This window comes from Procambarus clarkii, chromosome 18 (assembly GCF_040958095.1).
Source record: "Procambarus clarkii isolate CNS0578487 chromosome 18, FALCON_Pclarkii_2.0, whole genome shotgun sequence".
NCBI classification, from domain to species: domain Eukaryota; kingdom Metazoa; phylum Arthropoda; class Malacostraca; order Decapoda; family Cambaridae; genus Procambarus; species Procambarus clarkii.
The window spans coordinates 34,454,816-34,526,904 of record NC_091167.1 but is presented as its reverse complement, the minus strand read 5'-3'; the positions used below and the strand labels follow the sequence as shown (position 1 = coordinate 34,526,904).

The 72,089-nt window shown below is 40.7% G+C and overlaps 1 protein-coding gene and 3 non-coding genes across 4 annotated transcripts; 1 reads left to right on the top strand and 3 right to left on the bottom strand.

Moving 5' to 3' along the window:
• Positions 1-19,830: 19,830 nt before the first annotated feature.
• TRNAL-AAG (transfer RNA leucine (anticodon AAG)) lies at positions 19,831-19,912 on the bottom strand. Its single transcript has one exon. It is a non-coding gene; the product is annotated as a tRNA-Leu (tRNA).
• Positions 19,913-21,411: 1,499 nt separating this feature from the next.
• On the bottom strand, positions 21,412-21,493 carry TRNAL-AAG (transfer RNA leucine (anticodon AAG)). Its single transcript has one exon. It is a non-coding gene; the product is annotated as a tRNA-Leu (tRNA).
• Positions 21,494-30,399: 8,906 nt separating this feature from the next.
• LOC138366074 (dentin sialophosphoprotein-like) lies at positions 30,400-56,334 on the top strand. Its single transcript, XM_069326803.1, has 5 exons — positions 30,400-30,443; positions 38,337-38,703; positions 38,901-40,484; positions 47,121-47,125; positions 55,812-56,334. Exons 1-5 carry the CDS (start codon positions 30,400-30,402, stop codon positions 56,332-56,334), a joined length of 2,523 nt encoding a protein of 840 aa, XP_069182904.1.
• On the bottom strand, positions 34,534-34,615 carry TRNAL-AAG (transfer RNA leucine (anticodon AAG)). The gene has a single exon. It is a non-coding gene; the product is annotated as a tRNA-Leu (tRNA).
• Positions 56,335-72,089: the final 15,755 nt, after the last annotated feature.

Here is a 72,089-nt window from a genome sequence, read left to right as displayed (position 1 = left end):
ACAGTCAGTGAAGCTTCTGTTTACACGTACTGTGGTATATATGGGTACACAGTATACAATGTTAGGCGGCTTGCAGTACGCGTTTTCGTTAGTCTTCAACGATATTTCTTGTTGTTTCAGTGTGACAGGGGGTACTGTTTCTCCGGTCTATATTAATGCGCCGGGATATATTCTGTGTAGTGTATAATGATATGTTTTGTATATATGATTGTGCAACATTAAGTCAATCTCATTGTACAATAATATCTTCTGTTTATCTTAGTGTAAAGGGATATCTCCTGGTTATCTCACTGTACATAGAGATGTCTTTAATACCTTACATGTTTGACTGATCTATGCTGGCCTGTATCTACCAAACTGTATCTTGTTGTATCTTATCTAGTGTATCATGCTGCATTTTACCTATTCTGCTGTACCATGCTGATACATCACCATCATATGCTACATCACTGAGTCGTACTGATACATGTCTATTTCACTGTATCGTGCTGATCTTAGACTCTCTAACAATTGCATTTTGTGCCACAGAAAACCTCGACCGCTTTCTGGTTTGCCAATAATTTTCTATCATAAATTAAATTCCTCATTTTTCTTGCCGTTGAGCCCAGGATTTAGTACAGTCTTTGCTATCATTTATGGCTCGACCCGAGAGGCCGTGAATCACACCTGGAATTTATTATTATGTATAGATTGGCAGCCAAACGTTCCGTCCCACACCCAAGGTTAACTTCTTTTCTGCCTCTCTGGTGTGAATTGGCGCGTGTGAGCGTGCGCCTGATGGTGTTTACCTTAGAGACGTGGATTTGCCTCTCATGTGGGACGTGGACGGAAGGTAGAATGTCATTGGATACCTTAGATCTAGAGGAGAGACTACACGAAGATGATATCACGATACTATACAGCATATTGAGGGAACTAATCAAGGTAATCGCCATTACTTAATCACCCACCCATCACCATCTGATCACCATCACCGCCTAACCACCATTCCCCTCTAACCACCATCACCCCCTAACCACCATCACCCCCTACCCACCACCACCTTCACCACAACAAGGTTGATGAAGTACCAAATAACACTGCCTCTGAGTGGTGCTTTTATGACCCTGGACGTTTATGGCGGAGTTCAATGGCATTTTATATTGTTATGAACTGTTGTCACGTGATGCTTTTAATGTAATTGTGGCTCAGATTCCTTTATAACACCTGGAGCAGCTTTTGTGTGACCTTGACTATAAATGGGGCTCACGCTGTTGTGGGTTCAGTACCCACACTACACTGAGCATTGCGAGTATGTGTACCGGAGTGTCAGATGGTTTACGGTCTAAAGTTCCAGCTGCCACAGAAATTGAAGCAATTACAAAAATGTAATTTTCTTTGTGTGTGTGTGTGTGTGTGTGTGTGTGTGTGTGTGTGTGTGTGTGTGTGTGTGTGTGTGTGTGTGTGTGTGTGTGTACTCACCTATTTGTACTCACCTATTTGTGCTTGCAGGATCGAGCATTGACTCTTGGATCCCGCCTTTCTAGCTATCGGTTGTTTACAGCAATGACTCCTGTCCCATTTCCCTATCATACCTAGTTTTAAAAGTATGAATAGTATTTGCTTCCACAACGTGTTCCCCAAGTGCATTCCATTTTTCTACTACTCTCACGCTAAAAGAAAACTTCCTAACATCTCTGTGACTCATCTGAGTTTCCAGTTTCCACCCATGTCCCCTCGTTCTGTTATTATTACGTGTGAACATTTCATCTATTTCCACCTTGTCAATTCCCCTGAGTATTTTATATGTCCCTATCATATCTCCTCTCTCCCTTCTTTTCTCTAGTGTCGTAAGGTTCAGTTCCTTCAGCCGCTCTTCATATCCCATCCCTCGTAACTCTGGGACAAGCCTCGTCGCAAACCTCTGAACCTTCTCCAGTTTCTTTATGTGTTTCTTCAGGTGGGGGCTCCATGATGGCGCGGCATACTCTAAGACGGGTCTCACGTAGGCAGTGTAAAGAGCCCTAAAAGCCTCCTCATTTAGGTTTCTGAATGAAGTTCTAATTTTCGCCAGTGTAGAGTACGCTGCTGTCGTTATCCTATTTATATGTGCCTCAGGAGTTAGATTAGGTGTCACATCCACTCCCAGGTCTCTTTCTCGAATCGTTACGGGTAGGCTGTTCCCCTACCCTGTTCCCCAGGGCTGTTCCCTGTAGGCTGTGTGTGTGTGTGTGTGTGTGTGTGTGTGTGTGTGTGTGTGTGTGTGTGTGTGTGTGTGTGTGTGTGTGTGTGTGTGTGTTTGTGTTTACCTTTGTATATTGATAGAGGTCGAGCAACAGCTTCTGTGCCCCACATCTTATCCCACGTTGGACGGACATAATTACTTGTTCCTTGGGTTCTTACTGTACAATCATCGCGTCAGTCGTGGTTGTCTCTCTTCCTCATTTGTTCCACTTCCGCAACGTCCTTACATGGAACACATTTATAATGCCTATCACATTTGTGTATACAACTTCCTTAAATGTCTTCATGTTTTACCCTTGGATTTTAAAAAGTTTGTCTCTGTCTAACTGTTTATTCCCAGGTATCTTATATGTCGTAATCAAGTCCTATCGAGTAGCTTCGCTCCTCGAGTAGCATCAAATTAACCTGGCTCAGTTATTTTCGTAATATGTGAAGCTCAACTTTGGGAACACTGGTGGCAAACGTTCGAATTTTCTTGATATTTTCTTATGTACTTTAAGACTAGTCAGTAAACATGTCATAAGTACTTTAGGATTAGGACAAGTCACAAGCATGCCACTCGAGGATTGGTCATGTGAAGGCTTTATGGAACATAAAACAGTTCTTGAAAGTGTTTACCAACAAGTAGATGTCATATTGATGCTATCTAGCTTATGCATCACATGAAGTCATTTGCTATCTTATGATATTGACCTCCAGGTCCTGGTCTTTGCTTTCTGTCAGGAGTTATTTTCTTGCTGGATGCTGAGTTTAGGTTGGCGTTGGACTCGAGGCCTATCAATTCCTGCAGGGTTATTAAGTCCAACACAATAGCTTACTGACCAAGCGGCGAATATACTTTCGTCCTGAACAAGGTTTAGAACTAGAGTAGACTCTTCGTGTATAAACACTGAGAAACGGGGTATATATACCTCTTGACTTATATCCCTGCGCTCGTATGCTTGGTTGTGCCCCGTCTCCTTCCTCCCACACCTCCGGCTCCCAGCTTCATTGCAGTCTTGGAACCATTGCTCTTCATTCGAGGTACACCATATTGGTTAGCACAGAGCTTCTGCAATACGGATGGTATATTGGTCGAGACTTCGCCAGTTGCATACCTGTAGACAGCTACTCATTGTCTGTATATATGAGTCACAATAACATGAATAATAGCCAAATATCCTCACCACCTATTTTTCCTATTTTCCCTATTTGAAAGCGTGCCAATGACGGTTTAAATTATTTTGAGGTCAACAGTACGATAAAGGCCATACAAGAAGAACATTGCAGTTACCTGAACGCACTTTGGCCTTTCAATCAGTAGGAGATGAAGCTAAGAGCTTGCAGCCTGCACTATACCCCCTAACATCATCATCCTCCTGCTATCACCATCAATTACTGCCTGCTTACCTCCATCACTCTCCCTCACCTCAAGACTCCCACACACTCCTGATGGACTACCTCAGCACCTCTCCCAGGCGTGAAAAATCTGAAAATATCTCTTCTAAAATTGAATGAGCACTGGGAAAATAGCCGAGGCCTTCCTAAGCCCGGATAATGAGGCTTCGGGAGGTGGCGGGAGGAGCCTGATGGGACCAGCAACACCTCCACCATCAGGGCTGAAGGCAGCCTCATACCGTTTGCTTTACGATAATGTTGCTCGGGGTCTCGTTCGTCTTAATAAATTGCTCGCGAGCAGCAAGGAGATGGCCCATGAACGGGCGCGGTTATGCTCAGCGAAAGAGTTTTTAATAAAATCCGCCCCTTGCACTCCCACTGGGGAGCTTATTAGAATATATATATATATAATATAATATATATATATATATATATATATATATATATATATATGTATATATATATATATGTATATATATATATATATATATATATATATATATATATATATATATATATATATATAATATATAATATATATAATATAGACTGTGCTATCGTTGCAGGCAAAGATCTTAAAGGAGTATTGACAAGAAGGGCCCTTCTTACCTGTTAAGGGAATACCTGATGAGGAGGAAATGCGAAGAGCTTTTCTTAAAATCCTGTTTAAAATGCCTTGACGAAATCCCGTTTGAATTACCTTTGAAGTACGACCAAGGAAAATTAGCTGTAAGGAACGGCATGATGAGGACTAAGGTAAAGATCATCTTATCACGGGTAAAATCTCTCTCTCTAGATGACGCTTTTACAGATGAAGTCGAAGAGTGAAATCTGCCGAGAGATGTGTTGAAAGTTATGACATTACTGGACTCGTCCACTGTGTCTTCCGTCATCCGCGTCAGTCAGAGTGTGACTACTCACTCCGGACTCCCAGCCACAGTGAGTGGTCCAACTGGACACCCAGCCACAGTGAGTGGTCCAACTGGACACCCAGCCACAGTGAGTGGTCCAACTGGACACCCAGCCACAGTGAGTGGCCCAACTGGACACCGAGCCACAGTGAGTGGCCCAACTGGACACCGAGCCACAGTGAGTGGCCCAACTGGACACCCAGCCACAGTGAGTGGCCCAACTGGACACCCAGCCACAGTGAGTGGCGCAACTGGACACCCAGCCACAGTGAGTGGCCCAACTGGACACCGAGCCACAGTGAGTGGCCCAACTGGACACCCAGCCACAGTGAGTGGCCCAACTGGACACCGAGCCACAGCGAGTGGTCCAACAACTTCGGACCACTTTATAGACAGCCTCGTAACACTTTGGAGCTCATGAGCTGTTTAAATACAAACTAAGCTGCCATTAAGGAGCCTGACAGCTGAGTGGACAGCGCCTCGGATTCGTAATCCTGAGGTTCAAGGTTCGATCTCCGGTGAAGGCGAAAACAAATGGGCAGAGTTTCTTTCACCCCTGATGCCCCTGTTCACCTAGCAGTAAATAGGTACCTGGGAGTTAGACAGCTGCTACGGGCTGCTTCCTGGGGGTATATAACAAAAAGGAGGCCTGGTCGAGGACCGGGCCGCGGGGACGCTAAGCCCTGAAAACATCTCAAGATAACCCTCTCAAGAAGACGATTAACTAAAGATATACATGTTTCGTAAGTGGACACTTAAGTGCTTTATGAATCCTGGTGTAAGTTTACTCTCTTAATAACAACGTCTTAAGAATCGAATTTAGAGAAAATTAAATTAAATAAAAGGAAAATGCGTTAATAGTGACGCAGTAGATGACTTGGAGAGGAACAACAGACACTTTGAACTCTGGAGGAATCGCGTTGTTACGGTGTTAATAGCAGTGAAACGACACAATGTCTCCGAGGAGAGACACTGCCAATGACTCTCATGACAGGCTCCCAGGCGGCGCTGATGACCATATCTGAACTAATGACCCTACAACTTTCCCGGATATCGAGAGTGAGACCAGGATGTATTCATCACTGGGTTTAAACACCTGCACGTGTTGGTGTTGGGCACCTCACGTGTTGGGAGTTCGCAGTTGTTTTATGCGTGAGATTGTATATACTCCCACATGAATGGAAAAAATAATTTACGCATGTTGACCTTCGCGTTTTCAAGGTTATTTACACTGTTTTATACCTTTTTAACGCTTTCGCATGTACATATATCCGATTTATCACAGCATAATAATCTTATAATCTTATGCTGATATAAATCTTATGCTGATACAGATCTTATACCCCTCATAATGTTATGCAGATACAAATCCTCACACCTGAATTTTTTTTCATACCCGTGTAAACCCTCTCATAATATTATTCACTCAAATCAATCAACGTATACATTCTTATATCACTATATACATACTTATTACCCCATGCTTTGCCTAGCACACTTCCTCCCTCAAACCTCCTCACACCCATATACACTCCCTCACACTCCACTACACTCATCGCTGGACACCAGGGGCCAGATTCACGAAAGCACTTACGCAAGCACTTACGAACCTGTACATCTTTTCTCAATCTTTGTCGGCTTTGTTTGCAATTATTAAACGGTTAATGAGCTCCGAAGCACCAGGAGGCTGTTTATAACAATAACAACAGTTGATTGGCAAGTTTTCATACTTGTAAACTGTTTAATAAATGTAACCAAAGCCGTCAAATATTGAGGAAAGATGTACACGTTCGTAAGTGCTTGCGTAAGTGCTTTCTTGAATCTGGCCCCAGGTCGTGCTGGCTCACTTGGTTACACATAAAAACATATTCCAGCACCATTACCCTTCCCTCATACCCTCATTACCCAGCACTCCCTCACTCATACCTTTACTCCTTCAAGTCAGCATAGTCCTTGATACATACTTAGCATACTTCCTCTTAAAATTAATTTCTGTATAATCTCTCACACACATACTCAGTATACTCATACTTAAGTTGATCTCAGAATGCCTCCTCTAAAATTCACTTTTCTGTGCCCTCTCTTATATTTGTTGTCTTCTGTTTCCTGTTCTTTTATTTTTGCACTTTTGAAGTGAATCGACACAGTTCTTCATTTTCTTGGCTCTCGGTGGCATGAAACGTTCGCCAAGTTTATAAGTAACTCGACACTTAAAATTTAAATTTTTCGTCTCGTACAGAAAGTTGTAATTACAGCCAAACATTTTGCCACAACCAACGAATTCCCCGCCCAATTATCCCTCCACACCCCTAAAAAAAAAATTGAACATCTAATTAGTTTACTTAATATCCTTGTTATTACTTTCTCAGATTTTGTGTTAGTGTCTAAGCAATATTTATGTGTGGGGCGAAAATGTCTTAAATAAACACGTGATTATTTCCGGAAAGAAAGAAAAGTTTTGTCCGACACTTTAGGGTGGCCTCTGCTTAAGATGTCGGGGGGGGGGGGGGGGTTCATTAGCGAGGCACCTCGAAGTTGGGTAATTACGTGGTGGCTAGCGAGGCACTGTGTTGCTTCTTGCGAGGCATTTTGTTGCGTTTGGTGAGGCATGGCCAGCTGCCTCGTTCACAGCCAACCCCACTAACTACACAATCACCCATTGATACTCCAACACCACTTAACTTAGCCTCTCCCCCTGAATGATGTGAACATTCATTGCAACTGGATTCCGGAACCAGTATAGATCTGATACGATGCAGGAGACTCAGCCTCAAGACTAAGTACAGGACAAGAGTGCCCGAAGGGCGAGTATAGAAGAGGGTACAGGAGAAGAAGTGTAGGCTGAAGAAGAAGAATCTGAACGAGGAGGAAAAGAACCAGAGCTTGACCCGGCTAGGTCGGGTCAAGTTCTGGTCCGACACTCGCGGCTGGTCCACCTTCGCTGGCGAGCGTGGGAGAAAAGCCTAGGTGCTGGCAAACGATGCTAAGTAGGGTAGTTTGGCTATTAGCATCTCAGCTAAGGAAGATTAGATAGGATCAGTAGGCACTGCTATAGAAAACTCAGCCATTGCTTTCTTATAATCTGTATATATTTCAGGATCATGCAATGTATAACACTCCTGATATGTATTGAGATTATTATTCACCCAATACGAATCCTGTGGACAAGTTACCTTCTTGATACGCATTAAACCATGTAACTAGCTTATGTCAACAAACTTTTTTATCAAATATATTGATTGCGGAACAGAAAATAATTATTTTGAAATTAAGTCATACAATAATGAGACAAGAAGTACATTAGTGAAATAAACCCGTGGACCTGCAAAAGAAGTGGTGAAAGGTCTGCTCTGGTGGTCTTTCTTTATAAGGATGAGAGGAGAGGCCAGGCCAGGATGGTGCTTGACTATGAGTCGCCGTCAGTCACTGGGTACAGAGCAGCACTTTATTGTCCTCTTGTCCTAAATTGAGGCTTTAGACGTGAGTTTTCATATTCATGGGAGTGGGTCAGGCTTTTTGTGTTGCCGTCTTGTGAGGGGGGGGGGAGGAGCATTTAATTAGGCCTTCGTGCAAGGGCTTACTCTTGGCCCTCTCCATTCGTTTGCGCCTTATTGGCCTTATTCTATTGACCTTATTCTGTTCGTTTAGGCTTATATCAGAGACATAAGCTATTCAATCTGCCATCTAGGTCCTCATATGTATTAGACTAGTGAGAGGGTGTTATAGTGCACTTATAAATATCTATTTTAGCATGTACTTTGTTAATCTAAGTATATGTAAAATGGCGTCACAAAACTTTCCATTATGTACCAGGGTGTCATCACATCACTGTCTCATCCAATCATAAGAGTTGCAGCGCAGCAGCATTTGATTCAGTAGGCTATTATATATTTCAGTCCTGATCCAGTCAGGGGGGGGGGCAGGCGACTCTTTTCCTGGTTGATTTAGGAATGGTCCTGGTTGACCGAGAGCTTCATTGTAGGTCTGGCCGCCGTACGAGGCTCACGTAAGAGGTATTATTCCGGAATGAGAAAGTCTTCGTCGATAATTGAACTCGCGATTTTCAGCTGAACAATTTGAGAAGATTCAGATATTGTGTGGTCGAATGATTTCTGCAGTAATTGCGTCTATTTCGCGCTATTTTGTCAATATATTGTCACATGCCAAAGAAACTACGAATCATCTCGGTGAAGAGGCTCTTATACTCTCCTTCCTAACTGAAAAAAGTGACATTACAGCAAAGATGCAAGAACAGCGTGTAGTATCACAAGATATTCGATCCTTTTACAAAGGTGATTACTTAAAAAAAAAAAATATTTATTTATTTATTTATTTATGCATATACAAGAAGGTACATTGGGAATGTGAGGATACATAATATGGTAATTACAGTCTTGTAAAGCCACTAGTACGCGCAGCGTTTCAGGCAGAAGTAATTCCTAAGTATTCTTACAAAAAAATACTTTATTATTTCGTCGCTTATAAGCCAACTACGCTTATTCCTTTATTACCAGGTAAAAAAATTATTTGCTGCATTTACACGAATAGGTTCATGTTATCCGAAGCGTTAACTCGATAAATAGTAATCCCCGTGTTCCCTGACCGCGTCACACGGCAGGAGAGGAAGCTGGCAGCGGCGACAGCCACAATAAATCTCTTGAGCTTAGCTGGGAGTCGATGAGCGAGTGGCAGAACCCGAGAAGGAGCTTCATGGGCTGCCACACTAACGGAGAAGAGTTGCCAGATAAATTTGTGTCAAGTCCCGCGCGCGCGAGGTGGAAATCTTTGCTGGTGTAGCTGCCATTGATGATATATGTGGCTCTTAACGGGTGAGAAAATGATGTGGATAATCGAAACGCAGTTCGTCTAATTGAAAGGTCAATGTAGAACAACGTTGAAGTTAATTGGTTCTTTAATATTACTACACGTAATGTTATAAAATTAACATATATATATATATATATATATATATATATATTTTAAATATAATATAATACTAATAATATGGTGTTCTGAGCCTGTAAACACTTTTCATAATCCAGCAAAGTCATGATCCAAACACGAACGCAGCAAAAGCCGGTTAAACCAAACCCACAGACACAATACTCAGAGATTACATAATACCTCATACTGGCCGAGACTCGGTTCGATACCATTATACATTAACCCTTTTACAGAGCTGTACACAGATGCATTTGTATTCCGGCAAGATCAGAGTAAGCTATGTTAGTGTAGGTTAGAATAACAATTACTGGCAGCAATTCTAGTATATATGATGCATTGTGGAGCGTCGTTTGGACTTTGTCCGATCACCATCAAAGTGCTTGTGTTTCTTGTCCAGGCAAGCCGAAAGTTGCATCCGTATCCTGTGTGTTGTGTCGTCTAAGAAGCCGGTAGAGTTGTAAACACGATATTTCTAACAATGAGGGATAGTTGGTATATAGTTATCGAGGCAAAACTATCGTTGCATAGTCTTTAAAGGATTTCTTGTTTTTAATGTAATACCAAAATTAATGTTTCAATATTAATACAAATTATAATAAAAATAGTTAACAATAAAAAAGTTTACTTGAATTAAAATGACACTTTTGTTTTCTGGCACATTTTGCAAATATAATTATATTTTTCGAATTTTCTTTCAAATTTCATTCATGCATATCCAACTACTGATACATACATACATTCATATACAACCACACTTAAAATCAAAATCAAACAAACACGCACTTTGCAAGAAAACGATCTTTGCACCATTGTAGGAGATAAAATTTATAAAATTTCTAAACCGTTTTAATGGCATCTTGATACCCTGAATAAGATGGAAAGAAATCATGATTACCTCCGCTGGCGAGAAATTAAATTCATCTTAAAAAGTTTGATATAGGATTTTTTCGTCTTTTGTCTCAGTTTTTTATTACCAGACTTAAAGCGAATATTTAAAAATGTTAATTAAAAATTTATTAAACAAATTCTTAAGAGTGATCATGCGAGCTGATGCTGGCGAAGAGAATTATAATTGCGACAGTCGAATATTTTACAACGATTCTGTTTGTAAAATTTCCATTAATAACATCACCATTATTAATTCTCATTATTGTTTCAGGAACTGAAAGCTAATGTTATAGGCCAATCCATTCACAACTGTGACGCTTCATGTTTAATTGCCTAAATTTGTAACAGATTTACAAGTGTTATGATCTAATGACCTTACTGTAGCTAACGTTGTGGAGACAAACAAGGCAAACACTCTGCAAGACAGACTACCATAAATAAATTACAAATGAAACCATCGATGGTTGGTAAGTTCGTTAATGTTAAGACGCGTCTCAAACTGGCGATTTTACCCTAGCAGTTTCCGTCCACATTAAGTTTATATAGAAGGAAGCATTTTCGGTCTAACTAAAACCCGCGAGTTGCGTCACGAGAGACAACAAAAGCAGCGAAGCAAAATTCTATAAATGTGAGCTGAAGTACAAAAAAAAAAATCCTCATCCTTTGTTCTGTGATAAACCGTCAGTTACCAGCATCGATTTTCCTCTTGAGAACCAAAACTTGTTGCATTTCCGTGTGTGTTGACCCTGTCCTCACACTTAATGCCTAGCAGATTTTACGATATTGACCATAAAATTAAAATTCCAGTGTTATACTGAAATTCCATGCACCGCAATGTTTACGCCTCATCAAAATTTTGAGCATTGGTCACGATAGGTTATGTAGGACTCAACACCCACCACAAAGAGAGAGAGAGAGAGAGAGAGAGAGAGAGAGAGAGACTGAAAACATTTTTTAAAATACATTTATTAGATTGTAAAATAATGGGCAAAATAAGAGTGAAACATTACATGATAGCTGAACTGAGTTAGTAGACGGAGACTTAAGAACAAGAGCAGCAGACAGCAGGGTGTAAAAGAAGGATAACGAAGGGTTAAAGAGAGAAGGCAACATCGTAAAGAGAACGCGATACACAGTCGAGTGAAGCTTAAACGTGTCAAGGATGTGGGAAACACTACTTTTGTTTTCTATTTTGTATACTTTTTTTTAGTGCAAAACGATGCAGACGTGTAGATAAAGGAAAATGTGTAGAAATATGGAGTAGAGTGGTTGTTATGATATTAGACAGGTTGAGAGTCAAGGATGGAGGAAGCGTAAAGAGGGAGTGCAAGGTAGAGAGGAAGGGGAGACAGGAAGGGAAGACAGGAAGGTGAGACAGGAAAAAAAAATGCAGGTCGAGTGTGAGGTAATATGTGGAGTGTGTGGGTGATGGGCGTCGACCGACAGCAGCCAAAGAGATGAGATACAATGTTCGGTGAAGAAACTAGTTATTTTGCAGACTGGTCTCATTGGCTCCGAATCTGTGCGTTTAAGCGTATTATTTGTATATTTAATGCAAGTAATTATAATTAGATTTAAAGTATCACTTTAAGTTCCGCCGCTGGTGTTCCAGATTCAACTAAAACAACTCCGGTTTTAGAACAGGAATAATCCAAACACCAAATGTCTTATACAATAATCCGATTCAGGAATCTTATTTCATTTTAGCTATAATTTCTTTATGTTTCACGTACTCTCACTCACAGTCCACTAGTCAGGGCCAGGTTCCAACAACCTCATGCGGGCCCTCTCTTCTCGCCGAGCCTTTATCTTAACTGCCTTATTTAAACCAATTACTAATTGGTTTTAATCACCAAGAAATCTTGTCTTAATCAATAAGAAATCAGTCTCATCCCTTATTTAAATTATATTTCTTAGCGCTTCTAGAAGGCAACCATTTATTTTTCTATTGCAATTGGACATGAATAAATCTTTTCTATATCATTTATTATTCATCAGTAATTACTTTCTAATGTTATTTAATTGCAAATTTTGCTCTAAACGTCCAGTAAATCCTCCATCCAGCTCTTCCCTTCCTCCGGAGTGTCAACTAAAAATGATAGAACTCGAATATTAGCGTTTTGCTCTGTTACAAGCTCAACACATCTGTAATGTGGTCCCAGGACGAGTGCATTTTTGGTTCGTTCCTCTTGTCCACTCATTTCTCGTGAGAACCCGAGACGCTCAAGAACCTCGTTAATTTACAGCAGGAGATTGCATTCCTTTAATTGCGAGTTTTGTAATGAGAAAGTCTGTCTCGCTGGAAGGTAAAAGCTTGCAAATTGTGCTAATTATTACCACTTTGCAATACCGAAGACGTTCATGGCTTTCTCGAGGGTGCAGCGCGCGTTCACATTCCTTCGGGAATGGTAACCGTGTTATAGCAGCTTGAAATTTCTCACGCAGCAGCCCACACTGGCAGTACCATTACCATTACCATTACCATGCAGGCAGTCGCAACTCGGGGCTTAACGAGGCCGTTGTGGGTATGATGATGTTTGTGTGTGGTCCTCTCAACCTCGCTGTCCGACTAGTCAGTGGGAGCAGGACTCTCAGAATGGAGAATACCGCCAGTGGATCCTTACAATGAAAACAGATTATGTCGAGTGCTTGGAAACTGGAAGGGAAAGGTGAGTTCACGTGTAATTTTTTTTGTGGGTGGGAGGAATGTGAAGATGTAAAAACTGTCATATGCTGCAAATTCTTTAAGCGTAGAAAGAAATCCAGTAAAAGACTTTATTCGACGTTACCAGAAGGACCACTACTTTTTTCCTCAGTTATATATACATATGAATATATTGATATATAACAGTGATATAAAAATAACATGATAACGTGTCACAGGCCTTCATACATGAATCTAAACTATGAAGATGTTCAAACATCAATGGATACAAAATTTTCTTCCCTCCAGGCTGTTGATATATTCTGGCTGTTGATATATTCTGGCTGTTGATATATTCTGGTTGTTGATATATTCTGGCTGTTGATATATTCTGGCTGTTGATATATTCTGGCTGTTGATATATTCTGGCTGTTGATATATTCTGGCTGTTGATATACTCTGGCTGTTGATATACTCTGACTGTTGAGATAATCTGCCTGTTTATTCACTCTAGCTGTTGATATACTCTAGCTCTTGACATACTCGGGTCTTGATATACTCTGGCCCGTGAGGAGAAGATGGGAAAGGAGAGAGAGAGAGAGAGACAAGGAGTGGACTGGATAGGACAGAGGACAGAGAGGGGGAGTGGATGGGACAGAACAGCAAGCAGGTGAGAGAGGGGGTCAGAGCAATCCTAATTCAATTACATGGTTATTGCTCTAAATGGTATAAAATCACCCTGTAATCTGATTGAGCATTTAGACTTAATGAAAGAGATAGTAATCAACCTTGGTAATGGCAGCTAGTGCTTAATGGGCGGGTTGATGTCATTTACTCACGGGTCGCTGGACGGCCCATCATGGGTGGTAATAACGGAAAGTGCCACTCTTTGTCCGGTTAAATATTTGCTACTTTCGTTTTTGGAAAAATAACCTTACCTCTTGCCCAAAGTAAGCTACTTCGCTGATTTGGAACTAGCTAAAAACACAGTCAAGCATTTTAGTCTGTTGGCTAATCTGCTGGCTATTCTATTAGCTGTTGGTTAGCCTGTTGGCTAGTCTATTGGTTAGCCTGTTGGCTAGTCTATTGGTTAGCCTGTTGGCTAGTCTATTGGTTAGCCTGTTGGCTAGTCTATTGGTTAGCCTGTTGGCTAATCTGTTGGTTATAGCCTGTTTATTAGGACATAAAGACGTATCTCCCACATGACACCAATACTCCTGGAAAAATTCCATGAAGTTCAAACATCCTTTTTTGCTGAACAAACAAAATTTCAGCATGCCAATTACTAATAAAAATCCTGATTATGCGAACTACTGATAAAACCCCTGATTGTGTGAACTACGAATAAAACACCTGATTATGCAAACTACTAATAAAAATCCTGATTATGCGAACTACTACTAACACCCCCGATTATGCGAACTACTAATAAAATTAGTCAATGTAGCCCCCTAGAGGAGCACAGGAACACAAGGGCTTCTAACACATCCTATTCAAAGTAAAACTTAACAGATCATCTTTACAGAGAAAATAGTCGTGCATAGTTCTGTGCAAGCGATCTTGAGGTAGATTTCGGATAATTGAATTATTTATTAACTAGCCAACGAATAAGTCCCAGATTAATGGCAAGAAGTCAACAAAATTACTTGAATAAACTAATCTATGTCAGTGCATTCAATGGATAAAGAAGGCGATAATTGCGACATATTCAAGACATATACAATTAGGAAAAGAAAAAATGCAGGCTAGAAAGAAAACGAATTCTTACTGAAAGAAATTAAAGTCATTACTGAAATTTAAAGAAATCGAAATTACTTCTTTTCCTATTCTCTCTCCCGATCAAAACCCATAACCAGTGTGGTGAGATTAAAGACTTAGCACAGACCTATCGACTTAGCACAGTCGGTGGGACTGTGCTAAGTCCTAACAGAACTTTTCACTCCTGTTAGCAGTCTGAGAGTTTTCCCTTCCCACAGCTCAGAGTAAGCCTTATACTTTCTAGTTTTTTTCCTTGGAATAAGACCCGCCAATCGGTTCACAACCAGGTACCCAATGACTGCGTGGTCAACAGAAGCAAACAGTTAGGGACTGGTGACCAGTCAATAACCAGTTCTACCTGGCCCTGACTCGAGCCTAGGAATATGAAGCGAGAGTAAATATGAGGGAACTCTGAAGTAACTATGTCAAAATATCTGACTCATAATTAGTATAATATTTAACTTATTACCTCCAATTACACCTTTACGACGATACTTGTGTAGACTTTACCCTGCACCAAGAGTTTAAACCCTAGTATTAAGTTCATCATAATAGCTTTCATATATAATTTCCGTTGTCGGCGATATGAAGCCTGTACTTAGGCTTATCGAGTCCACCCCCCCCCCCCCTACAACCCCCCCAGGCTAAGCACTGACCCAGAATGCATCCCACAACAGTTACCTAACTCCCGAGTTCCTGTTTACTGCTGAGTGAACAAGACGCATCATGTGAAAGGTAGTGTAATCAACCGTTTCTCTACAGCACGGGAATTGAACCCGGGTCCCTTGAATTGTAAGTCGAGGACGTAAACCACTGTGCTACAGAATTCTAAATGTATTTGCCCCCTAAACACATATCACTTGATATAAGTTCAGTTTGCTACTCTCTTAAGGTAGCCAAATGCCTCGTCATCTAATTAGTGACGCGCATGAATGGATTAACGAGATTCCCACTGTCCCTATCTACTATCTAGCGAACCCACAGAGCGAAAAAGTGAGCTCTTTTAGTCCATTATTCTTTTGAACACTGTCACACAATTCAGTTTGTATTTATTTTATTCATTATGGTCACATACATATAAAGGATGTACTGCTCCATTTTCCAGTATTATAAATCTCCACTCTGGACACAAGTTTTAATCGCTTCATTTTTGGGGGGATGTGTGTTATTTATCGTGCTTGAAAGTTCTGTGTATTGCGCTACTTTACTAACATCTGGTTTAGTTGCCCTTTGTAACTCTGAAACTCTTCTGGGAGGCACAAAATTGTTGCATCATTTAAATTGTTATTCGTTTTTTTTTATTTCACAATATCCTTTTCACATGTTTGTGTGTATCCCAAGAACTCCATTCTGAAGATGTATTGATATACGAAAGTACTTAAGGAAATTTCTGTTTCAATTCTTCCTCCGTCGTCTGACACTGTCATATATATATATATATATATATATATATATATATATATATATATATATATATATATATATATATATATATATATATATATATATATATATATATATGCGAACAAGCCTGAATGGTCCCCAGGACAATATGCAACTGGGGTGTGAGTTTTCAGTTATATATATATATATATATATATATATATATATATATATATATATATATATATATATATATATATATATATATATATATATATATTTATATATGAATATAAATTCATTTGGACCATCGGAGTTTTGGACCCATGACCACAGAAGCGGAGGATTAGAGTTCTCCCAAGCTATGAACGTCTACAATAAGAGATGCTTTCGAATAAATATGCTTCACATTCCTTACTATTTTATTTATTTATAAGTAAGGTATAATCGGTTATCTAAGCGAATATTTTGGTGATTAAATGGTTCGTTCTTGCGAAAACCATAACACGCAAAGCGTTTCGTCTTTACCTTAACATTTATAATATATATTTTACTATTTGTGACGATCATTTAAAACATAACGTTGATTGTATATATATATATATATATATATATATATATATATATATATATATATATATATATATATATTTCTCTAGTTCCCCCCTAACCATTAGGTCATTCGGTCTCGGTCTTTACTTTTTTTTTAAATAGATATTTTGCCCACAAATTCTTGGAGTCTTTAACTGAAGTTTACTTAAGGGTGAGAAAGTTCTTGAGTCTTCGTGAGAAAGTTCTTGAGTCTTCGTGAGAAAGTTCTTGAGTCTTCGTGAGAAAGTTCTTGAGTCTTCGTGAGAAAGTTCTTGAGTCTACTAAATGGAGAACACGTGATATTAAAAATAATTTGGGGCTGTTTTATAGTATATGAAAATGCGAGAATTTAGAGAAATTATTTGTATGAAAATTTCCATATTTACAATATACTTTCGGTGTAAAACGTTTACCTGTTATCTCACCTGCTAGGCTGAATTTTCCAATTTCCCTTTAGCAGGTATCAAGCCATATTGATTGTAAATAGAATATATAGATTATTGCTTTATACTCGCAACTGTGCATCTTGACAGCGTCCGCAGAAATCGATCGTTAAATATTGATTATATTTTTTTATAATTATAAAAATATTATTAATTATTTATAAACGAATCAAACTTTTATAGGATATTAATTCAGAGGGGGTTAAAAAGGCTTATTCTCTTCCCAAATTTTGCTTCAAAACTCTGTAATTAATATTCCTGTGTCCGAGAAAATCACCTTCTATTGGTTAAAAATTGTTTTATAACCCTAACTTCTCACTTCGAACCCCCCACCCCCTCCCCTCCTGTCACTCTCCTGTCTTATTATTCATATGCTCTGTTTTACCACCCTCACTGTTCCAATCTGTCTCTCTTCACACTGTCACTTGTTTTTTCCCCGTCTTGTTCCCCTTACAACTATCTGTCTCATTCTTCACACTGTGTCTGTTTTACTACTAAAATGACCTTCCATTTACGAAAGAATAGTTCTACTTAGTACCATGTTTTGCGCCAAAACTTTGACAAATAATGGTCCCCCCAGTTCTATTCAAATTAAATTGAGATCCATTCTAAGCAATTCTGAATGTTCCTCAATCCGCCGCAAAAAGCTCCTTACAGTGTGTGGCTCAGTTGTTGTGCCTATAATCTTCTGAAACTGAATGTGCCTCTTAATCCTGATAAAACTGTTCACAATATTTCACTATATTTTGTAATAATAGGTATTTGTATGGTCAGCACAGTAACCGAACCAGACAATGTGATGTAGTCATTGCTGTAATTCGCTTTGGCTATAGACACATCTGGCAGGTTAGTGAGGCTGAGCCACTACCAGAATATTCAGATTGTAAACTCTGTGATAAATCTTTAATGCATTCACTAGAACACTATATTGTTGAATGTGAAACCATAAAAGACTTTAGACCTCCTGGCCTATTGTACTACCAACTGTGTAACTATTTCATTCACTCAGGTGTTCTGGACGACATCCTAACAATTTATCCAAAATTTGCTTGTCCATTTTAAAGAAGAATAATTATATTTATATTACTTCTAAGCTGCATCACTTATGAACCCATCCCTGCCCTTGTGTGGCAGTGCACAATATAAAGTTGTTTTTACATATCCATACATTAAAACATTGATTGTAACCATGATATACATGTGCTTCAGCCTACAGTTTAGACTTATTGTCTTGTGTATGACCCTCTGTCCTGCGTGACAGTGAATACCACCATTATCATCACTTTAATAAGAATTACTTGAAATTCAAATTAGGCAAAATTGTAATTAATTTTTGTCAATAAAGATGTTAATAATAATAATAACACATCTCGCTACCACCCCCCCCCCCCCCCGCACCCATGTGTCTCATTCTTCACACTGTCTCTCAGTGTTTTATAGCTTCATTCCCTCGCAAAGTTCTCTTCACTCTTGACGTTCCCATTTGTCCCAGATTTTTTTTTTTTTTTGGTACGACGATCTCATCTGTTGCCAATGTGGCAGTGTCTTTTAATCCACCTTCTATATGCTTCCTCTCTCTCTCTCTCTCTCTCTCTCTCTCTCTCTCTCTCTCTCTCTCTCTCTCTCTCTCTCTCTCTGTCTCTCCTGTTTCCTTTTTCCTCTACTCCTCAGCTTTTTCTTTCACTGTTGTCTCCTTCACCCCTCTTATCTCTTCCTTCTCTCCTTTCTTTCAAACATCTTCACTTCTCACTCTTTGGCACTCCTTCTCTTTGTTTTCCACTGATTCCTTCACTCACCCCTTTCTCTTCCATTCCCTTTCCTCCCACCTACTCTTTATCTTCCACTCGCCCTTACTCTGCTATTCCCCATTCCTTCCTCTCACCATCTCACCATTTGTTTAAATATGACTGCATTTCTGGGGTTGTTAATCTCTGTTGTACTATTAGTTCAAAGTATTTTCTGATGTGGATGTTGAATTCTCTATTCGTGAATCCGTTGTTTAATAATACTTGAAGGCTTCAGTCCAATTCTGTATGTATGTTAAGGCTGTCAGAACATTGTGTAATGGCTACGTCTTTGGTAGGAAATAAACTAAAGAAAAAAGAACTCTCCCTCTCTTTCATTCCCTCTACCTGTCACTTTCCCCAATTCCCTCCACTTCCTTTTACCCTCCACTGGGTTTAGAGACAGCAGGGGAATGCCTTTGGGTGAAGGGACAATAGGGAAGAACTGGAAATGTGGGGGAGGAAGATAGACAGTAGGGAAGAGCAGTAGGTATAAGTGGAACAGGAAAGATATCCATCCTTTTGGGAATGTAGAGTTAAGACGATTGTGTGGTACAGGTGATATACAAATTTTATACGTGGAAAAACAGTGTGAATTATGATGGCAGGCGGGGCAGTCTGCCTTGAGAGCAAGGACGTGACCTACATTAGATCATCTCGGCATAAGATCGCTGAGACGGAACTTTTATACATCACAGTATATTTTAGTTAGTCTAACTTGACGTCAAGAGTTGTGTACTTGTGAGGATTTAGTTTAGTCACCGATATCTACAGCATCCAACTTGGCAATGCTTGCTCTACTTTTCTAAGAATTGTGCATTGGATTTCCTTGACATGGTATACCTACAGTTGGCGACTCTAGTTCGTATCCTCAAAATTTATAGTGGCAGCGGTGGGATTCGAACCCACGCCTCCGAAGAGACTGGTGCCTTAAACCAGCGCCTTAGACCGCTCGGCCACGCTACCATGGGCATTATACGAAAAATCATATAATTTCATTAAAATTATCTTATTATAATAATTTAAAATAATATATAAGTAGACTTGACATAATGCAACTCTGAAAATGCAGTTTGAAAAAGCAATATCCAATTATACAAAGCATAAACTCACTACTGCATGCCAAGAATATAAGTTCATTAAGGACCTCATATACCCATCCTGTGAGTAAGTGGCTGACAGCTTGCGTAATGGGTGTTACTGGACCTCAATTATCATTAAGCTAAACAGCTTAATTTAATTTCCCAGTCATGCACCCAACACATTCATTCAGCAGGCGTTGGGGGCCCCAAACAGAAATTTCATAATGTTGTTAGCTTTGTTTTTAATACTACAATAGAGCACAGATTATTAGCTACATATTGATCTATATATGAAAGAAATTGGACAATATTATTTTTTATTTTTAAGCAGTCAATGTTATTGGAAAAAAATGGCGGCAGAACTGAGTCGTTAAACCAAGTGGTGATATTGTTGCTCGTTTTGCTGAGAAAACACAAACAATTGATTAATTAAATACAATTCAATGGTAAGTAGGTTATATAATTACGCGGAATATTGATCAGGAATTATGACTGCATTTACAGGTTCTGCCTATCCAACCCGTCCTCTATCTCCTCTATCTCTGTCCCTACTTCCACTCCTTCGTTCCTGTCCTCGAGTGCCTCCCCTCCCCCCACCTCCCCCTTCCCCCCTTCCCCTCACCTCCCCCCCCCCTTCCCCACCTCCCCCCCTCGCCCCTCCCCAACCCAAGTAGCACTGAAACAACTGTATGGTTCTCACAGACTCATTTGCTTATCAATTTTTTGCATTTGTTTTTGTTCTTTTAATATTTCTTTTCCTTTTCACTGAGAGTTCCTCGAGAATCATGTTTCATATTTTACACTTGACTCCATGAAAATGGCGTGAGAGTCTATATAATTGCTAATATTTCTTGACGCCTTTAACTTAGGCCTACCCATATCAGCCTATGTTCGTCCAGGCCATTCTTTCTGGAAATTTGTGTGAGGCTAGCCCCAAGCATCTGTACAGTAAAATAACAACGTACTGGAGTGAACAATATGGAAGAAAATGCAGAATAGAGCCAGTGAAGAGCAGAGGTGCCATAGGCACAATCAGAGAACACTGTATAAACATTAGAGGTCCGCGGTTGTTCAACGTCCTCCCAGCGAGCATCAGAAATATTACAGGAACAACCGTGGACATCTTCAACAGAAAACTAGATTGTTTTCTTCAAGGAGTGCCGGACCAACCAGGCTGTGATGTGTATGTGGGCCTGCGGGGCGCTCCAAGCAACAGCCTGGTGGACCAAACTCTCACAAGTCAGAAGTAGAGTAGAAGAACTAGATTAGAAGAACTCCCAGAACCCCATCAAGCAGGTATCACCTCAAGGTAACCTCAAGGTATATGAGATTGCGTCCCCTTTCTGAGGTGGCTTCTGTAGTTAGCAGTACCAAAATCTGTAATGGCAGCGGTGGGATTCGAACCCACGCCTCCGAAGAGACTGGTGCCTTAAACCAGCGCCTTAGACCGCTCGGCCACGCTACCATGGATACTAGATGAACATGCATGCAAATTTGTATTTTTTTATTAAATTATTCATTTTACAAAGTTATTCATTATATAAAATTGTCAGTAATCTGAGATAATCTTACATGTTATATGGATTGAAGATGCAGTACCCGCAGTGCCCAAGGTCTATCATACTTATCTCTTCACACACTCCCATTCACACTCTACATACACTTCATAGCCACTCACAAGCCACTCAAGTTAGAGATGATTCAGCGGTAAGCGACCAGGCTCGTCCCGGAACTGAGAGGAATGAGCTACGAGGAAAGGCTAAAGGAGCTGAACCTCACGTCCCTGGAAAACAGAAGAGTATGGGGAGACATGATAACCACCTACAAAATTCTCAGGGGAATTGACAGAGTGGACAAAGACAAACTCTTCAGCACGGGTGGGACACGAACTAAGGGACACACGTGGAAACTTAGTACCCAGGTGAGCCACAGAGACGTTAGAAAGAATTTTTTCAGTGTCAGAGTAGTTAATAAATGGAATGCACTAGGAAGTGATGTGGTGGAGGGTGACTCCATACACAGTTTCAAATGTAGATATGATAGAGCCCAGTAGGCTCAGGAATCTGTACACCAGTTGATTGACAGTTGAGAGGCGGGACCAAAGAGCCAAAGCTCAACCGCCGCAAGCACAATTAGGTGAGTACAATTAGGTGAGTATAGTTTCAAATGTAGATATGATAGAGCCCAGTAGGCTCAGGAATCTTAACACCAGTTGATTGACAGTTGAGAGGCAGGACCAAAAAGACAAAGTTCAACCCTCGCAAGCACAATTAGGTGAGTACAGTTAGGTGAGTACAAAAATTTTCCCAGTTATTTTCCCCATACACCCTCGCCATCTCCACCTGCATACCACTCCCCACCTCACTGTCTCTCCATCACCCCTCTCTCACATCTTATTTGCCTCTTCATCTCCTCTATCAGTGTAGTTATTTTCACCAACCACTATCACCATAATTGTATACAAAGGTCTGCACTCATAATGTAAATCTGTCATCTGAACATGCGTTTTACATGTCAATATCTAAATACACTTTTTTTAATTAACACATTTAGGTACATCTGGATTTACACTATTTCTGTTTTTTATTAACAAATTTAGGTACATCTGCATTTGTGCAGCTACCCTAGACTATATGAATGGGAGTACAGTGTGTCAAAAAGCTAGCTACGTAATGCTAAATAATCCCATCACACAGGATGGTTAGTCATACAGAGGCATGTGATAAGTAGTCTGCACTGACAGACTCTGGGTTCGTTATGAGGATATCATGAACACAAGAGTGAATAAGGTAGCAGTGATACTAAGTCCCCATCTCGCAGGATGGTTAATCATACAGGGCCATATGTTTAGTAGCCGGCACTGGCAAATTTTGGGTGCACTGTGAGGATATCTTCAAAAATACGAGAGTGAATAAAGTAATTGCAAAGCTCCAGGTACCTCATGCCAACTGGTCTGAACGGTCTAATAACTGGGCATTCAGTGATGTAGTGCGGGAGATTGGGAGACCCGTCACCTGCAGCCACCTGCCACAGGTAACGGTAACCCAACCTGATCCTTGCAACCACTGTGTCGCACAGTCTAGTGGACGTTTTGTGCTGTCCATAGATGTAGGTTTCAGATCTGAACAAATCATAGCTTTTTATACTAGTACTTTCAGGTCGTTGGGAGTCAGTAAGTTCTTTCCTATCAGATCTGAATGTTTGGACCAATACAGTTTTGACAGCAGAGATGGGGATACCTAGATCTAATTCAACTTCAAACTTGTTATACGCTAATTTGGCTGCAATGTCTGTCTCATTATGATGGGTTATATTTATGTGTGAAGGTATCCATACAAAGGAGATTCGAGACCCTTTACTCTGTGCATCAATTAGGTCATTTATAATTGGGAGTATGAGGTTCTTGCTGTCGATCTTCCAAGAGAAGTTTTCGATTGCTTGAAGAGCAGACTTTGAATCGCAGAATATTATTCCTCCTCCAATATTTTTTAATGTGCTGGTTTTTTTTTTTTATTAAGTTATGAGGTACATCTGCATTAGTGCAGCTACCCTAGACTATATGAAGTGGAGTACAGTGTGTCAAAAAAAGCTAACTAGGTGATGCTATAAAATCCCCATCACACAGGATGGTTAGTCATACAGAGGACATGTGATAAGGCGGTCTGCACTGGCAGACTCCGGATGCATTTTGAGGATATCAACAACACAAGATTGAATAAGGTAGCAGTGGTAATACAAGTCCCCATCTCGCAGGATGGTTAGTCATACAGAGCCATGTGTTTAATAGCCTGCACTGGCAAATTTTGGGTATACTGTGAGGATATCTTCAAGAATACGAGAGTGAATAAAGTAATTGCAAAGCTCCAGGTACCTCATGCCAACTGGTCTGAAAGGTTTAATAACTGGGCATTCAGTGATGTAGTGCGGGAGATCATGCCGTAGTTCCTGCTCACAGAGTTTGCAACTGGAGTGCTCAGGATTGGGAGACCCGTCACCTGCAGCCACCTGCCTACAGGTAACGGTAACCCAACCTGATCCTTGCAACCACTGTGTCGCACAGTCTAGTGGACGTTTTGTGCTGTCCATAGATGTAGGTTTCAGATCTGAACAAATCATAGCTTTTTATACTAGTACTTTCAGGTCGTTGGGAGTCAGTAAGTTCTTTCCTATCAGATCTGAATGTTTGGACCAATACAGTTTTGACAGCAGAGATGGGGATACCTAGATCTAATTCAACTTCGAACTTGTTACACGCTAGTTTGGCTGCAATGTCTGTCTCATTATGATGGGTTATATTTATGTGTGAGGGTATCCATACAAAGGAGATTCGAGACCCTTTACTCTGTGCATCAATTAGGTCATTTATAATTGGGAGTATTAGGTTCTTGCTGTCGATCTTCCAAGAGAAGTTTTCGATTGCTTGAAGAGCAGACTTTGAATCGCAGAATATTATTCCTCCTCCAATACTTTTTAATGTGCTGGTTGCTAAATGTAATAGGATTACTTTTTTTTTTTTTTTTTTTTTTTTTTTTTATTAACATATTAGGTACATCTGCATTAGTGCAGCTACCCTAGACTATATGAAGTGGAGTACAGTGTGTCAAAAAAAAACTAACTAGGTGATGCTATAAAATCCCCATCACACAGGATGGTTAGTCATACAGAGGCATGTGATTAGCGGTCTGCACTGGCAGACTCCGGATGCATTTTGAGGATATCAACAACACAAGATTGAATAAGGTAGCAGTGGTAATACAAGTCCCCATCTCGCAGGATGGTTAGTCATACAGAGTCATGTGTTTAATAGCCTGCACTGGCAAATTTTGGGTATACTGTGAGGATATCTTCAAGAATACGAGAGTGAATAAAGTAATTGCAAAGCTCCAGGTACCTCATGCCAACTGGTCTGAAAGGTCTAATAATTGGGCATTCAGTGATGTAGTGCGGGAGATCATGCCGTAGTTCCTGCTCACAGAGTTTGCAACTGGAGTGCTCAGGATTGGGAGACCCGTCACCTGCAGCCACCTGCCACAGGTAACGGTAACCCAACCTGATCCTTGCAACCACTGTGTCGCACAGTCTAGTGGACGTTTTGTGCTGTCCATAGATGTAGGTTTCAGATCTGAACAAATCATAGCTTTTTATACTAGTACTTTCAGGTCGTTGGGAGTCAGTAAGTTCTTTCCTATCAGATCTGAATGTTTGGACCAATACAGTTTTGACAGCAGAGATAGGGATACCTAGATCTAATTCAACTTCAAACTTGTTACACGCTAATTTGGCTGCAATGTCTGTCTCATTATGATGGGTTATATTTATGTGTGAAGGTATCCATACAAAGGAGATTCGAGACCCTTTACTCTGTGCATCAATTAGGTCATTTATAATTGGGAGTATGAGGTTCTTGCTGTCGATCTTCCAAGAGAAGTTTTCGATTGCTTGAAGAGCAGACTTTGAATCGCAGAATATTATTCCTCCTCCAATATTTTTTAATGTGCTGGTTGCTAAATGTAATGCTGCTAGTTCTGCTTGTGTGGAGGTCAGCCAGTTGTTTAGCCTGACACTGACAGACTTTGTGCAAATATTATTTCTATAGAACCTACATGCCGCTGCAGTCCGTCCAGTAGAAGACTGGACTGAGCCGTCGGTGTAGACACAGTGCTCGTGAGATCTTAGACTCTCGATGGAGGAGGCAATTGTTTCAAGAGTGACAGCTTTGAGTAGAGCAAGATTCTCATTATCTTTCTTGGTGACAGGTGTGTATGATACTTGAATGGTGGGGTACAGATAAAGAGGAATATCAGAGACTGGTAGATTGCACTTAAAAGGAATGTTAAGTTTAATGAGATTGTAAGCATTGTTTCTCAGCCAATTATCATAAAAGGAGTGAGTTGGTATGTCGGCACCAGTCAAAAGGGTGTTAACAGCACTAAATAATTTGTCTCTGAGCAATGTAGGAGATGTAGGATCTCTCATGACTTTAAGACAGAAGGTAGTGTTAACTTGCATTATTCTCTCTAGTATGGTTGGAAACTTCAGTTCTTCCCTCATGTTGATGATTCTTGTGCATCTTGGGGCACCAAGAATTATCCTCATGGCCTCGTTCTGTATTACTTCAAGTTTGTCCAACACAGAGGAGGGGAAATTAATTAAGTGCAGAGCATTATAATCAACGAGAGATCTAACAAACATCATATAGAATAGTCTAGCATATTTAATATTGATACCAATATTCTTACCAGTAAGTGTTCTCAATGGTTTTAGTCTTTCTTTTAACCTACGGTGTAGATCATTTACAATGTCACTGTTAATACCAACTCCAAGGTATTTGTGCTGCCCACACGTTTCAATGTTCTGGTTGTTGACCTTGAAAGCTATAGGGACATGAGTTTTCTCTTTGGGATGGAGAACTCTGGATTTAGTTATAGAGATAACAAGACCACATTCAATGCTTTTAGCAGCGAATGAATCAAGTAGAGCTTGCAGTCTAGTTTGGGAATTTGCAACAATGCATATATCATCGGCATAACAAATGACGGCTTCGTCAGGTAGTGTGGGAATATCAATTGTTAATTTGTGCATCAGAACATTGAACAGTGTGGGACTTAGCACTCCACCCTGGGGTGTACCCAACTCAAAGGGTGCACAGAGTTTACTTTTGACCCCCTTGAAAAGGACTGAGGCGGTTCTGTTACTCAGGTACCCCCTGAGCCATGTCAACAGTCTTCCCTTAACTCCAAAAGAGGCTAGCTGTTCTAGGATTATTTCTTTGTTTGCTGTATCAAAAGCAGTTTGGAGATCAATAAATGCCGCCTGAGAGTTTGGTCCCCCTCTGATAAAATACTCAGCAAAGCAAGTTTGTGTGCTTCTTCCAGGAAGGAAACCATACAGGTTAGGGGCAAGGTGGGGCTTGATTTGAAACATTAGTCTGTCGAGAATAATTCTCTCAAGAACTTTGCACATGCACGACGTCAGAGAAATGGGTCTAAATTTTTGTGAATTAGGCTTGGGTATGGGTATTATGAGTCCCTGTGTCCAGCGGTCAGGTAAAACACCCTGCCTTAGACTTTGATTAAACAATTCTAGCAAAGGGCTATTTGGCAGCTCAGCAAGTACTCTCATGGTGTTGTATGTGATGCCATCCTCTCCAGGAGAGGTAGCCTTACCTTTCTTGAGTGCATTTTTAATTTCAAAGGGGGTTATGCCATAGTTATCATCAGGCCCTATTTCACTACAGGCAATTTCAATATTGAAGTTACGATTTATTTTAGTACTAGCCAGATAGTTTTGCACATCTAGGGGCAGGCTGCTTATACTAGCAGTGCTTGCATATTGCTGAAGCAGCATGTCGGCATAGTCTACAGGTGAATGGTGATCAAGCTGACGACTGCTAGGACGAGAAATCTTTTTAATTTTATTCCACATTTGGGATGAGGATGTTGCATGATTGATGCCTTGCAGAAACTGTTCCCAGTGCTGGTTATACACCTGTTCCTTTAGCTCTCTAAACTCTCGGCTGGCTTTAAGAAATATGTTGAGGGTGTCAGCTGTTTTATGTGTTTTATACTGCTCAGCTAGGAATAGAACTCTGTCATGCAGGGGCATAAGGCGTGAGTCAGTGAACCACCTCTGTCCCTTCCTCATTGGTTTGGGTCTTGCGGATTTTACAACATTGTCATAAAAAGCGGTTACTTCAGTGACCAGGTCCTCATATAATGCATTGACGGTAGTAAAGCAGTAAGTGTTATACCATTCAGAAATGCGGAATTTGAAGAGCATGTGTAAATTTTCAGGGATATTAATTATTTTTTTTCCAAAGCTTAGGGGTTTGACATTATTGATAGTGTATGAACTGAATATGGCAAAATGATCACTAACTAATTCATGAACAATTGATCCTCCGACAGCATTATCAATGAGGCCGTGACCAATGACATAATCAAGCCTGCCACCCCTGAGGTGTGTGACGTTAGAGGAGTCAAAGTTGAATACGGACATGTTATTATCTCTTAAGTATTTTACAAAGACTCTGCCATTCCCGTTTGTTTTGGTGTCACCCAGGCTAGTGTGTCTAGCATTAAAATCACCCATTACAATGGTTTGAGAGCTGCTGGTAATTTTTGGGAGAGAAGCTTCCACCATTTGATCACACCTTACATATACATTAACTAAGTTAAGAAACCCGGTCGCTGTAGCAATCTGAAACTGCTGATAATATGAGTCGTCACTTTTGTGGTTTTTAACATGTTTACACACTAGGTTACTTTTAACATACGTCAAGATACCGACATCATGGGAACCAACATTTGAGAAAGCTACATAACCTGAGAGTTTGGGTGGCGTTTTATTTTTTGTGTTTGCAGTGTATGGTTCCTGCAGGCACAATACATCAATGTTGTTGGCACCAGCGTACATCATTAGATCAAACAGCCTCCTTCGCACGCTTCTCACATTCCACGTGAGAAATTTAAGAGTGAGTTGGTCGTGGGTAATGGTGTTCATAAACCTGACGAAGAGAAGTGTTTATAAGATTCACAAGTTGTAGACTATTGCTTACAAATGCCAATTGTTCATCGTCATTAATGGCAAAGAGTTCTTTCACCTGTTTCAAGCTCAGCTGGCTGCCTGTATTTTTCCTATCATTTACAATCATTTCATGTTCGTCAGGAATCGTAGACACACAAGCGGTATTGTTTTTAATGAGTTCTTGAGTGAATTTGTTAAATACATCTAAGATACACGGGTTTTCATATGTTTCACTCGACACAACGGTACTTACAGCACTGGAGGAGGCGTCAAGACTTGCTCGAGACGTGTCAAAACTTACAGCACTGGAGAGGGGGTCAATACTTGCTGGAGACGGGTCAACACTTATAGCACTGGAAGGCATTTCACTAGAGACTCGGACGTTCGCTTCACTCCTCGGGCTGGCGAGATGATCGCTTGAACACTGACTCGGGTTGTCCATGGTGATCTTAGCATAAATGCTGTTGAGACCATTTTCAATCTTCGTGAGTGTTTCTTGGAGCTTATTGACGGTAATTTCTATTTTGTTCATGCGAGCTGGAAGTTCTAACACCTCTCTCTGCAGGCTGGCGTCAGGCTTCCCAGGTAGGCCAGGGAAGGTTGTCAGGCTGTTGGTGTCAGGAACGGTGGTGGGGTCATTCCGGGTGTGGGGGCGGGTAGGTGTAGTGGTGGGGCCACCCCGGGTGGGGGGGCTGACTGGGGTGGTGGAGGGTTGCCCCACTGCGCTGTACGGGGGAGGCCGCCTGTCACAGTCCTTGTGCCAGGCGGTCACGCCCTCCCGCAAGCACCTGGAACACTTGAGCTTGGTGGCTGAGGATGAGGTCTCATCGGTCCCAGGGGCGTGGTCTTTATTGGGGCAGTCTTTAGTGAGATGATTGTCTGCACAGAAGGCACAGGTGCCTGAAGATTGACAGTGTTTGGCTACGTGACCAAAGTGTTGACATTTAAAACACATGACAGCTGAGGACTCCCAGGGTGTTATGGGGCAGGCTGGCCGGTAGGGGCCTAGGAACGTGTGATGACTGGGGGGCGGTGTCTCATGTTTCCAGACGATGACAATCCTGTTGAGTGGCTTGCTTCCAGACATGATGCGTCTTGCACTGTGCACACCTGGTAGTTCTTTCGCATGGGAGGTGTCAAGGTCATGAGGGTAGGATGTGACAAGGTACTCTCTGTACCTCCTGGACCTCTCAGGAGAGTCTGCTTTACTGAATGTGATGCCACCCACTTGACCTTGGAGTAGGGCCGAGATGGTGACTTCATCGGACCTGGCTACATAGATGTAGGGCGAGGCGTGTCTAGGGATTATGAGGTCAATGGGGTCAGGAAAATAGCTAGGAAGGTCCCGTCTCATCCAGACGTACCTCTGGTCACTGGTAACTTGAGATGGAAATGCCAGCCTGGCATATTTATTACGGGGTGCTAGGGTGGGTCGTGGTGCCCCTCCCGTTGTGGGGGTGACATTGGTCGTCTTGACAGAATTATTACCTCCCCTTAAATTCTTCTCTTTACGTAAGGTCTTCCGGCTTTTGTATGCAGTAAAACCACCATCCGATGCTGCTTCATCACTTGAGCTGGTGTCCCCATACCCGGCTATACTGGGATGGAGTGATTGGTCATGCTGTAAGTCATGCGGGGAGGTGGCTGAAGTGGACGCAACTGCGTCTGAAGCATTTTGGGAAGGGTCGCTGTGGGTGTCCCCAGAAGGCGGGAGGGAAGTGGCCATAGTTGCCAGAGTCACAACATGAAGTGACAATACACATCAGCTTCTACCACAGAGTAGCACTTCAGGCTATGGCCTGGACCCAGAACAACAGCGGCTACTAATCATAGTGCAGAGACAAGATGAATAGTTCAGACACTTACAAGCGAACGCAGGTGTATACGCGGTCAGCTGGCAACACTGCTGAGGGTAGTGTGGCTCCGACCAGAGTGACAGGTGTAGAGAGTGCCACTCTGAAACCTGCTTTATCCACACACACACACACACACACTTAATAGTCCTCTACACTGTATGTAACACTGCACTGGTACCACCAATCACTGAGGCATCTGTATAGTGGTGTGCAAGTGGTCCGTTCGTGCCACCGTGTCCAGGCTGTACAGGGGAATTACAGCTTTAGGGAACGGGGCAATAGGGGCTAAAGTTCCAGCGCCCGGGGTACCACCTCAGGCGTCTGCCCACCAGGCGTGAGGTAAGGGGAAGCGGCCATGTCCCCACTGCCCAAGGCGCCACTTCAAATACATAGGTATTGTTTGTCCATATCTGATCAGATTGCACTGCTCACCACTTTGAAATCTAGGCGAAAGCTTCCAGGAGCTAGATGGTATATATCACTGTAAGGTTGCGAAAGCCTTAAGGCCGTCTGTACCCCTTTAGCAGTAAATCCATGTGGAGGGGTAGGCCTACACGTCTGGCCCACACCAGGGTAGCGACGACACTGTGAATAGGATTACTAATATATAAACAAATGCTAAAATCTATGGACACGCGGCAGGCCATTTCATATCCACCGACTTCACAGAGGGGTGCCTATATAGGAACCGACTTCCTTTCTTGCTATACAATCACCAGTAATCCTACAAAATTAATAAAGTTTGACAAGGACAGGATGTCTGTACTTAGGCTTATATCGTTGACCTCTTTGGCCATCTATACTGACCCCTATTTTACTGCTAGTAAAGGCACCAGGTGAAAGCAAACGTACCCACCCGTCTCTGTCCTACCTGATAAAGCTGTGTGAGTGGTTCAAAGTGCTTCACTAGTTGCTCCTGACAAGTAAGACAAGTTTCTCGCCTATAATTTGCACGAGAAATCTTCCTTACAAGTACGTTCTCAAATTTATATTTAATTATTAACTTTTTTTGCCCCTCTAATGGGACCTTCCGGAAAATTATAGATTTTTTCATATTTTTATTACATAACACAAATAAGCAATTGAGCAATATTTCAATTTTTAAATACAGAAACCGTCCAATTCTAGATATTTCTTGTATTTATAATTAGTAAAGTTAATGATTTATTTTAAATTTATCTGAAAAATTAAAATACATTTATAATATATTGTTAACAGAAATTCGTGTACCTTTACTAGGTTATTCTGATCCCAAGTAATCTTACTGTGTCACTCGAGCAACATTTTTATCATGGAAAATATAAATCTCAAAATCGCATTTTCAGTAATAAATATTTCAGAACTTTGATCATCAGTTTCCATCCGATTAAGTTGTAACATATTGTGTTTTTGTTAAGCTTTATGGATGAATTACGAGATTTTTAAAGTTTTGATTCTTGCACAAATAGAAAAAAATATCGACTCTGTATGTATAGAATATTACTGATAATTTTTTTTTTCGCCCTTTCACGGCTGTATGATTCTTGATCCCTCTCAAGGTCGACGAAACCTCAAAAAAAAAAAAAATGCGAAACCTCAAAAAATGCGTCGCACTGGCGTCTGTGCGAAAATCGTCGTGGGTGTGAATATAAGCATGTGGCAATCCTGTTTCCTCTTGAATTATAACGATCTCAATCCAACCATGTTGGGCGCGTACCCAGCAGAAATCATCGTGTAAAGTTGAGGCGAGGCTAACCTCAAGTGTCAGGGGTACTGACCTCGTACAGTCATTCTAATTCACACACACACACACTATATATATATATATATATATATATATATATATATATATATATATATATATATATATATATATATATATATATATATATATATATTAGTATATTTTGGTAGCAGTCTTTCCTGTAGACATATATTATTAAATATGACCGAAAAAGTAAGATTAATAATTCTAACACGAATTTTCTCAATCTTTCGTACATTACGCTTCACTGTTGGAGGTAAATCAAAAATCACTTCTCCAAAATTCATTTTTATTTCTAGTCTGACGCGACACGGGCGCGTTTCGTAAAACTTATTACATTTTCAAAGACTTCACAAATACACAACTGATTAGAACTTACGTCTCTCTGATATTATATCTACATTTGAGTGAGGTGGGAAGGGTGATGTGGCATTAACACAAGACAGAACAGGAGGGGATATTAATAGGGTATTAAAAGTATCAACACAAGACAGAACAGAAACAATGGGTATTGAATAGAAGTGTTTGTAGAAAGCCTATTGGTCCATATTTCTTGATGCTTCTATATTGGAGCGGAGTCTTGAGGTGGGTAGAATATAGTTGTGCAATAATTGGCTGTTATTGCACAGCCAATTATTGCACAACTATATTCTACCCACCTCAAGACTCCGCTCCAATATAGAAGCATCAAGAAATATGGACCAATAGGCTTTCTACAAACACTTCTATTCAATACCCATTGTTTCTGTTCTGTCTTGTGTTGATACTTTTAATACCCTATTAATATCCCCTCCTGTTCTGTCTTGTGTTAATGCCACATCACCCTTCCCACCTCACTCAAATGTAGATATAATATCAGAGAGACGTAAGTTCTAATCAGTTGTGTATTTGTGAAGTCTTTGAAAATGTAATAAGTTTTACGAAACGCGCCCGTGTCGCGTCAGACTAGAAATAAAAATGAATTTTGGAGAAGTGATTTTTGATTTACCTCCAACAGTGAAGCGTAATGTACGAAAGATTGAGAAAATTCGTGTTAGAATTATTAATCTTACTTTTTCGGTCATATTTAATAATATATATATATATATATATATATATATATATATATATATATATATATATATATATATATATATATATATATACTGTATATATATATACATATTTATATTTATGTATTTATTTATTCTCTGCACTTTCAATTCCATCTCCCACACTCAGCCCTCGTTCATGCATAGTACGATTGGAACCCTCCTGGCATACTGGTTCCATTTTAGTGGACGACCTCCCATGCTACCCTTCACAGCTTTTAATCTAAATCTACACGCTTCGGTGAACTCTAGCATTCTGTGTTCTCTCTTACCATCGACTACTATTCTCTTCTTTATCTTCGGACCATCTTTTCACGTCTGTAACTCGCAATGAGATTGCTTATACGACAGTTCATCTGGTGCTGAAACTCCAAGAAAAAAACATTGCATGTATTGCTTTGGAAAACCAGACTGTATTTTGGAGTTTGAGGTCTGCTTGGAGTTTTGATACTCTTTTAACCAGATTTTGTTTGACGAAAAGTCTCGTGAATTTATTTTTAGACGAAGCCAGACCTGAAGTTAAGTTTCTCTAGAGATAGCCCGATCAATTAGGCAATGGTTAGTTTCGATTCGCCGATCCATATAGCCATCACAGCCCAATTGATCCAGTTCCTGCTGGAACTTGTCTTCATCCAACATGTTTTGTCTTTGAGACACTGATGATGTGTGAATCCCTTCTCCTGGCCAGAGGAAGGGTGACAGTCTGAGGGTATTCCACTATCTAATATTATACATTATTGTTGTGTTGGGTTGCACAGTCCTTTCTCTCTAGTTTGACTCCTACTAGGAAGACTCGAGCTCCGTAAATCTTGAGAACTTGAGATAATCTCGGGGCTTAGCGTCCCCGCGGCCCGGTCCTCGACCATGCCCCCATTTTGTTACACATCCTCAGGAAGCAGCCCGTAGCAGCTGTCTAACTCCCAGGTACCTACTTACTGCTAGGTGAATAGGCGCATAAGGTTGAAAGAAACTCTGCCCCTTTGTTTCCGCCTCCGCCGGGAATCGAAACCGGAACTTTAGGACTACGAATCACCAGCGCTGTCCACTCAGACATCAGGCCCCCGACATCTAACATCATCTTATATCTAACCCAGATGTCAGATGAATATATTGTAAATAACGGCAATAATTTCGTTGTTACGATGCCAGAGGAATTAATCAATCCTTCGGGAAGGGTCCGATCGTCTATGGCCACTCCATTGTGTACTAGGGCATTGCCCTACATGCTGTTAAGACGGCGCCCTCCGCCCAACCACCTCATTCTAATATAACAAAGAGGAAAAGTTCCTGGCAGCGGTGGGATTCGAACCCACGCCTCCGAAGAGACTGGTGCCTTAAACCAGCGCCTTAGACCGCTCGGCCACGCTACCGTTGCATGCAGCTAAACAGGTTTCTAGTAAGAAGATAGTGTAAGGGGTTACCTAATAGATGATTAAGTTATCTGTCATGAGTCTTGTCTTTTTCTGGTGATAAGCGTTTCATTTATAATAAACTGTATGATGCATTTGAATGGAGAGATATCACACTGTTTAATTAATTATTGCAAGAATGTACCACAAGAGCTGAAGCTCAACCACTCATAAGTACAAATAAACGAGTATTTTATCATCAACGTATGTACTCTCAGAACCATTGTATCTGGTGTTTCTTTTCTGAAATACACACACACACACACACACACACACACACACACACACACACACACACACACACACACACACACACACACACACACACACATATATAAATGGTCCCATAGCTAGTCAAGCATAAGACTAAACTGGAAAAGGTTCAAAGGTTTGCCACCAGACTAGTACCAGAACTGAGGGGTATGAGCTACGAGGAGAGAATATGGGAGTTAAATCTCACGTCACTGGGAGATAGAAGAGTTAGAGGGGACATGATCACCACATACAAGATTCTCAAAGGAATTGATAGGGTAGATAAAGACAGACTATTTAACACAACGGGCACACGCACAAGGGGACACAGGTGGAAATTGAGTGCCCAAATGAGCCATAGTGACGTTAGAAAGAATTTTTTCAGTGTAAGGGTAGTAGACAAATGGAATGCAATAGGATGTGGTGTGGTGGAGGCTGACTCCATACACAGTTTCAAGTGTAGATATAATAGAGCCCAATAGGCTCAGGAACCTGTACACCAGTTGATTGACAGTTGAGAGGCGGGACCAAAGAGCCAGAGCTCAATCCCCGCAAGCACAAATTGGTGAGTACAAATAGGTGAATACACACCGGGCCTCACGGTTGAGTGGACAGCGCTCTGGGGTCAGGGTTCGATCTCTGGCAGAGGCAGAAACAAATGGGCAGAGTTTCTTTCACCCTGGTGCCCTGTTCACCTAAGAGTAAATATGTACCTGGGAGTTAGACAGCTGCTACGGACTGCTTCCTGGGGATGTGTGTGTGTGTGTGTGTGTGTGTGTGTGTGTGTGTGTGTGTGTGTGTGTGTGTGTGTGTGTGTGTGTTAGAGAGGAATATATGTAGTAGACATAATAAAGGAACAATAAAATTGGTTAGAAAGGCGGGGTCCAAGAGCCACTCTTGCACCACCACCACTGTTACGGTATCGACACCGTCGCTGGAGTGTGGAGTGGCGATTTCTGCGACATCTGTGGATCTGCACTCCAACTTCCCGGTATTGGGTGCAACTCAGACAACGCCATCTGTTGGTGGTGGCGTGGAAACGATGAAAGGTTGCGGTTTCCTGCCTCAGTTGGAAGGTGAAGTCGATGAGGATGACCTCTGGTGGGTGGCTCATTGAGATCAACGCCATCTAGGTTACAACTACAATTACAATTTCAGTTCCCAGGTGGAAGGGTGTTATCCTAAGGTCATCCAGAGGTGACGTAAGGAGGCAATTGCGCTGAGGAGGGCAGTTCACCTTGGGCAGTCCAGAACTCTTAACCTGGTCCTGTGAGAGGACAAAGTGGCCGCCGTCGGTTGTAGCAGTGGTTTAGCTGCTGATTTATGCAGTGTTGGATGGGCCGACGTACTCAGGATTGGCCAGGAAGCGTTAAGAGACGACAGTGGTTCGTCTGTTGAGAAGTGCTGCTAGTGAGCGACTAGAGACTTCTGCCAGGGTGCTAGCTACCCCTGTATGTAACTATTTGAGACCGTGAGGATACGGTGTGCGTTGACTGGCCTGTGTTGAAGGTTAACTCGATTATTATTTATTATTAACATATTTAGGTGACTCGCTGGTGTTTTGCCATTATGTGTGGCCGACGTGTACTTGGAAAGTGGATTCACCGGGATTGATGAAGACTGCCGATGTATTGTGTACTGAGTGAAAGTGACACATTGTAAATATGTGTTAGTAAAACTTTAATATAATATATATCGTGGTGGAGGTGTAAATATATTGATGAAGGTGTAAGAGTGTATTGCTTATTTATTCATTGCACTACTACTTGCCACAACCAGTTCTTGAAAACTTACCACCGACTTGGGATTGGATAAAGATGAAGAGGTTATAAGATACATTAACAGCAAGAACCCGGTTACTGTCCCAAAGTGGCCGTAACAACCACCCACCACTCCTGGGAGCTGTAGTCCTCTTGTGTTCCAGGATATCCTCATAATGCACCCGGAGTCTGCCAGTGCAGACTACTTATCACATGCTCTCTGTATGACTAACCATCCTGTGTGATGGGGATTTTTAGCATCACGTAACTGGTTCTTGAACTCCCCTTCATGTAGTCTAGGGTAGCTTCACAAATGCAGCTGTACCTAAATGTGTTAAATAAAAATGAAACAAAAGGTGTAAAAGCTTGCAGAGAAACATGCTGGGGTCAGGTGCTCAACCCCAATATCGTTGAGCAAAGCAAAGGTGCAGCAGTGACGAGCTAGTTACAGTGAGCGTTATCATACATAGGCAGTTTATTCTCATCTGTGGCAAGTTTAGTTTAATTAACATAAAGGTTGTTGTCACATAATGGGTTCTGAAAGATAAACAAATTGCATAGGAGCAGATAGAGCCTATTTGATCGCACTCCCGTGCTTGTATTCCCCGTCTCTACTTCTGCTTTCCCTCCCCGTTCCTGCTCCATTCCAGCTCCCTGCTGATGCGCCTGCTTCTATAGTGAAATCCTGCTTCACCTCCCTGCTACTGTTCCCACAGGCCTGCTCACACACTTTGCTTTTTAACCACTTTGCTCTCCCTGTATTGTCACACCATCTCTTCCGCCATTCTCTGCTTCATCTACCTGCTTTTCCACGCATTTCCCTGCTCCCACTCCGCCTGTCCACTCATCTCGAAAACCATTTCCCCATGTAGGCAATATCCCACCAGTGGATTTACGTCAACGCCCACCGCAGGAGAGGCTCCGAGAAAAGGAGCATTTTGGATTGAATCCCGCGAATCAGCAGCGAGGGAGAATCAGCAGGGAGGGAGAATCAGCAGGGAGGGAAAATCAGCAGGGAGGGAAAATCAGCAGGGAGGGAAAATCAGCAGGGAGGGAAAATCAGCAGGGAGGCAAAATCAGCAGGGAGGGAAAATCAGCAGGGAGGGAAAATCAGCAGGGAGGGAAAATCAGCAGGGAGGGAAAATCAGCAGGGAGGGAAAATCAGCAGGTAGTGAGGCATTACCACTGAATCCTCTTCTGTGGCCGAGAGTAGTTTTTGCTTGTGTACAAGTTTCCTTTAACTGTTTGACTTAACATCGTTTTGTTGTCGGTAAATACTTCCTGGAGGAATAATAAATGAATATTGAGAAGCCTTTGAAAAAATGATTTTGTTGTATCGAGATCTCAACCTTTTTTCTGGTGTGAAATTGTAGATTGATCAATATATTTAATTTCTTCAGACTTACAGTTTAGATAAAATACTTCTTTTCGGAGTCTCTGAACATATCAGGGATCAGATTCAAACGAATATTAGTAATTAAGTCTTCAATGATATAATTCACCTGTAATTCACCAAAATGTAAATACAGTAGTATTGGGCATGATTTTGGGTACACAATAATTAAGAATAGTGATATTGGACTTATATTAATTTCTTGAGTTGGCGACTCTCTTTAGCTTTCCTATTGGCCTTTACAATTGTTTAAGATTAAGGACCGGAAATGCTGAAGCCAGGTATGTAATGCTGATGATAATTCAAGAAGCCAGGTATGTAATGCTGATGATAATTCAAGACGCCAGGTATGTAATGCTGATGATAATTCAAGAAGCCAGGTATGTAATGCTGATGATAATGCAAGAAGCCAGGTATGTAATGCTGATGATAATTCAAGAAGCCAGGTATGTAATGCTGATGATAATTCAAGAAGCCAGGTATGTAATGCTGATGATAATTCAAGACGCCAGGTATGTAATGCTGATGATAATTCAAGAAGCCAGGTATGTAATGCTGATGATAATGCAAGAAGCCAGGTATGTAATGCTGATGATAATTCAAGAAGCCAGGTATGTAATGCTGATGATAATTCAAGAAGCCAGGTATGTAGTCCTGATGATAATTCAAGAAGCCAGGTATGTAATGCTGATGATAATTCAAGAAGCCAGGTATGTAGTCCTGATGATAATTCAAGAAGCCAGGTATGTAATGCTGATGATAATTCAAGAAGCCAGGTATGTAATGCTGATGATAATTCAAGAAGCCAGGTGTGTAATGCTGATGATAATTCAAAAGCCAGGTATGTAGTCCTGATGATAATTCAAGAAGCCAGGTATGTAATGCTGATGATAATTCAAGAAGCCAGGTGTGTAATGCTGATGATAATTCAAGAAGCCAGGTGTGTAATGCTGATGATAATTCAAGAAGCCAGGTGTGTAATGCTGATGATAATTCAAGAAGCCAGGTGTGTAATGCTGATGATAATTCAAGAAGCCAGGTATGTAATGTTGATGATAATTCAAGAAGCCAGGTATGTAATGCTGATGATAATTCAAGAAGCCAGGTATGTAATGCTGATGATAATTCAAGAAGCCAGGTGTGTAATGTTGATGATAATTCAAGAAGCCAGGTGTGTAATGCTGATGATAATTCAAGAAGCCAGGTGTGTAATGCTGATGATAATTCAAGAAGCCAGGTGTGTAATGCTGATGATAATTCAAGAAGCCAGGTATGTAATGCTGATGATAATTCAAGAAGCCAGGTATGTAGTCCTGATGATAATTCAAGAAGCCAGGTGTGTAATGCTGATGATAATTCAAGAAGCCAGGTATGTAGTCCTGATGATAATTCAAGAAGCCAGGTATGTAATGCTGATGATAATTCAAGAAGCCAGGTATGTAATGCTGATGATAATTCAAGAAGCCAGGTGTGTAATGCTGATGATAATTCAAGAAGCCAGGTATGTAGTCCTGATGATAATTCAAGAAGCCAGGTATGTAATGCTGATGATAATTCAAGAAGCCAGGTGTGTAATGCTGATGATAATTCAAGAAGCCAGGTGTGTAATGCTGATGATAATTCAAGAAGCCAGGTGTTTAATGCTGATGATAATTCAAGAAGCCAGGTGTGTAATGCTGATGATAATTCAAGAAGCCAGGTATGTAATGCTGATGATAATTCAAGAAGCCAGGTATGTAATGCTGATGATAATTCAAGAAGCCAGGTGTGTAATGTTGATGATAATTCAAGAAGCCAGGTGTGTAATGCTGATGATAATTCAAGAAGCCAGGTGTGTAATGCTGATGATAATTCAAGAAGCCAGGTGTGTAATGCTGATGATAATTCAAGAAGCCAGGTATGTAATGCTGATGATAATTCAAGAAGCCAGGTATGTAGTCCTGATGATAATTCAAGAAGCCAGGTGTGTAATGCTGATGATAATTCAAGAAGCCAGGTATGTAGTCCTGATGATAATTCAAGAAGCCAGGTATGTAATGCTGATGATAATTCAAGAAGCCAGGTATGTAATGCTGATGATAATTCAAGAAGCCAGGTGTGTAATGCTGATGATAATTCAAGAAGCCAGGTATGTAGTCCTGATGATAATTCAAGAAGCCAGGTATGTAATGCTGATGATAATTCAAGAAGCCAGGTGTGTAATGCTGATGATAATTCAAGAAGCCAGGTGTGTAATGCTGATGATAATTCAAGAAGCCAGGTGTTTAATGCTGATGATAATTCAAGAAGCCAGGTGTGTAATGCTGATGATAATTCAAGAAGCCAGGTATGTAATGCTGATGATAATTCAAGAAGCCAGGTATGCAATGCTGATGATAATTCAAGAAGCCAGGTATGTAATGCTGATGATAATTCAAGAAGCCAGGTATGTAATGCTGATGATAATTCAAGAAGCCAGGTGTGTAATGCTGATGATACTACACAAAGCAACGCACATTTGCTAAGCATATTACTGAACAAACTATAACACGTTGATGAAAATGGCAGAGAGGAAGTCCTACTAAGGTCTTTCATTCTGGTTCAGGTGTCAGAGTCTGCGAGGGAGCGCCATTGTGGGGCCTAGATATATTGGCTGGCCGTGTGGCTGCTATCTCCCTCAGGCTCTCTCTCTCTCTCTCTCTCTCTCTCTCTCTCTCTCTCTCTCTCTCTCTCTCTCTCTCTCTCTCTCTCTCTCTCTCTCTCTCTCTCCCTCCTTGCCCTCACCTCCCTGCCTCCCCCTTCGCTATCTCTCCGAGCCTTACTTTTTATATTGGTGTCTCCACTTCACTATCACTCCTTGCATTCCTTTCTCTCTCTCTGTACCCAACCACTTGGGCTGGGCGGGAGAACGACGGTCTCGCTTCACGCAGGTCGGCGTTCAATCCCGAACCATCTAAGTGGCTGGGCACCATTCCTTCCCTCCGTCCCATCCCAAAATCCTTATCTTGATCCCTTCTGATCCCTCCTTATCCTGATTCCTCGCTGTGGCATAGCCAATGATTCAGACACGAATTATTCAGCCCGTCCTCCAAAGGTTTGCCAACGCCAAGAAAACGATCAATTTAAAGTATCCTTTCTTAATCTACCAGGGGTAATATACCAGTAATGGCTTAGCCACCTTCTTTGGCTTGGATAGGTCGGTAGAGAGACCGTCTCGCTTCTTGCAGGTCTGTGTTCGATTACCAGTGGTGCAAAGGCTTTGGAACTGCTCCTCCATTCCGTGTTCATAACACTGCTCTAATCTTTTCTTATCTCTTCCAAGTGCTACATAGTCATACTGATGCGTGGCTCTACATGAAGGTGAGCCAAAACGAAGTTTTAAAGCAAAGACAAATTAAAGGAATATTTGTGCTTAGAAATTATCAATGACCTCGTCTTTCGTCTTTGTTAAGGTGCAAAAGCACCTTATTCATTAAGGAATATCATTTCCCCCCCTTACCTTGTTTCCTCTCACTTGAGGAGTTAATGTTGAGGCCTTGACCACAAGCCCCTGTTAATGCTGAGGCCTTGATCACAAGCACCTGTTAATGCTGAGGCCTTGATCACAAGCACCTGTTAATGCTGAGGCCTTGATCACAAGCACCTGTTAATGCTGAGGCCTCGACCACAAGCACCTGTTAATGCTGAGGCCTTAATCACAAGCACCTGTTAATGCTGAGGCCTCGACCACAAGCACCTGTTAATGCTGAGGCCTCGACCACAAGCACCTGTTAATGCTGAGGCCTTGATCACAAGCACCTGTTAATGCTGAGGCCTTGATCACAAGCACCTGTTAATGCTGAGGCCTTGATCACAAGCACCTGTTAATGCTGAGGTCTCGCCCACAAGCACCTGTTGATGCTGAGGCCTCGACCACAAGCACCTGTTAATGCTGAGGTCTCGCCCACAAGCACCTGTTGATGCTGAGGTCTCGACCACAAGCACCTGTTAATGCTGAGGTCTCGACCACAAGCACCTGTTAATGCTGAGGTCTCGCCCACAAGCACCTGTTGATGCTGAGGCCTCGACCACAAGCACCTGTTAATGCTGAGGTCTCGCCCACAAGCACCTGTTGATGCTGAGGTCTCGACCACAAGCACCTGTTAATGCTGAGGCCTCGACCACAAGCACCTGTTGATGCTGAGGTCTCGCCCACAAGCACCTGTTGATGCTGAGGTCTCGCCCACAAGTACCTGTTAATGCTGAGGTTTCGCCCACAAGCACCTGTTGATGCTGAGGCCTCGACCACAAGCACTTGTTAATGCTGAGGCCTCGCCCACAAGCACCTTTCAGAATACTATGAATAAAAATTCAAGTTTTATTAAGCTGTATTTAATTTTCGAACGCATCAATTTTGCCTCTTGACTTACGTTAACAGAATTTGACAGATTTATTAGTTTTGAATTTGCATGAAATCATTTGCCTCGAATTTAATGGATTTATAAAAATAACAAATGTTTTAAAGTTTGAAAATTACTAAGCGCTTCAAAATGTATAAAAGTTTGATAATGTATAAAAAGTTTGAACACGTGAATTTTCATAGGTTGTTTTAGACTGGTAATGGATCCATTTCCTGTTGGAAAACGTGGTTCATAATCATAATACAGAGAGCATTTGTAGCACATAGTTTGACTTGATGTTAAATTCTGTATATCAAGTTAGTTTTTTAACATTATGTAAAAAAAAATCGTGTAACTGCAGGGGAAAAGGAAAAGGAAGTATGAAGAGAAAGTTACAAGCTATGTAACGAAGTCGAAGTTATTACGACTATGTAACACTTCGAAGGGATCAGGATAAGGATTTGAGATGGGACGAAGCAAAGGAGTAGAGCGACGGTCTCACTTCATGCAGGTCGGCGTTTAATCCCCGATCATCCAGGTGGTAGGGCACTAATCCTTTCTCCATCCCAACCCAAATTCTTATCCTGATCCTTTCCAAGTGCATGGTAAACTACACCAAAGTCTCAAAACACAAACAATAACGGTGTCAGATTCAAGTCGTGTATTTTAACCGACTTCCTCAATAAATGATTTAACCTTATGACACAAAATTTAGTCATAGGGTTAATGAAGTCATATTTATGGTGTCTGTTGAAGGTGTGGGTGAGCGCGATGAGGTCAAATCAGAGTAAAAATCCTTACAAGAGTGAGATTCATCTCTTGTATTCGTGAGTACATGCATTCTTCAGTTGTCAGTCTCATTTCACTCCTGCACATATTTAGAATTAAAACTACAAATTTCCCCCTATTACACTTGTTTATACCACTCGGAATGTTAAATTTCTATGCATAATTCGCCCCTCAGTAAAGAAGATTATACCCCCCTACTACCACAACACTGCTTCCCACCCCTGCGAGGAGTCCCGCGGGGAATGATATGAGGAGATATGGAGCAGTGTACGCAAGTGATGCTTCCTCACTTAAGGCAGCAGAATACGCTCTCAAAATCTCTGCCACGGGGTTCCTTTCTTCAGGGATCGTTGACACACATTCTCTCGCGGGATATTGGGCAGCCTTCTGAGGTAACAGTTGGCGGGGCTGGGATAGTGGGACCTGGGACAGTGGGGGCTGGGATAGTGGGACCTGGGACAGTAGGGGCTGGGATAGTGGGACCTGGGACAGCAGGAGCTGGGATAGTGGGACCTGGGACAGTGGGGGCTGGGATAGTGGGACCAGGGACAGCAGGGGCTGGGATAGTGGGACCAGGGACAGCAGGGGCTGGGATAGTGGGACTAGGACAGCAGGAGCTGGGAAAGAGGGACCTGAGACAGCAGGGACTAGGATACTGGGACCTGAGACAGCAGGGGCTGGGATAGTGGGACCTGGGACAGCAGGGGCTAGGATAGTGGGACCTGGAACAGCAGGAGCTGGGATAGTGGGACCATGGACAGCAGGAGGTGGGATAGTGGGACCTGGGATAGCAGGGACTGTGATATTGCTCTCACCCTCCCTTCTCTCTGAATCCTCTTACGACATCCACTCACGACTTTCTGAGCCTGTCGAGTTTCGTTGATACAAACATTTTGCAATGTTCCCTCTTCCCTTTACTCAAGTGCTTCTTATTTGCAGCAACACTTTTTAGGATTTCCGTTTGCGTGGGGTTTCTGAATAACTTTTTTATGCAACTCTTTCGTTCCTTGCCCGTTTCTCTCATTCATTTCCAGTGTGTTCCTTCCCCAGTGTTCGCATAGGAGACTGGTTCAGGATAAAGGTGGTCTCCAGGGAGGTGGAGATCACCCTGATAGCCAATGGGCGATCAGGCGTGCCAATTACCAGTGTTTTCCTCTCTAGTGGCACCTCGAGTTTCCGGGAAACCTCTTCAGATCTAAAAAGGAAGGGGTGGGGTTAGATACAGGTTATAATTATACGAGAGGTAATTATATATCCCGGCAACGGGAAAAGTGGCGGAGGTTGAGACTTTATTGTTTAGTAAAGACTTGTTGAATGCCTTAAGAAAACCCTTAAGACAAACAAGTTATAATTATACGGGAGGTAACGTGTAGACATTGTGACAACTGCCTTTCTTACACAGCACTAAGTTTCTTACTGTTAAGAGGAAGATTCCAACTTACAATTCAGGAGTATTGTAAGTAAAGAACTACCTGAGTTACAAAACACTATTCTAATATCATTGGGTGTGGGATTGTTAGTAGTGTTGCTACCTTTGGGGGAGTGTCACTGATGTCGCGACCCTGTGGTATATGTGTGTGTGTGTGTGTTTCGGTATGTGTGTGCGTTTTGGGCTGTATGTGTCGGTCTCAGCATATTTGGCTGTGTGTATGTGTGTCGGTCTTGCCCTTCACCATCCTCAAGGAGGTTCACCAACGTTTCCTATCGGCAGTTGGCTGGTTATTCGTAAGCTCTGCGAAATCGAAGGTCGGCCAGCAAACTATATTAGTAAATCAAGCGTTATTCGGTCATTTATGAGAGGCAAACACACACACACACACACACACACACACACACACACACACATACATACATACATACATACATACATACATACATACATACATACATACATACACTGCCAATTGATTAACTGTGTTCCCGATCCGAACATGCTAGGCACGTAACCCACAAAATCCACGTTGGAAAATTGGGTTGGGCGTAGCCCACCTAATTATACCATTGAACCTGGCCAGTTTTACATTCCTTTGTCTTATACATTGAACAGTATAGTGTATTATTTTCTTCATATATTTTTGTTTCGGTTTAAGCTCTTTGTGTTTATCATCACCAGTAAGTGTTGTATTTTGATGAATGTCACCATACGTGTTGTATTTTCGGTGTATGTGACCATTAAGTGTATTTTGTGTGTGTGTGTGTGTATGTCATCAGTGAGAGTTGCATTCTGGTGTAAGTCACCATTGAATTTGTCTTCATAAGGTTCAATCTTGTGTATGACAACACTGAATGTCACGTTTTCAATAATATACCGCGCAGCTGTGCGTCTTTGATTGATTTTTTTTATTTCCAGATTCGTTACATATAGTATTCCTGTATTCTGTGTTCCTTTTGAACTTGTTACAACATTTTTGGTCTCGCTGGCAGATGTGTTTTTATCAAAGCGAACACCAATAACCTTCGCAAACATTGTATTCTCCTCGGCGGTTATCGTTTCCGGGTTTGCTTTTGGAGTTGCAAACTACGTTGAAATTCCTCAGACAGAGGATTTCATAGTAAAATTTTACCTTTTGTTTACTTTGACCTGCAATGGTCCTATTTCTCTCCTGCTTGTTACGCGCTAAATACGTCTCTTCTGCTTCATGTCTTTCTCGATCCTTGGGGGCCAGGTTCAGGAAGCAGTTACGCAAGTACTTACGAACGTTTACATCTTTCCTCAATCTTTGACGCCTTTGGTTACATTTAATAAACAGTTTACAAGCATGCAAACTTCCCAATCAGCTGTTTGTTATTGTTATAAACAGCCTCCTGGTGCTTCGGAGCTCATTAACTGTTTAATAATTGTAAACAAAGCCGCCAAAGATTGAGAAAAGATATACAGGTTCGTAAGTGCTTGCGTAACTGCTTCGTGAATCTGGCCCCCTTATTTTTAAGTCGCTAGTACCTTCTCTCCCTTCCTCACCGAGTCCTACTACTGGCTGAGGAAAGAAGAAGGATGAGGGCAACGTCAGGAAGGACCGACATTCAGGGGGCGACGACTTGAAGCAGTAAATGATGACTTTCGGATCGCGACTTTTATGGGGGAGAGGGGCGATATTAGAATGTATATATATATAACATACACACGCACACACACACAAAGAGCCATACCAAAGAGCCAGAGCTCAACCCCCGCAAGCACAACTAGGTGCGTACACACACACACACACACACACACACACACACACACACACACATGCGCGCGCGAGCGAGTGAGTTTAGTTGGGTATGAACAGAAGCTGCCACGTATGGCCCAACAGATCTTCAGCAGATCCCTCTATTCTGATGTTCTTGTGATGTTAGGGAACGTCGTTTGGACTCACGTTGACGAGCGGAGGTGGGGACGTGGGAGCGCATCCTCCAACCTACTAATTGGTTGCTTCTTTTGTCTCTCGACCGATAAAGCCGCCTTGGACTTCCCTCCCTCTCTCCCTCTCTCTCCATCTCTCCCTCTCTCTCCGTCTCTCCCTCTCTCCCCCTCCCGTCGACAAAAACCGCGTCTGCCAATTAAGGCAACAGACCTTTGGCATCTGCCGGTGCCTTGTGCGTCCCAGACGCCACCTCTGACGACCACAGTGGACGGTAGCAAGTCTGTCGTTCTACGAGAGACAGAAACAAGTACTAGTAGATATAAATAGGAGCTGCCTCGGACGGACCAATAGTACTTCTCCAGTTTCCTTAAATCATTTGTTCGTATGTCGTAGCGACGCAAACACCAACCGAACGAAAGAAAACGATGTTACAATAACGAAAATAAACGATATTAAATCAACGATATTAAATAACGAAACACTAATGACGGCAAGAGAGCCAGAAGTTAATTCAGATGGCAAACAATTGTTATATTCTAAAATGATAATGCAAAATAACATTGACAGTACAGGTGCGTTGTGATGTATATTACTGTGTTTCATGACGATAATGAGACAAAGATAACAGCGAAAGAAAAGACTAAGGAATGTATTATTTCTATAAAATAAAATATGTGTGTGAGGTTGAAGGCCAGACGCCACGTACTAGCCCCATTGAACTTTGCTGGGTTAAAGTTTATTTTATGAGGAGCTTCATAGGGGCGGTTTTAGGGTCGGACCACATGTCTTCCTGAAAGGGAGGGCGAAGACCTACCCCTATAGGGTCTACCTTATATAGGGGTAGACTTCCCTATAGAGAAGATATTGACTTCGTATAGGGGTAGACTTCCCTATAGGGAAGATATTGACTTCGTATAGGGGTAGACTTCCCTATAGGGAAGATATAGACTTCGTATAGGGGTAGACGAAGTCTACCCCTATACGAAGTCTACGATACAAAGTCTACCCCCTATGTATAGGAGTAGACGAAGTCTACCCCTATACAACATTTAGTCAGTGGAAGTGGAGTGTGGCACCCTGAGCCCGCAGAGTTTAGCATTCGTTTAAATAAAAAATTAATAAAAAACAAACAATTAATTATCCTGTGTGATGGAGATTTTTAGCATCTTTTTGACACAATGTACTCCCCTTCATATAGTCTAGGGCGCCTATACAAATGCAGATGTACCTAAATGCGTTAATAAAAAGAAAAGAATAGTGTATTCAGATATGGATTTTGACAAAGACATATTTGCATTCTTGCTACATACACCTTTTAGGTACAGTGACGGAGACAGTGTGTAGGGACAAAATTAGTTACAGTAATGGGGAAGATATATTGGAGGAAGAGGATGACAGGAAATGTGTGTGTGTGTGTGTGCAGGGTATGGGGAAGATGTATGAGGTGGATGGAGATAATTTATAGCGATGGGGGAGATGGGGAAGGTGTGATGTGAGATACGAATGGGTGTGTGCGGGTAGATGGGGTGAATGGGGGGGGGAGGGAAGAGATCTGGGCAATGGGCTGAGCAGGACCCCCATTAGCTATCCCATCTTGTTGCATAAAATAGTCAACAATAGCTAGAAATTATCGATATTTGTCAATATTGATAACTTCAATAGATATTAATGATCAAGTTTTCAATTATAAGATATCAATTATCAAGTTTTCAATTATTAGATATCAATTATCAAGTTTTCAATTATTAGGATATCAATTATCAGGATGTCAATTACCAGGATATAAATTATCAGAAATATCAATTATCAATATATCAATTATCAAGATATTAATTATCAAGATATTTATTATTGAAACATCTAGTTTCATTATATCAACTATCATGATGTTAACTATCAAGATGTTAACTATCAAGATATCAACTATCAAGATATCAACTATCAAGTTATCAATTATCAGTATATCGGTTTTCAAGATATCAAAAGGTATCAATAAAATGCAAAATGAATTGTGCGTCGGACATCAATTCTGCCACCTAAACCAGTTCTCAGAGCACGACAGTGAAATATCTTCCCAATGCTGGAGCTGGATGAGCCATATCACAGGAGGTATTTTGCTGAACTGCTCTCATCTCTCTCCCTTCTCCGACCCCGGATGATGTAAAGCGGTTGGGCATTGTGTTATCATTTCGTTTTCATATCCCAGCTCCTATAGTCTGTCCCCCCTATGTACTTTTTATATATTGCTGTATTGCCATACCTTCCAAAGTGCTGTATTGCCATGCCTTCCAAGTGCTGAATTGCTATACCTTCATCGCCATAGGTTCCTCGCTTTCTCCTCGTGATGCTCCTTTACATGCTCAATTTCAGAGATCTGTAATGTTAGTGACGAGACCTAATGAACCTGCTCTTCCGTTCAAAATTCCTCACCGCTCGCTAAGAATGGAAGCATTAATACACTTTCTCGTTCGCTTTGAACGGCGACACTATAACATACGAACAATCATTAATTACCTATAACACGTAAGGAGAAATTTGCTTTTGGTTATTTCGTGTGAAAGGCAAGAAAGTAGAATTTTTGTATTACTAGAGACTAATTGTATAATTTAATGCTTATAATAATATAGGGATATGAAAATCACAATGTATTTAGAATCTTCCTACAAAAAATATATAATTATCAGTGGCAGTTATATGCATTCTTTTGGATGGGTGCCTGCCATCTTTAATAGTTGCTTCATACCTAAAGTACTGAATTATACAAAGATTTACATACTAGAAAATCTACGATTTTATATAATTAGAATTTATTAGTAAATTTGTAGTTTGAGATACTGATATATTTGCCTCCTACAGAGAGTTCGTAATTGTGGTTTTCGTAATACGGTGCATTTCTCGCCTGAAGGAATTGACCTGAGTGAGGGAGCTTCCACTCACGACGGCAAAGAATTCCCCACTCGCCAGAACCTGATAACAAAGATCACAATACTGCATTAAGAACTGAACTAATAATATATTGACAACAACTCAAGCGCTTCGTGAAGGACTTATCAGCAGTTTATCAGCATTAACCTTGCTTAAAATCACACTTATTCAGCGGTACCCAATATCAAGAAATGAGAAACAAAGTTGCATGTATGTGCCTACATACGAATGTTGAATATGTGTATGAAGTCCATGTGCAGGCGAAGGTTGCACCTGCGTGAGTGTTTGTGCTTTACGTCATAATACAAACAACAGTTAAAGCACACTGAGCTGCTCCCGGTGATACAAAGCTGACGAAGGCACACATTACAACAGTATGCACCGGATGTCATATCATAGCACGAACCCTCGTGCACGAGCCGGATATGAGATACCAAACCTCGGTAAGTAATGCATTGAGTGGCCGGATATTGGACAGGGCCGACCGGCATCGCCCATACTTCTATCAACAACAGGATGCTGGTCCTTTGTTAGTGCGAGTACACACACCCTTACATCACGCATTCCAACGATGCTCGGCAAAAAGTCTGTGTTGATATGTCGATGTTCTACGTCTGTTTGTTGCTGCATATTCTATTATTATTGTTATTATTATTATTATGAGTATTGATAACAAGCTTATGTTCACTGCAGTGTGCTGCTTCCCTGTCCTATATGTAGGATTAGAGAGTATAAATCAGTCCTCATGGGGTCCCAGTCTCAACTGACCTCTTACTCCTCTCTTGTAAAATTATCATTTTGTCTCGCAATCCTCTCTCTCTCTCTCTCTCTCTCTCTCTCTCTCTCTCTCTCTCTCTCTCTCTCTCTCTCTCTCTCTCTCTCTCTCTCTCTCTCTCTCTCTCTCTCTCTTTCGCAACATTTAAACTTTCCGATTCACTATTTTCTCAGATGCCAATAATGCCTTTACTGCAGCAGTCCTCCCCCTGTTCTTATCGTCTAGCTGCATCCCATCACCCTAAGTCCTTCAATTTCCTGACCTCTACAACATTCTTTCCGGTCGTGTGCGTGTATTTACCTAAATGAACTTAGCTAAGTCTACATGTCGGGCCAAGCACTTGCTGCTGAGCCCCGGTTTTTCAGCTTTCGGCTGTTTAATGCACAATAAACCCCGAGCCTAACGGTTTTTGTCACTTCTACGTATTAACATTTTGCTAGTGGCTCCTCTAATACATTTTCTATGCTTACTTTAATATAGCTAAATAAGTCACCGAAACCCTGTTGCAACTTATCTGTATTTTAGTTTCCATCCACTTTCCTCTGTTCTGTTTTGCTTTTCATCGAAGATGTCATATTTATTGACCTTAAAAATTCTTACTGGGGATTTTATATGTCGTTATTATGCCTCCTCGAATTGCTCTTTCTTGAGTTTGGTGAGGTTCAGCTCTCTAAGCTACTTAGCTTAATAAGTTATATTATTAGCGCTGTTACATACATTTAAAATTGTTAGAGTTTGACACCGTTTGTTAAGGACGGAGTTCCTCAGTGGAGCGGTCTATTCTAGAATGGCCTTAATTATATCATGTGCTGTGTTCTGAAGGCTTCCTTCTCCAGGTTTGCGTGAGATGATGTTATGACATTTGTGTGACCAGACCACACACTAGAAAGTGAACAGCCCGTAAGTGGTGATCCTTTTGAGACATTACCAGTATCAATAGATGTTACTGGAGATCTGTGGAGGTGCGATTGCACCCTGCGTGATGGGAGATGTCTCCCGTCGAAACGTCGTCGTCCCTTCACTTTCTAGTGTGTGGTCTGGTCAACATAGGCAGAGTCTGTGAATGGTAATTAGATTTGTTGGATATGTCGACTCCAATTTAATGGAGTCCTGTCCCCTTGATTCAATGCTGTTCAGCGGTTCTCTTGCTCTCTCTGCAGTTAACATTACCTTGCAGTTGAATTGGTTGAAGTTGAGAAGCCATATATCAGACCATTTTATGGAGTGTATCCATATTATTCTGCATCTTTTTTTATGACTCTCGTACCTCTTGTGCTTATAATGTTTGTCATAGTCCTCAAATGTTGATATGAATGCATCTGCTTAAACATTTAGGCCATTCACATATATCAGGAATATAACATAAGCCCTCGAATCTTTTCCAGCGTTCGAGTCCCACACTTAAGGATTCTCCTGACATGAACTTTTGAATCAGAGGAGTTTGTGAGTGGGGAGGGAATTCAAGGTGATTGTGTTGCTTGAGTGAGAGTTAATGCTAGAAAATGAAGTGTGAGAGTAGGAGGTGTTGTGATAGGTCGTAGATGAGGTGGGGAGGGTGTCAGTGGTGATGGGTATTGCGCAGTGATTTTGTTTTCCTTGCACTTCAAAAGTGACGTTCATTCAAGGAGAATCGTTAAGAAGGCGAACTGAGGGTCGAGGGTGTGGAGTTAGTGGAGGCTTGGGGGGGTGTAGGTGGAGAGGCTTACGATAGGGAGTAAGTGGAGTGGAGAGATGGAATGATGTCGTTTATAGTGGAATGGGGGGATGTGTGGGCGGTGAAAGGTCGGCTGAGACATGTGACATGGACGTGTGTACTGGAAGGGTTTCCAGTTCAAGAGAGAACACGATAAACACCTCCAAAGTATACCTGATCAACCAGGCTGTGAGTCATACGTCAGGCTGCAAGCAGGCGCGTCCAACAGCCTGGTTGACCAGACCATCAACCATAAGACCTGGTCAGGGACCGGGCCGCGGGGACCTTGACCAACGGAAGCAAGACAAGGTGACCGTAAAGTAAGGTAAGCCTTACTCTGCTAGTTTTCCCTGGAACACGACCTGCCAATCTGTTTTATTCCCAGGTCCCAAATTACTGCTAAGTGAACATTAATGGATTGGTTCCCAGTCAATCTCTTCCAGGTTTTTGTCACGGGGAGAGTGAGTGTATCATGTATACGGTGTTGTGTGAGTGTATATATGTATGGAGTGTGCGTTTGTATGTATATCTAACTACTGGCCATCACCAGGATGCAGTCCCTAGTAGCTGTCACTCGCCCAGGTACCTATTTTTTGCTAGGTGAACAGAGTCATTAGGCGGAAGGGAACGCTACCATTTTATTTCTGCTCTGGCCGAGAGTCGAACCCGGGACTTAAGCTGAGAATAGTCTCTCTCTCTCTCTCTCTCTCTCTCTCTCTCTCTCTCTCTCTCTCTCTCTCTCTCTCTCTCTCTCTCTCTCTCTCTCTCTCTCTCTCCCTCTCTCTCTCTCTCTCTCTCTCTCTCTCTCTCTCTCTCTCTCTCACCTCTGTTTGCTCCTGCTCACCGTTCCCTTCTCCGGGTGGGCTCACTTAGGTCTGTGTGGGCTCGTCCCTTCTCCCAACACTACGGCCAATATTCTCCCGGAAATGTTAGGGTTCCGGTGTTGTGCTATTGTTTACCTCGGGATTATTATCCTCTTGCGAGGTCATTAAGTGTATTTACGACTTCGGCCTTGATTGATTTCCGTCCATCATTGCTGGGGTAGGAGGGAGATTGTGGTTGGTGGGGGTAGAGGGGTGGAACATGAGTTGATTAGGGTAGAAGAAGCGTGTGTGAGGATTGGTAGTTGGATTATTGGCTGATAGCGTGTGGGTATTTGCTGGGGTATAGATATTTTGGTACATATTATTTTTTAAATTGTATTTAGAATTAAGTTTCTGAATGAAAGTGGGGTGTGCGTAGGGACATAATCTGGAGTAATAGGTTGTGTCTGAGGTGAATTGAATATAGATAGGTGGAGTCTGCAGGCCTCCCAATAACGAGGCTGAAGTATGTTGACCAGATCACACACTTGAAAGTGAAGGGACGACGACGTTTCGGTCCGTCCTAGACCATTCTCAAGTCGATTGTCCGACGAAATGTCGTCGTCCCTTCACTTTCTAGTGTGTGGTCTTGTCAAAATAGGTAGGGTCTGTGAATGGTAATTAGTGTTTGGGTTACAGTAGAGGATTAGAAAACTGCTGGCAAAAGTTTTATGGTGCCTGGCTCACGAGGAGAATTGATGGTGTAAACATGTATCGAAAGGGTTTTGGAGGTTAGTTGACTGAGAGAGTAAGAATTTTACCGTATTTCTCCGCCCTTCCTGGGCCCCTGGTTGTATATTTTTCTGTGATCTGAACAAAGATGATCCACAACAAACAACTTTCTATCCTCGAGAACTGAATGCACATAAGTGCGTGCGACAGCTATTTATGTATAATTTTTATTCAGTCAATTTTACCATTAGCCAGCATAACATCAATTAGCAACACTTCCTATACATTTAGACACCCATTATCACGCTAATTAGTAAGATCAAACGGCCGAACATCAGATTTTAAATCAGTTTTGTTGATGCATCAGGTTGAGTGAGCCCGCAGGCATGGCTCTCTCTCCCTCTACTGCTTTAATAACACTAAAAGCAATTCTATTTCAATCGTCAGCCATTATTGCTGTTTCACTGAATTAATTTTCACATTACCCTTTCCTTTAATTTTGATGTTTCGAGCCAGTACTTCGATCGCGTAAACCTCGATGATATAAATCTATTTTTACACTCGAATGTTTGTGGCATTCTCTTCTCAGACACTCATTCATGCATGCATCATTCAACCAATTATACATGTGCTCACACACATGCACACGAATTCCAAATACGCACATGTCTACAAAAGTGCACTGACAGAAACGGGAAGACAGAAACTCTCACAGACAGAGAGACAGGTACCTAGGGTCACTCGTCGACTCGGGCGCCTCAAAATGTTGTGGATTCCTTCTCACATTGGCCTGCAGGAACATGATAAAGTTGACGCCCTTGCTAAGGCTGCAGTAAATAAAGACAGTATTGAACGGAATCTTGAACTATAAAATATGTCTCATAAAAGTGTCATTATGTAACAGCCGAAGCTGTTTAAGATAGGTGACAGTATTAAAGGTAGTGTGAATACCCCCTTGAACAAAACATGCAGTTGAGTGTTGACCAGACCACACACAAGAAGGTGAAGGGACGACGACGTTTCGACTTGAGAATGGTCCAGGACGGACCGAAACGTCGTCGTCCCTTCACCTTCTAGTGTGTGGTCTGGTCAACTTACTTTAGCCACGTTATTGTGACTCATCGCCTGCATGCAGTTGAGTGGTAATTCTGCCTTGGAAAGTTGGGAAAGGTTCATCCCTAAGGAATTAGAGCAGAGGTGTGTAAGTAAGGGTCACCTGATTCTCCTTGTATTTAAATTATCACTTTTGATAAATTCATGTATTCAAGTTCTTTTGTTCAAGATCAGATAATCCATGTAAGGACTGGCAACATCTGCAGCCTTAGGTCAGGTCGCCAGCAAGAGCATGGCGATTCAGAATGGTGTTGAGAATGATGTTGCTTAATACCTCCCTCTTGCAAATGACGTGTAAGACGTCTGCTCGATGTATTCGTCGTATGTCCAATGTAGCATTTATTTCCAGAACTGCAATTGTATTGATACACAACATCAGTATACCTCAGTTTGTCAGAGGAGGCAGAGATGTTAGTTCTCATAATGAGGGAAGTTGTATGAAATTGAAATTGAAATAAGTTTATTGAGGTAAAATACACACAAAGGGATGAGGTAGCTCAAGCTATTCTCACCCCGTTCAGTACATCGTGTTAATACATACATAGACACACATCACAAACAATAAACATATTACCAAACATTCTGAGAGATAAACGTCTACATTTCCTAAGTTGTATGAAGGTTGTTATAATAAATGAGAGGACGCATCCTTGCGGTTTTCACTGCAAGGTCTACAATTCCTGTCAATTATATCTCGATTAATTTCGTAAAATATTAATGAGAACAAATCCATCTAAAATTGTTGCCTGTGAAAATGATTTATTAAGTTTAGTTAACTCCCCTATTTGCATAACCTAATTACACTCATAGAAAATGTGTGAGGGAGATGGCAGCGAGGAGGAGGAGGAGGACAGTTGGAGGAAAAGGGGGGGAAGAGAAAACGAGGAAAAGATGAGATAATGAGATGAGATTCCTATGTTCATTCCATCCAACGGCCGACCCCAAAGACCGTTCGTCAATTTTAACATTCTCTTTGTTCAAAGTACGATTTTTCTCAAATATCATTGAGTATTATATGTTAATGTATTGAGCATATTTTGGCGTAGGGTAGCTTAGGCGTTTAGGGTCTGTTGGCGATTATTTGTGTTTGTAGTTACTGGGTGAGGTATTTAAAGAGTTACGATTCGAACGGAGGTCGTCAGAGAAGCACTGCTCGAGAAATGTTAAACAGTCATCAGTTTTGAGTCGTGTATAGAGCGTTTTTAATTTATATACAGAGGGTTTGGCGGCTACACGGGTCGAGCCTTTCTTGATGAGGACGGCCTGGTTGATGAAGATGAGCTGGTTGATGAGGACGGCCTGGTTGATGAAGATGAGCTGGTTGATGAGGACGGCCTGGTTGATGAAGATGAGCTGGTTGATGAGGATGAGCTGGTTGATGAAGATGAGCTGGTTGATGAGGATGGGCTGGTTGATGAAGATGAGCTGGATGATGAGGAGGGGCTGGTTGATGAGGACGGGCTGGTTGATGAAGATGAGCTGGTTGATGAGGATGGGCTGGTTGATGAAGATGAGCTGGTTGATGAGGATGGGCTGGTTGATGAGGACGGGCTGGTTGATGAAGATGAGCTGGTTGATGTGGACGGACTGGTTGATGAAGATGAGCTGGTTGATGAGGATGGGCTGGTTGATGAAGATGAGCTGGTTGATGAGGACGGGCTGGTTGATGAAGATGAGCTGGTTGATGAGGACGGGCTAGTTGATGAGAACGGACTGGAACATAGCTTCAGGACGGTTTGACTATTTGTATCCAGCTCACATTTTGATTTTGTTGGTGAAGATTTAGAGAGCTCCAGCTAAAAAAAAATTTAGTTCACAGAAGCATAGACGAAATTTAATGAAATACCATTTTTTCTTCACATATTGCTTTGAAGTAAAATTCATACACTGACGGAGGTAATAAACGTCTCTCATGGTCGCTGCAGAAACACTTTATTATTCATAGAAATCTAAATACCCAGATTAATAGATCAATAAGACTGGCCTTTTCAATGAATTCTAAAATAGATTATGAATATATAAATAGATGAAAGACCTTTATTTATATATATATATATATATATATATATATATATATATATATATATATATATATATATATATATATATAATCATATATATATTATATATATATATTAATCAAGGGATTTGTCACTACGTTTTTCGCACATGTAAACAGGTTGGCAAGTGGTGTGTGTCACTTGTATGATTCTTTCATCGAACTTTACTGGACGTTCCATTTCCTCCATGTAAAAATTGGCAGGCAATGCTTTTTATTCTGTATTTATTTGATTTAGAAATAGAGGAGTTGCTAACTACATCGTTCAGAACCACAGTGTATCATTCAGGTAACTACAGATGTGTAGTCTGAGTATGTATGTTCAAATTGGTGGCATAACCCATCAATGTGGTTTGTTTGGCACTATGGTTTGTCAGTGAGGTTTGCCATGTCACTGGTTTCTCACTGCATATCGTAGGCGTATCTGATAAAATAGTATATTCTACATTTTCCTTCTTTTAGGGAACAATACGTTACAGCAACTTATGCAGCTTAAGAATCTGTATTTTATTTCTTAATACAATATGGTAAAATTTGCTACTCAGCAGCGTGCATTGATAATACATCATTCTCCTCCATGTCAAATTTTACAGCAGCTATCGTCGCTGGATACAAAATCCTGTGAACGATTTGGCACCGAGGAGGGAAAATATTGGAACTCTGGCGCAAGAAAAACTCGGTTGGAATTCATATCTGCAACTATTATCGACTCGGCGGCAGTCTCGCTCATAGTAAATTGGCTGACAGTCGATAAAACAGGAAAGTTTTATGCACCTTACCCAGCTTCTTGTATGGCTATCCACTGGACGTAACGCGCTCCAGCGATATCAATTACTTATATTGCAAAACTTTGTCAGTTTTATGTGGCGAAGTTTTGGACTTAATGTACAAATCCGGCTCTGAGCGACGAGGGTAACAAAAAACTTTGGAAACAAAGAGGAGACTAAGCTCAGTGGGAGTGACTCCTGGTGCAGCCAAGACCGGGAGCTATAGCTTACTAGTCTGTTGTCCTGCTGGACTCTCCACACCCGCCGAGGTAGGTTGTTGGCGCTGCTGAGTGCATCCGTTGCGAGGTGTTGCTGTTGCTGAGTGCTTCTGTTACGGGATGTTGGTGTTGTTGCATTTTTCCCGTTGTTGCCGATGCTGAGTACATCCGTTACTAAGTGTTGCCGTTGCTGAAAACTTCCGTTTTTGGTTGCATAATTTTTCAACTGACTAATACGTAAATGTGCAACTTTTTAGGAAAAAAAGAAGAGTTAGGAAGACACCACGACATAATTAGAAAAACCTCAAGGAAAAATTACATTACACCAAATTATGGATACAAAACCACGGATATTTCTTAATTCTTGCATAACTCAAGAATTAATTTTTGTTCCACCGCTTCGTACCTTCCAAATTACATTCTTCCACTTACTCATCAAACTCTTTCTGGTTACAAGCGTTGTAGATTTATGGAACATATTACCGGGCAACGTAATAGACACAGGATCCCTAGATTATTTTAAGTGTAGGTTATTCATGTTTGCTTGGATATGAATAGGAGCTGCCTCGTATGGGCCAATAGGGCTTCAGCGGTTTCCCTTCAAGTTTAAGTTCTTCTGGTAAGTTTTAGTTCTCAGCCGTCCTACGTCGCCACATGTCTTAATACGTCATTCAACAAATCAGATTCCTTTCGACAAATATCAGCTTGAATCTCTCTCTGTTCAAGTATCGACATCTTAGTTAAACATAGATGCTCTTGGATCTTATGTGGTATATATATATTGCCCTGCATGGAACCTTCACTTGATATTTAATTATTTTTCCTTATTCTTTTCTACCTACTCCTTTCTCTTTCACTCTCAAGAAGCATACTTTGATTCTGTCCTTAAATTATGCTAATTGTTCAGTTTCTTATATGAACTCTCAAGCTAGCTATACCATCGGTAAGCCTACTCATCTCAAGTGAGTATTAAATTACTTTAGTATTAAAGATGAGAGTAATCTCCTCGCTAGAACGTTAAGGTTATTCCTCACATTTCTTGACAACAAAGCGCTATTATCAGCGGCTTCACCGCATAGTATCGTCTTCACAAGACTTAACCCCCTTGGAAGCATCATCTTTTTGTGGCGGAGAGGATTGCCTGTTGCGAAGTCCTGAAAGGCAGGCGAGGGCATTTTAAGCCCCTCTTCTGGCCAAAGCCCAGAAGACAGTCTTGTTATTATTACCTCAAGAGAAGACCCTTGTGTGCTGCCATTTTGTAACAGAGTTTGTCCCCCTCCGGTTTGAGAGCGAAATTCTATATTCAGGAGACCTAAGGAATATATTGATAAATACTTATCTATTCATGCTTGCTAAACATCGGTTTTTCCACAGATACTTGAATGAAGTTACTATGGCATGGCATAGCAGTACAGTCTCTGTGCACGTTTTTAAACGATATTTTTTTATGTGGATTTTATTATCGTGTCTGGTATCGAGAAAACTGAATCGTCTCAACAGGACTTACGTCATTGGTCTGATATATCTGAAAGGTGAAAAAAAGTGAGATTTTTGTTCTGTATCAGAAAGCTTATGATTGTTGGAACACATTGAGTACGGTGATATGATTCCCTGTTCTCTGAACATCCTATCATTTTGTCCTTCCTTCTGTTCTCTTTCTCTCTTCTCGCTCTTTACTTCTTCTTGCTCTGTTCCTCTTCTTTCCCCGAGGACTCTCAATGGCCCTTGCAACTCATGCATCCTATTATGTAAATCCTGCTCAACGCGTCTTTCTGCAGGATGATCTGCTGGTGTTGTTTTGAGCGGGTCACATGGCACCGCCTGCGTTGTTTTGAAGACGGAATTGGCACTGCTGTCACTGCTAATGTCCTTGTCCTGCCTTGCTATTGTGCAACCACTCCTACTGTACTCCAGAGGGACATAAATAAATAATAATATTATTATTATTATCAGTATTATTTATAAAGACTCTAATTACGTACAGAGTTTTGGACATATCAACAGGAAACTAAACTAGCAAACGCCAGAACAGCATTTAGGAGGCAGTCAGATCACTATATACCACCTACGTGAGACCAATCCTAGAGTATGTCGCCCTGTGATGCAACGAAGACTTCAAACAATACATAAGGCAGTTTGAAATGATATTGAGGTATGCAACGAGGGGTTGTCCCAGAATTACGAGGGAATAGATATGAATAAAGAAAGTAATTGCTGAACCTAGCATCTCTATAAGAGGAACAAGACACACGAGACATGATAGAAACATATTAGATACGTTGGGTGGGGAAAAAAGTAAAATGTTCAACAATGAATTCAAATAGAACAAGATGGCATGTGTGCCTTTAGAAACAATTTGTATTGGTATGTTAGAAATATTACTTAACCTAACTGTCCACAACACTTCCGTTGTACCGGTCAGTGCAGTTAACACTTGCATTTTGGTCCATTCCTACGTTAGTACCTTTACTTTAAACTAAAGTGTAGAAGCCACTATCCAGGAACTAAATGTTCAGCTCGTTGGTCAATCTGTTCTTGATCTCTCAAACAACTATGAGACTCAGGAAGGGTGCGAGGGAATACCCGTACCCAGCTCCCTCTGATAGATTTCATGCTCGCTAAACAATAGCGTCGAGTCTTTGTTGCACCTTTGTACTGACACAAAGGGAAGAAGGCTGGGGAAAGTGCTCCTTAACAGCTTTCACATTTTCTTCCTTTTTAAACAAAATTAAAGCATAAATCCAGCTTTTGCCTCGTCTGAGGGGGAGATCATTAATAATGCTCGTGCTGCTTGGGCTGCAACTTCATTGTCATTTAAGACCCAAACCTTAGGTGATTAGGTTGGATCATGGCTGCTTTCACGCGGGCACTCCTGACAGGAGTGCCACTCCTTGGCATCCTCCTCCTCGATGCCAAGACACAGAGGTTATTAGTGTGTGTGTCTTGACGTCGAGGAGCCGAAGGGTGTTGCACTCACAGCTTGTTACAAGCATGATACACTCATGTCTTTGAGTGTGTGTGTGTGTGTGTGTGTGCTTAGTCTTGTGTGGTGTGTGCTTGTAACGTATATGATAACTAAGACGTCACCTGTGTTACAGGAAGACAAAACACAAGATGCGCCGAAGCATCACTTTGGAGAACCCTCAGGGGAAGAGGCGGTGTTGGTGGGGGGGTTCGAACCCCTCCATCAGTATTGCAATATTGTTATCTGACCCTGTCTGTTCCGCCCTCACGCTCCTCTCTTGATTTATATTTCAGAGGCAACACTCGGCCCGTCATTTTTATTGTAAATATCTTATTTCCAGCGTCCTCCGACTTTTGACATTCACCGCTGTTTTCTCCTTGTGTCTGAAGCTTATTGTTATCGGCCGTGTGTGTGTGTGTGTGTGTTTGTTTCTCGCCAGCGTGTGTTTGCTTCTCCTTGTGCAGGAAGGATTAACGCTGTTGTCAGTGTATTTGTTTCTCCTTGTGCTGGAAGGTTTAATGTTATAATCAGTGTTCTTGTTTTCTAGCGCTGTGAGGTTATTGCTTTTGTCAATGTATTCGTTTGTTCTCTTTCTGAGAGGTTGTTGCTGTGTGTTTGTTTCTCCTGGGGCTGGTAGCTTATTGGTATGGTCAGTGTTTCTCCTGTACTGGAAGGGTGGTGGTATTGTCAGTACTCTTGGTACTGGAAAGCTATTGTGAGTGTTTCTCCTGGTACTGGAACGCTATTTAGATATGCGTGCTAGTGGCTTTACAAAAGAATGTTAATTTAACTTATTTTCTATATTCTCTGTTAACCAACAATGTAACTTCTTGTATATAAATAAATAAATAATTAAATTTATATTGTCAATGTTTCTCCTGGTACCGGATAGCTATTAGTATTGTCAGTGTGTCTTATGTATGACCCTCTGTCCTGCGTGACAGTGAATACCAGCATTATCCCTCACTTTAATAAGACTTACTCGAAATCTTCAGATTAGGCAAAATTGTAATTAATTTTGTCAATAAAGATGTTAATAATAATAATAAGTGTGTCTCCTGGTACCGGAAAGTTATTGTCAGTGTTACTCCTGGTACTGTAAGGTTACTGGTAATGTTTGTGTTACTCCTGGTACTGGAAGGTTATTGGTATTGACAGTATCCCGTCAAACACACACCGAAACTACGACGTTGGTACAACGTTCGAACAAGTTTTAACACCTCCTAACCAGTTATAACAACCAATATAGCAAGTTGTAACAACGTTCTAATACGTCATAAACACGTTAAGCCAAGATGTAACAACTTTATTACAAGTTGTAACAAGCGGAAAATAGAGACAGTTTCGGTTTGTGTTTCCAGGGATACGTGTGTGTGTGAATGACACATGCAGCAGAATTCCTAATAAAAAAAATGATAGTGTGACCTCTGCAATGGCTCTTAGCGCCATTATCATGGGGGCTGGAAGAGACACTCAGGCACCCTAGGTTTTAGCAATTTACATAATAGGCATTTAAATAAGGCAGACTGATCGGCGTTGACCCGCTGACTTTACTGTTAAACGAGGATTACGATTTTTTTGTTAAACTGTCCGGAGGTGGAAAAAAAGTTTAACTTTTTGTTTTACTTAAATTTGAGTCACTATTTGTTTAGCTCTGATCCTTTTTTTCTCTTGTGTGACAATCTTAAGCGTTGTATGTTGTTTAGTAATTTTCTTAGAGGTGAATTTGGTTATGTTGGAAAGGTTTAATTTTATGTTTGAATGTTTATACACTTTATATTTTAATGTGTAAGGGCCTAAAAATAACTAGTTTTAGCCTAGCGCGCATGTTCTCTCCACCCCACATAAACCCCACGTATACTTGGCACCTGCACCACCGTCCCACTCATTACACACACCTGCACCCACTACCTTAAGCATCTCCTTACACACACACCTGAACTCAACTACCTTACACACCACACACATCTGACCTCCACTACCCTAAACATCACACAGACCTGAATTCCACTGCCTTAAACATCACACGCCTTATATTCACTAGCAATTCCTTACAACTCAACACAATATTTGCCACGAATTAACATGCCAAAGAAAATATAAACTCACTTCAAGGATTATGAAAGCTGCAATTTTCCAAAACGCTCACCATTAAGTTTTTAACTTTTTTACTTAATTGGGCAAAGATACTTTAATAGTTGTTCATTACAAGAAAAACTAAATTAGATTAGTTTGGGATCGCGTCTCTATGAGTTTATATATGCTGAAAATGTTAGAAGATGGGAGTTTAAAATTCAGTTTTTCCATATTTATAAATAAAGCGAGCAACGTGGAGAAAATTAACTCAGGTGAACCTGGTTTGTAATACTTATATAGTTATCACAACAAATTTAAAAACATAAAAGTTTTGCATAGGGATTGAAACACTTGAGTGACATATCACACTCGGATCGTTAGATTTGTCTCAACGATGGACTCTTAATGGTCAGAGGATATATCGTGTTTAGAGATAGAATCACAGGCTGATTGATTATTGTAACCCTTATGTCTCAGCTATAATTGTAAAGTATTAAAGCAGCAGCTCCCGGCCCTTGCCTTTGGTGTATTCTGCCATCAGTCGAGCTCGTATCATTCTGCAATTGGCAACAAATTATTGATAGATGGAGAACACTCAGAGGTAAAGAAAACAGCCAATGTTGTACTTGTGTACAAGAAAGCGAGAAAACGAGACCCACGGGACTACAGACCAGTTCCTGAGTCACTCGCTTCTAGTACAACCCAACTAGAAGTCTACAAGATATACAACAGGAGCGGGGGCAGTGTAGAGAGTGCGTCTTCCTAGACTAAGGGTGTACTGTCCTTCACAAGAGACTGACAGACCAACTCGAGATGAGGGCCGAGTAAGCGGCGAAAGTTCTCAGAATGGATAAGTGAATATCTCACGGTCAGGACGCAGGTCACAGAGAGAGAGAGAGAGAGAGAGAGAGAGAGAGAGAGAGAGAGAGAGAGAGAGAGAGGATAGAGGTGAGGATGTAGAGAGAGATCTGCAAGTGTAAGAGCAATCCCATACCTAACAATAGTTAAAGCCGAAATATGGGCAAATTGAACTTTTGGGGGGTTAGTTCCTGATAGGCAATTATGTGCCTCTGTAACCCTTTCCTCCACCGCCCTCTGGATAGGTATCAGGTGCATAATAAATAAACTAAATTAAACATATCCGCGTTGTGCAATGACTAAATATTGAGAATGCACGACGGAATCAAACCCGCGCTGCTGATCCTGTCATTTATTTTTCCATATCCGCTTTTAGAGATAACGCAGAGTTGATGAGGAAGGATAGAACACAGGAAGTCTGCGTGCGAATGAGAGCATCTAACCACTCCTCAGAGATGATCTGAACAATTTTACAGTGAAAATCCCTCAAAAGTAGAAATTTATTGATGACCGAAGAACGAGCGAAAAGTAAAACGGGAAAAGAATAAGATGAAAGGAATCCAATTTCCCTTTACAAAGAAGAAGAAAATCTTTGAGGATTACATAACCCCAAGTCTGGCGCCAAAGATACTCATAAGCAAAATAAAGTCTACAGCTTTGGTAAAAACTGTTCGGATATAATAATGATAAGCAGAACCAGCATCTAATCCCTTGTTTAGAAACGAAATATAGCTAGACAAAACTGCGGATATATGCAATATAATTTGTTTCGGATATGAGAGACATGATCACTCATTACACTGGAGAACATGAGAAAGAAGGGACATGATAACAACATACAAGCTTCAATGGAGAATTTATGGGCAACTAATCAATTACTAAAAATGTGACAAAGTGGAACGAGGAATCAATGATTGATATTGTAAGCGAAAAGGAATCTAATCTCAGCATTAATTACTTTAGCGTATAAATGTTAAATGCTTGAAACGTGTTAGAAGGGCGAGATATTACTCCTCTGTGCATATTTCCTTAGCACAGTTGATGAATTACACGCATGGAGAAGCATTTCATTTGCCTATCAATAGTTGGAAAGGTGAGGCACAGTAGGAGTAGCTGCTTGAAACCCCAAGCACCTCTAGGCGAGTACACCCACACACTCATAGGGTGGACAGCGCTCCGAGGTCAAAGTCCTCAGGAGCTGGGATCGATTCCCGGCCGACGCAGAAACAAATGGGCAGAGTTTCTTTCACCCTGGTGTTCCTGTTCACCTAGCAGTAAATAGGTACCTGGGAGTTGGGCAGCTAATACGTCTGCATCCTAGAGCTGTAGTAACACCCACACACACACACACACACACACACACACACACACACACACACACACACACACACATCTGTACCAGTACCTTGTCAAGCACAAGACGAAGCTGGAAAAACTTTAGAGGTTTGCCACTAGGCTAGTCCCAGAACTAAGAGGCATGAGTTACGAGGAAAGGCTGCATGAAATGCACCTCACGACACTGGAAGACAGAAGAGTAAGGGGAGACATGATCATTACCTACAACATTCTCAGAGGAATTGACAGGGTTGAAAAAGATAAACTGTTTAACACGATAGTACGCGAACAAGGGGACACAGGTGGAAACTGAATACCCAAATGAGCTACAGAGACGCTAGAAAGAACTTTTTCAGTGTCAGAGTAGTTAACAGATGGAATGCACTAGGACGTGATGTGGTGGAGGCTGACTCCATACACAGTTTTAAATGTAGATATGATAGAGCCCAGTAGGCTCAGGAATCTGTACACCAGTTGATTGACGGTTGAGAGGCGGGACCAAAGAGCCAGGCTCAACCCCCCCGGAAGCATAACTAGGTGAGTACACACACACACACACACGCACGCACACTCACATGCACCTACACATTTCAAGACCTTTATGTTACACTTTACTCAAGCGTCCCTCAATCCCTGATCTGCCTTGCCAAACAAAATAAAAAACATTGTCGTGCAGTATGCACTCAATTAGCCACCCCTCTTATCCCAAAACCATTCTCATTTGCATACATTAATTTGAGGCTCAACCCACACCTTCTACTCGTCCTCCACTCATTTGCATTCAGGTTTAACCCTATTTTACCTTGTGTTTCAGTGCCCTTGTCCCCGGGTCTGGCTGGCTCTCTTTAAGGGGGTCGGTTTGTCTGCATTTGTGTCCTCTCTACTTCTCTTCTCCCTCACGCTAAGAAAAATTGAAAAGAAGAATTGAAACTGGAATTTCCTCAAGTACTTTTGAATATTAATACATATTTAGAAGTCGATAAGTTTGGACTTATATAGGCAGGAGAGAGAGGTGAAGTGAAGTGAGGTACAATGACAAATATATGAATAGGATTAGGTGGATATAAAATAAGAACAGCATCAATAGGCCCATACATGGATAATAATAGCATAAGATAGTAGATATTAACAAAGAATTAGTGAGACCAAATGTGTATCAATGATCCTACTCAAATCGCCCATTAACTGATCAATAAAAAAATGGATCTAAATTATATAAACCACTGCTAATGTTCAAATTATATGATTTTGTAATCTGTGTTAAAGCAGATTCAATTATGTTCCTATTGAAAGTGATTATACAATTCGTTATTGAAGAAGCCATCTTCCAATAAATTTGGTGAAAATTTTCTGACAAACAAACAAAGCCTTAGACAATTGGCCATGTCTTACAAAGTATTTATGTTGCGAAATTCTACATTTTATATCTTTAGGTGTTTGCCCATCATAGAACCTATTACAGTCTTTACAAGGTAAAGCTTTACCTTAATTTACCTTACAAGGTAAAGCTTTACCTTGTAAGTTTCAATTCTTCCTCCGTGGTCTGACACTGTCACATTTTTCATCACGTGTTATTTTTCGTGATTTACACACATGTATATATATATATGACAGTGTCAGACCACGGAGGAAGAATTGAAGCAGGAATTTCCTTAAGTACTTTCGTATATTAATACATCTTCAGAAGGAGTCAGTCATGGAGTCATGACTCCTTCTGAAGATATATTAATATACGAAAGTACTTAAGGAAATTCCTGTTTCAATTCTTCCTCCGTGGTCTGACACTGTCATATTTTTAATCACGTGTTTATTTTTCGTGATTTACACAAATGTACATATATATTCAGTGGTTTTCAGAGTATGTGAAAATATTAGCTATTATTGAAAAAGAACATCTGATAAATTAATATATATATATATATATATATATATATGTCGTACCTAGTAGCCAGAACTCACTTCTCAGCCTACTATTCAAGGCCCGATTTGCCTAATAAGCCAAGTTTTCTTGAATTAATATATTTACTATAATTTTTTTCTTATGAAATGATAAAGCAACCCTTTTCTCTATGTATGAGGTCAATTATTTTTTATTGGAGTTAAAATTAACGTAGATATATGACCGAACCTAACCAACCCTACCTAACCTAACCTAACCTATATTTATAGGTAAGGTTAGGTTAGGTAGCCAAAAAAAGCTAGGTTAGGTTAGGTTAGGTAGGTTAGGTAGACGAAAAAACATTAATTCATGAAAACTTGGCTTATTAGGCAAATCGGGCCTTGAATAGTAGGCTGAGAAGTGCGTTCTGGCTATTAGGTACGACATATATATATATATATATATATATATATATATATATTATATATTAATATAATATATATATATATATATATATATATTAATATATATATATATATATATATATAATTAATATATATATATATGTCGTACCTAATAGCCAGAAAGCACTTCTCAGCCTACTATTCAAGGCCCGATTTGCCTAATAAGCCAAGTTTTCATGAATTAATGTTTTTTCGTCTACCTAACCTACCTAACCTAACCTAACCTAGCTTTTTTTGGCTACCTAACCTAACCTTACCTATAAATATAGGTTAGGTTAGGTTAGGTAGGGTTGGTTAGGTTCGGTCATATATCTACGTTAATTTTAACTCCAATAAAAAAAAATTGACCTCATACATAGAGAAAAGGGTTGCTTTATCATTTCCTAAGAAAAAAATTATAGTAAATATAATAATTCAGGAAAACTTGGCTTATTAGGCAAATCGGGCCTTGAATAGTAGGCTGAGAAGTGAGTTCTGGCTACTAGGTACGACATATATATATATATATATATATATATATATATATATATATATATATATATATATATATATATATATATATATATATATATATATATGTCGTACCTAGTAGCCAGAACTCACTTCTCAGCCTACTATGCAAGGCCCGATTTGCCTAATAAGCCAAGTTTTCCTGAATTAATATATTTTCTATAATATTTTCCTTATGAAATTATAAAGCTGCCCTTTTCACTATGTATGAGGTCAATTTTTTTTTATTGGAGTTAAAATTAACGTAGATATATGACCGAACCTAACCAACCCTACCTAACCTAACCTAATCTATCTTTATAGGTAAGGTTAGGTTAGGTAGCCAAAAAAAGCTAGGTTAGGTTAGGTTAGGTAGGTTAGGTAGACGAAAAAACATTAATTCATGAAAACTTGGCTTATTAGGCAAATCGGGCCTTGCATAGTAGGCTGAGAAGTGAGTTCTGGCTACTAGGTACGACATATATATATATATATATATATATATATATATATATATATATATATATATATGTATCACGAAAATAAACACGTGATTAAGAATGTGACAATGTCAGACCACGGAGGAAAAATGAAACATGAAACAAAAAATGAAATATGAAACATGAAACAAAAAATGAAAAATGAATCCTTCTGAAGATGTATTTAATATACGAAAGTACTTAAGGAAATTTCCTGTTTCATTTTTCCTCCGTGGTCTGACATTGTCATATATATAATATATATATTTATTTATCAGATGTTCTTTTTCAACAATAGTTAATATTATCACATACTCTGAAAACCACTGCCAAATTAAGAGGAACAATAAAACCTGATATATCCGGACTCAGATATCCAGACTTCAAAGCTAAACATTAGTAAGTAGCACAAAATAATACTTGTTTTCTTAAGGGTAATCAGGTGGCATCTTGCCAACTTTCTACAGTTCCAATCACCTACGTTAATAAATTAATTTAAAACGAGTCGACCGCTACGATAAATCCTGACTCACCATTTTTAATTCTGAGGAAATTTATGCAAAAAACTAATTAGGAAAAAAGAGCTCTCTGCTTAAAAGGTTAAAGGAACACTGAAATCAATGACCTTTCGATATTGTAGGATTAAATACAATTAACGCATTCAATAAATGCCTGAATGAACCCTTTCAGTTCGTTGATTTTGAAAAATCGTTTAAATTTTTCCTGGCTGCAATTTAAATTGGAATCGCTTCAATGTGCATTCTTTTGATCATCTTTGTAGCTCATATGATTTTTACTTACAAAAAAAATCATGGAGTAATTCGGCAATCGTGTCTACGATGAGCCGGGGAGGTGATTGGGTTCAGCTGTAGTGAGTATTGACTGATACATAATAACTGAATCTGTATTTATTCCTAAATAATTCATAAAGGATTTAGTTATCACTGTTAACATGATCAGAGTTAAATTAAATTTATGAATTACGTTTGAATCGGTAAACACTGCAAGTATATTTTTGGCACTGCTTCGTGTATATTCTGTTCATGATTTGTATATATATATATATGTCGTACCTAGTAGCCAGAACGCACTTCTCAGTCTACTATGCAAGGCCCGATTTGCCTAATAAGCCAAGTTTTCCTGAAATAATATATTTTCTCAAATTTTTTTCTTTTGAAATGATAAAGCTACCCATTTCATTATGTATGAGGTCATTTTTTTTTTATTGGAGTTAAAATTAACGTAGATATATGACCAAACCTAACCAACCCTACCTAACCTAACCTATCCTATCTTTATAGGTTAGGTTAGGTTAGGTAGCCGAAAAAGTTAGGTTAGGTTAGGTTAGGTAGGTTAGGTAGTCGAAAAACAATTAATTCATGAAAACTTGGCTTATTAAGCAAATCGGGCCTTGCATAGTAGGCTGAGAAGTGCGTTCTGGCTACTAAGTACGACATATATATATATATATATATATATATATATGTATATATATATATATATATATATATATATATATATATATATATATATATATATATATTAGTATATATATATATTAGTATATATATATATATATATATATATATATATATATATATATATATATATATATATATATATATATATAGGAATATGTGTTAATGCTGGCTACCTTTACATTGCGCTGATTATCTATGAACAATGTGTATTCAGTTTTGGTATAGAAGTGCTTAATATGGTGCCACGTGCGATATACTCATTGGTGGTGATTAAAGTATCAAATTAAACATCTGGAACCTGCTTTGAATAACATATAGCCCAATTTTAGCGACTTCCTAATGCTGTGAGTGCTTCTGTAGGGTTTACCTCTGTGGTAAACACTGATTTGTAAATTGGGTTTATTTCTGGAACAAATTACTGGTCTATGTATTCAACACTGGATTGGTACATGCTTGGGTTAGAAATAGGTATAAATAGATTTGGTTGGGTATAAATAGGAGGTGCCTCGCATGGTAAGGTAAGACAATTATTAGGGGAAAGCACTAAGCTATTACGAACATATAGCACATGGCGGGTATATGAGGATAAGGATTATAAATAGGACGGAGGAAATGAATGTTGAATGTCACATGGACGGTCGGGGATTGAACACTGACCTGCAAGAAGCGTGACCGTCGCTCTTCCGTCCAGTCCCTCCCATGGGCGAAGAGGCTTTCACGCAGTTTCGATATGTTATTGTTCTCTGCAACTGTATTGTATGCACTCATGCATGTTGATTGCTTTTTTGTTTATAACACAAATAATGTAATTCTTTTGCATGGACCTTAATAGGATGAAACTATGGCCTATAAAACACCCAGTCCCGCTGTGCTAAAGTTTCCTAACGTCAAGAAAACGGTCAATGTAAAGTGTCCTCTCCTAACCTACCAGAGGACCCAAAACAGAAAATGGGACAATACGTCACTTTCGCTTGTTGGTGTTGTTGTTTAAGATTCAGCTACTGGGAACTGAAGTTGAACGGAACTCCACGTTGCACGGGCTATGGTGAGCCCGTAGTGGACTTGTCACTTTCACGAGCCGCTTCCATTTTCTAGTACGACAATTTTGAGCCTGTAACGCATTCATTTTTTTATATAACGCGCTTGAGCGAAATACGACGTTCGTTGTAGGAAAACACGAGTCGTCGTTCCACCAACTAGGCCAATAGACTTGTCCAAGATAGTCCAGATTTCCAGTTAACTGACTAATCGGAAACTAGGTGATTTGATTCCATCTCCTCTCACACTGTCTACATGTCGTAATTTTCACTTTCAGCACCGTTAACAAGCGTCCAATGATATGAGAAGCTGCCCTGCCTAACCCTTGCATTGGCTGTGACCTTGACCAGTCACAGACTGCCACGTGTCTCCAGGTTGAAATTGGCTGCGATGGATTATGTGATGTGAACACGCAAGGAAACAGAGATTCTAGAAACCATAATTTATTTAAATTGCAAAATAATGTCATTAAATCCAAATCGCTCTCAAATACAATTGTGCCTACAAGTTATAGAGTGATGGGTAGCTCCGACGCGAGGCTCAAATGAGCACAAATAAGCTAAATAGCTTAGTGGCCTCGTTAAGCACCCACTGGCCTTTCAACACTACCTTAATTCCCTCATACCGTGTTAGAATTTACAATGTTCGTCGAATTTTGCCCAGATTAGTATTCCATCCGTTAAATATATATTTTCCCAGACTAGTTGACATCAGGGGGGAAGATCGCAGACTAGATAAGCCAATGACAAAGTGTTTGAGCACACACACACACACACACACACACACACACACACACACACACACACACACACACACACACACCCACACACACACACACACACACACACACACACACACACACACACACAAGACTACCCTCGCCGCCAGTCTGCACTCTGTGTTAATATGGACTTGGCAGTATTTGATCTGTTTTGTCTTGTTCCGTACGCGAAAGCATCAGATGTTTGTCATACAAGTTTGTCTTTATATTTTCTAAATAGAAAGAACTTTATTTTAACAGTTGCATCATGGATTAGTTAAGCAGTGCGATGCTTTTCTGTAGAGGAAGCATGACAAACTGAGACAAGGTTAGAGAGAGAGAGAGAGAGAGAGAGAGAGAGGGAGGGAACTAGCTAACTAATCCATGCTTGCGAGGCTTGACTCATAGAATAAACATTAAAAAAAACACAATTAACTAACTGTGAACTTCTGAGTCTTTAGGAAGGATGCTTACCTAAATCGATATACATTCACCAAAACTTAAATAGATTCATTTAAATAAAACCTTGTTAATTCGCGATTAATAAAATTTCTCGAGTTGCTTCAAACGTCAGAAATGGCCCAAGATTCTCTACGAATCGGAGGAGACAGAAATTACGCGGGCCAA

What these genes read in the sequence shown, in the direction of transcription:
- LOC138366074 (XM_069326803.1), top strand. Translation starts at nt 30,400, where the DNA reads ATGAATAGTTCAGACACTTACAAGCGAACGCAGGTGTATACGCG. An exon ending in CGAACGCAGGTGTATACGCG is followed by an intron (nt 30,444 to 38,336) that starts GTCAGCTGGCAA and finishes GAAATGCTGAAG; the next exon opens with CCAGGTATGTAATGCTGATG. An exon ending in ATGATAATTCAAGAAGCCAG is followed by an intron (nt 38,704 to 38,900) that starts GTATGTAGTCCT and finishes TTCAAAAGCCAG; the next exon opens with GTATGTAGTCCTGATGATAA.